At 39.4% G+C, this 65,751-nt stretch overlaps 3 protein-coding genes across 3 annotated transcripts; all 3 read right to left on the bottom strand.

Moving 5' to 3' along the window:
- Positions 1 to 6,052: 6,052 nt before the first annotated feature.
- On the bottom strand, positions 6,053 to 22,014 carry LOC129778831 (neither inactivation nor afterpotential protein G). The gene is made up of 5 exons (XM_055785951.1): positions 21,719 to 22,014; positions 21,457 to 21,659; positions 21,163 to 21,387; positions 6,296 to 7,500; positions 6,053 to 6,240 (listed from the first exon to the last, which is right to left on the bottom strand). The coding sequence occupies exons 1-5, from the start codon at positions 21,897 to 21,899 to the stop codon at positions 6,102 to 6,104; spliced, it is 1,953 nt and encodes a 650-aa protein (XP_055641926.1). The 5' UTR covers positions 21,900 to 22,014; the 3' UTR covers positions 6,053 to 6,101.
- Positions 22,015 to 22,228: 214 nt separating this feature from the next.
- LOC129777563 (probable ribosome biogenesis protein RLP24) lies at positions 22,229 to 23,066 on the bottom strand. The gene is made up of 2 exons (XM_055783912.1): positions 22,891 to 23,066; positions 22,229 to 22,828 (listed from the first exon to the last, which is right to left on the bottom strand). Exons 1-2 carry the CDS (start codon positions 22,969 to 22,971, stop codon positions 22,328 to 22,330), a joined length of 582 nt encoding a protein of 193 aa, XP_055639887.1. The 5' UTR covers positions 22,972 to 23,066; the 3' UTR covers positions 22,229 to 22,327.
- A 15,627-nt stretch (positions 23,067 to 38,693) lies between these two features.
- LOC129778855 (E3 ubiquitin-protein ligase TRIM37-like) lies at positions 38,694 to 54,674 on the bottom strand. Its single transcript, XM_055785996.1, has 4 exons — positions 54,517 to 54,674; positions 39,311 to 40,215; positions 39,063 to 39,254; positions 38,694 to 38,999 (listed from the first exon to the last, which is right to left on the bottom strand). The coding sequence occupies exons 2-4, from the start codon at positions 40,201 to 40,203 to the stop codon at positions 38,789 to 38,791; spliced, it is 1,296 nt and encodes a 431-aa protein (XP_055641971.1). The 5' UTR covers positions 40,204 to 40,215; positions 54,517 to 54,674; the 3' UTR covers positions 38,694 to 38,788.
- Positions 54,675 to 65,751: the final 11,077 nt, after the last annotated feature.

Here is a 65,751-nt window from a genome sequence, read left to right as displayed (position 1 = left end):
CCACCTTTCGTTGATCGTATCTGTCGTATCTGACTGTCAGTTCTTTGTCGAAAACCACCGGCTGGGGAGAAGATCCACCTGAACGCACTTAGCAACACGATTCTGCAGCGCGTGAAGCTCTATCATTTCCGTGGTTCAAAAAAAAAATTGTTTTGGGGCGAACAACTGGAGATTCCCAACTGTTCCCGTGGAGAACGATATCAAGAACAACTTCCGAGCCGGGGTGACCTCAGACGGTTTGCATGAACACTTTAAGATCATTGAAAGCATGAGGTCCAAGTAAAGCGCGAAAAATCGGAAAATTGAGGCGGACAAACTACCGGTAAACTTTCGGGGAAAGGAAAACGAGTAAAACACACGTGTTTCTTCAAACAATTCAAAGCTAATTCTATTTCGCATATAATATAGACGAGTTTATATAGAAGGACAAACAAAGGCAATAGACCGAAGCCCAGAATCGCAACGTAAGTCAGAGCATTTAAGCCTGGCAAGCACGATTCAAATTCTACTATTTTCTTCAAATTACCGAAAGTTTGTAAGACAATTGAAGATAATTTTTTGGAACAAATTTTCCTCAAATCTTACGTTGATTAAGATTACAACAAAAATGATTCAAGGGGGGTCTTCATAGCCACTTGGTTACGCGTTCGCTTACTAAGCGATCGGTCGTGAGTTCAAGCTCAGGGCCCTCAATTGACCATCTTTGTGTTGTTATAGAATAACTACATCCACGCAACCATCAGCTATGGAGATCGATCCACGGTGGAACAAAAATCGATTCATCCATACAACTGCTCTGCTCTGCAAGAAACATCGGGCTGCTGTTCTATTGATAACCCAACAATGATCAATATCAACTGTCTCCGCTGTCCGGTCTGCTGAACAATGGAAGAACAGAAAAAATACCCTTACGCCTAAATGGCTACAACTGTGTAATTTACCATAATGTAATGGAACAGAAAAACCTAACGCCTAAATGGCTACTACTACTGTATAATTTACAATTTATAGAACCATAAACATATGTACATGTACACGATTAAAACCCGGCTCTGTTACTGCTAAAATGCTAATGAGCCTAATAAATAAACAAATGGGATAGCAAAAAAAAAAAATGATTCAAGGCTGTTGATTCGCAGCAGCAGCACTTTCGTGATGATTTTCTTCATACTGCCAGCACCACCCCACAGCGAAGGAGTCGTACATCCTGAGACACTTCGTATTCGCCGGATATAGCTGATCTGCTATTTACAACATCCACTCCCTGCCACTCCTTAAGCCGTGAGATCGAAGCAACCGGTCAAATGGTGAAAAAATCAGGCCAAAATGGATATTTTTATGTGGAAGCGTCAGATGAGACCGGCCGTGTTTGAGCAGCAGGCAATCACCCAGAAGGAGTAGTTTGAGGTGCTGGTGAAAAACTTCTTTTCGGCGAAGTGCTATGTCGTGCTGATAATGAAAGATGAGACGTATTTGACGTTTCAACGAATGGCAGGGGACCGGGTACTTCACGTTCCCAGAAAAGCGATGACGTCAAATATATCTTCCACACCAAGTTCTCGAAAAAGGACCTTCTCTGGCAGACGAGAAGGGAATGTCCAAGCCGCTCTTCTTTCGTATCGTATGATGAACGGGGTGATATACAGTACGAAGTGCTTGCCGGAAGTTGCCGCCTTCATCAAGAAGTATTACGCGAAGATGATGTGGTCTTTATGTTGAACCCATCAGCCCACTGTGCCAAAAGATCACTGGAGGATAGATCGGCTGGATATAAACATTGAGCGAAGACCGCCAACCATCCCAGCATCCCTGAGCTGCAACCGATTTCGATTTCAGAAAATATAAAAAAGCTTTCTGCTAGCATCATCGATGAATATTACAAAATATCGACGTAGGATCTTCGAACTCTATTCCAATTACCATGCCTTTGAGTCTCTGCATGCATCCTGCAGACAGATGACCCATTCGCTGATGCCATAGTTGAAAGCTATTCTGTTGTCGAGTTAAGTGAGCCGATGAACTTACAGCCACTTGTAAGTTTCATCCGAATGTTGTCTTCGACTTCTTTTTTTTTATCTGTATTTTATAGTGACTTTCAAATCATTTGGCTGGTTCGTCACTTTTACTTCCATTTTTGGAAGAATGTTGGGAGTGAGAATTGAACTCGTGACCTTTAGCGTGAGAGGCATGGATGTTACCACTACGCCAGATCGCCTCCACTTCGACTTCTTAGAAAACATAACTGTATATTCGTTTTGGCACATCTTCGCTAACGTATATCAGGGGTGACATTGCGCATCTCGAAACGAGTGATTTTTGTTCGTTTCGACCACTTTGACTTAGCTCTACGAGACAAATTTTGCCCTAAATCTAGTACACTGAAAATATTAACTTGAAAAAAAAACATAATACTAAAACCAATTCGATTTGAGTTCGAATTTTCTCGAAGCAAGTTACTCAATTCAAATGCGGAATGCCACCCCAGATTTAAAGCCAAATCTGGAACACAGAACATTACTCATTGTAATTCCACAGGACGTACCACCAATGTCTGCTTTCAGCTATCCAACAGCTATACACTTCATCATTGTGATCGAAATGATGCTAATAGCCGATATCGTCGAGGTGCTGGTGTACTGATTTTTTTTTATCCCATTTATTTATTTATCAGGCTCATTAGCATTTTATCTGTAACAGAGCCGGGTTTTTATCGTGTACATGTACATATGTTTATGTTTCTATAAATTGTAAATTACACAGTAGAAGTAGTAGCCATTTAGGCGTTAGATTTTCTGTTCCATTACATTATGGTAAATTACACTGTAGTAGCCATTTAGGCGTAAGGGTATTCTATCTGTTCTTCCATTGTTCAGCAGACCGGACAGCGGAGACAGTTGATATTGATCATTGTTGGGTTATTTATAGAACAGCAGCCCGATGTTTCTTGCAGAGCAGAGCAGTTGTATGGATGAATCGATCTTTGTTCCACCGTGGATCGATCTCCATAGCTGATGATGGTTGCGTGGACGTAGTTACTCTATAACAACACAAAGATGGTCAATTGAGGGTCCTGAGTTTGAACTCACGATCGATCGCTTAGTAAGCGAACTGGTGTACTGATTGGCGTCCGTTTTTCTCACTAGTGACGGCGCGCTAGAGCAAACAGATGTTTGTATTGTGTTGAGGGATCTACATTTTTTCGTCGCCACCGTCTACTTACCGCCGAATTCACACTCTTCACTTTACGAGATGCTCTCAGCTTGTATGCAACAAATTGTTTCGATGGCTAAGAACCGTGACAAAATGATAGTGGTAGGTGATTACAATCTGCCAAATTTATGCTGGCTATATGACGAGGACATGAACTCATTCTTACCAATAAATGCGTTTACCGAACCGCTGCTTTAGTTAGCTTTAGTCGAATTTATGTTGGTTACCGGACTACAGCAGCAAAATTCATTCATTATTGACAATGGTATGCTACTCGATCTGGGGTGGTATTGCGCATTTCGAAACGAGTAACTCGTTTCGAGAGAACTCGAACACAAATCGAAATGGTTTTAGTATTATGTATATTTTTCAAGTTCATATTTTCGGTGTACTAGATTTAGAGCAAAATTTGTCTCGTAGAGAAATGTAAAATATTTGGGTTCGTCGAAGGCATGTCAAAATGGTCGAAACTAACAAAAATCACTCGTTTCGAAATGCGCAATGTCACCCCTGGTTTTTACTAGTATCATAGCCAGCGCAGATATTTCCGAACCATCATTGCCGCTTGTGCACCAGTTTATAGAACAAAACATTGAACGTTTTGACTTTCATCGGTGTGATCTGACTGCATTCAATGAGAAAATTCAGCAAGTCGATTGGGAGAAATTCCTTCGAATAGGATCAGTGGACGAAGCAGTTGCCCGATTTTACGATAAGCTCTTCGGAATCAATCAAACAAATGTGCCGTTGAGAAAACGCGTGAGAATGACTCACAAAAACCAGCCCTGGTGGAATGTGGAGCTCCGTAATCTTCGAAATCGACTTCGTAAAGCAAGAAAACGGGTTTTCAAATGCAGGGGTGAGCAACGAAAAACTGAAATGCGTGAACTGAGGCCCAATACAACTCTCTGAACGCAATATATTTTCGCGGCTACATTCATCGCATCGAAGATAATGTGAAGGCGGACTCGAAATCATTCTGGAACTACGTGAACGATCGAAAAACGACGAAAGTTATACCTCAAAACTTGAGCTACCGGGGAACTGTTGCCATCACGTCGCAGGACTCAGCGAATCTGTTTTCGTCCTTGTCCTCGTCCTTGTCAAGTAATAACTCACCACATTTGACTGAAAGTTACCTGAACAGTATTCCGCAGTTCGATGTGAACGTGCTTCGAATTAATTTTTCAGCACACGAAGTTCTGCTTAACCAACTTGCTAAGCTTCGTATCGACTCTGGTAGACAACATCGAGAATCGGCAGCAAGTCGACGTTGTGTATGTTGACTTCGCCAAAGTATTCGACAAAGTGCCACACATACTAGCTGTTGAGAAGTTCAAGAGGATACGAATTCAAGAGTGGCTAACACGATGGATTCTATCATACCTTACTGGATGCTGTTCCTCAGTGAAAGTTGGTGGTGCTTACACTGCCCCGTTCCAGATACATTCCGGAGTCCCTCAAGGCATTATCCTGGGGCCGTTGCTCTTCGTACTCTTTATTAACGACCTATGCATAACGCTGAAATCACCAAAATCGATGTATGCTGACGATCTAAATTTTTTTCGAGTAGTCTCAACGCTAGTAGACTGTTGTGCGTTGCAATCGGACGCCGACACGATTTTGGAATGGTGCAGTTTGAACGGGATGGATGTTAATGTCAGCAAATGTTGTGTGATTTCATTCAGTCGCTCACGTACACCGATTGTCTTCGACTATAAAATTGCGACAACAGGTTTGAAGCGTACGAGTATCGTAAAGGATCTGGGAATCCTCGTAGACAGTCTTCACAGATCGCATCGATTGTTCAGACATATTAGCGAAGCTATGTTTCAACGCACCTCTCCGAGTGACGCGGCAATCAGAATTTCTCCGCCGATAGAATCACCGCACCACCTATGGTATGAACAATCCGTTGTAAGTCTGTTGTAGCAAGTTCAACGAAGTGTCTTATATGTTTGACTTGGGTATATCAAAGAATGTGTTTAGGCTTAGACTTAGTAATTAATTATATCTGTACGATTTTTTTTATGTCGAAGATAAACAATTAAACAAACAATTCGATAGCTTCCTTGGCAACATCAGCAGCTCTAGTACTGTTTGATACGTTGATGCTCCCCGGCACATTCTCTGTGCGTTCTTCAGATGATTCCTGTTTCGGCATAGATGCGTTGTAGCTCCGGAATCAAAAATCCAATTCGTATCGTTCTTGGTCGAATGTATCGTATTGAAAGCTGCGAAAAATGTAGCATGACCGCTTTGCTTCGCACGGGTTTCTTTCTTTTCACGGGATTTATTCTGACATTTCGATGCATAGTGTCCCAACTTTTTGCATCGAATGCACTTCACGTTTGATTTATCGGTACATTTCTTCTTCTCGGTTTTCATGTGAAACGCTCCATCACTTGAGTCGCTGTCGATTCCGATTTCTACATCTTGTAGGATTTTTGCTTTAACAACGTCCGCCGTAAGCACCATACCGGACGACTCTAGTCCTAGGAACATCGGTTCGTACTGCTTCGGTTGACCCTTCATCAGCAGACTCGCCAGCCAGCTATCGTCCACTTTAAATCCTGCTTCCGAAAGCTAGTGACTCGTTGTAAACACCTCATTCACGTAGTCCTGAGTCGTTTGACATATGACTTCTTCATCACGCTCTGCGTCTACCAGCCTTTTGGTCCGGAAGGTGATTCGCAGAGAGAGTGGGAGAGATCAGAGAAGATAAGGACTCGATTGAAGAGTTCGAGGATGTAAAAATGATATCAGAACAATGAATTGAGGTTGACGGTAAATATTGTCAAACAATTCCAAGAAACGGAACGCAGAGATAACAAACAAAATGTGCGTATCCAGTAGGAATCAAAATGTATATTCAAACAATTGTACAAAACTTAACCAACACTGTTCTGATTCATGATCAGATCAGCTGCCTTTTCGGCCACAGCAATGATGATCGAGTTCGGAGTCCCTGAGACTGGAGCAGGAAACACACTGGCATCTACTACCCGAAGTCTACTCACGCCATTAACCCTGAAAATATTCACACTGTAAAAACGATCAAACAAATAAATACATATGGAATTACCTCAGATAGTTTTCCACAACGGCCTCCGAATGCAATCCGATGGAGGCTGTGCCACCGGGATGGTGTCCGGTTAAAGCCGCCACCCGCAAAATACACTCCAAATATCGATCGCTGGGTCTATTGGTGCGGAGATCCTCTTCGAAAGGTCCAAAATTCGAACACCTTTTCAACACTGGCCAATGGATCCGCGCATCGATCTTTTTGAATGGTTCAGTTTCCACGGTTTTCGCAGCTATCCGAATGGCCTTTATCATGCAATCGACGTCAGATTTATCCTTCAAATAGTTTGGGTTGACGAACACTTTGGACTCCATTTTCGTATCGCGCAAGTATACTGCTCCTCTGCTCTTCGGTTGATGGCACGTGTTCAGAAACAGGAATCCTTCCTGGCTCGTGTTTTGGTGCAGGGGAAAGAAAGCTCGAAATACATCCGCCTTAAAGTTGGAAACGTGTCGTAAAGCTTGCTCATCAACACTTCCCATTCCGAACAGGATGATTCCAAACTTGCTCCCCCGGTGGCTTCCTATTCCTGCTACCGCTGTGTTTGCGAGTACACCTTCGCCCTCGATCAAATACTTCCATAAATTCTGAATGTTGAGGATTTTGTCCAGCGTGACGCTGGCGGTCGTGTTGATGGACACAAACAGTGGAAGATTCATATGATCGAAATAATTCTGTCCAACATTCGGGGAGTCATGAACAACGGGTAGTCGGTGGCGTTTTAACTCGAGGCTTGGACCAACACCGGATAATTTCAACAGTTGCGGGGTTTGGATAGCACCCGCGCTTAAAATTACCTCTTTTCTTGCGAGAATCTCAAGTGGGATGTTGGTGTCCGGATTGTCGATGGCTACCCCAATTGCGCGTTTATCTTCGTCAAAAATGATTTTCTGGACGATTGTTCCGGTCAGAATGAACAGATTCGGGCGCGAGAAAGTTGGTCTAAGGTATTCGTGATAGCTGCTCCAGCGAATGCCATCGCGAATGGTGTATTTTGGTGCGTCAAAACTGTACCCCGGGCCCAGCTCGGAGGAAGATTCGATGAAGGTTTTTGTGAGATGATTGGTTTCGGGATCGACGGTTGATATGTGGAGATTTGAAGTATCGGAAGATGGCCGTTGGTCAGTGGGTGATTTCTTTGTGGCGCAGAACTCAAGCAATGTTGATTTGCTGGCGTCAGGCGATAGAGAAGGATACTGATTTTGCTGAAATAATTCAGTGTTTATGTGATATGAGAATTGAATCGGTTCATAAATTGCTTCCCACGAGTCAAATGAGTTTATTGACGTGTGCAGTGAATACTGAATACAGTTTCAGAATATGAAATTACGATTGTATAATCAAGAAAAAAGGGTTCGAAAAATAAGGTTGACCAAAAACAAAAAGACAACTCAACTTTATTTGTTCCGTTTTTTTTAATGAAAAACACATTTATTCGAAAAATAGAATTAATTAATACATTGTTCAAAGTATTGGCCATCACTAGCCACTACTTTTCACCATCGCGTGAGAAGCGTTCTGAAGCCATACCATACAATACTAGTTTTGGTTCTGGAGTAAATCATATTCCACTAAATAGTTCTGTATCGGTCGAAATGAATGGTAATCGGAAGGAGCATACTCTAAGCCATAAAGCGGATGAATCAGAATTTCTCATCCGCTATTTTTAAAATAGTTAGAAGAAATTAACAGATGGAATGTTATCGAATCTTTAACTTTAGAATTACCACTTTCAAATCGTCCAAACCATTCCCTACAATATCTATCCGATGGCACAGAGTCATTCACTTATTCTGTATTTCGATCGATTCGAAATATTTCGAACGACTTGATCAAATTCCATTCTGTATTCCGTTCGAGTTGTTTTTGCATTTCGTTCCGTTTGTTTCTCTTCGAACATTAATGTGCGATTCACATAGAACGCTACGGAAAAGAATGTCCACGTTCCGTCAAAGTCTTCATCAATTCAACATTCAGCACCGTCACGTCATAGTCAAACGAATGATTTATTTAATGTTATTCATAGGGTCGACACCTACAACAGTTTGAAAAACAGAAAGTGGGTTATATCTATGGTATAACCGCAAGGGTGACGTAGGACTATCGTTGATTTAGAGATCATTTGTTTGAAGTTGAATCTGAATTCATTCTGAATGAATGAATATTTGGGGGACTTCGAAAACGAGAGCGTTACGTTGGAGGCACAAGGTTTTATGCATCCAATATTGGATACAGAAATATCCTACTGATGGGGAAGAATAATCTTCAGAAGCTATCCTGTTAATTGCGATTGATTGAAAAATCACAAAACCAAATGTATTTGGTCACAGTGTTACATGGATAGAAAACATTAAAATAAACTTTCTCACATGAATGTAATTTTACATTCCCAGAGGAACTGGCAGATTATTTTCAATAACGATTAGATATTTCCACATTTTCCTCGATACTGGAAGCCCACTAATGGTTAATGCTAACTCGATAACCATCTGTTAATAGCACTTGATTGAAAAATATTTGGTCACAGTGTTACATGGATATAAAACATTCAAATAAACTCTTTCACATGAATGTATTTTTAAATTCCCAGAGGAACTGGCAGATTATTTTTCGGATCTTTCTCGATGCTGAATGCCATCCAAACGGAAAGAATTCCGTGCGTGTATGTGTGTGTGTAGCAGCTACTTCGATGGTCACCTTCTCTTCTCCTGAAGTATCGGCTTCTCTGTGCTCCCTCACAGTTTCAAACAAACTGCTTGCGGTTCAGGGCAGATCTCGATCCTTCGCCGTCCAGCACCCTCAGCAACGATGCTGTCTTGTCGATGTCCTCACGAAAAATGAATGCATCTCACCACCAGAATATCGCTTAAGTATGCTTTTCGTGCGTGATTGAATCGAGAGAAGGCGTGGTTTACGATGGCAATTTGGAATGCAAACTAGAGGGGAATGAACTCTCTGAGCTCGGAACTTTCGGCGACTGAGCAATAATCGATTGCGGGCGCATACAATATTGGATACGGAAATATCCTACTGATGGGGAAGAATAATCTTCAGAAGCTATCCTGTTAATTGCGATTGATTGAAAAATCACAAAACCAAATGTATTTGGTCACACACAGTGTTACATGGATAGAAAATATTAAAATAAACTCTTTCACATGAATGTAATTTTAAATTCCCAGAGAAACTGGCAGATTATTTTCAGTAACGATTAGAAATTTCCACATTTTCCTCGATACTGGAAGCCCACCAGTGGTTAATGCTAACTCGATAACCATCTGTTAATAGCACTTGATTGAAACATATTTGGTCACAGTGTTACATGGATAGAAAACATTCAAATAAACTCTTTCACATGAATGTATTTTTAAATTCCCAGAGGAACTGGCAGATTATTTTCAGGATCTTTTTCGATGCTGAATGGCATCCAAACGGAAAGAATTCCGCGCGTGTATGTGTTTGTGTGTGTAGTGGCTGCTTCGAGATCTTCCCGGGGAACCGTTTGTGGCATCACTCTCCTCCTGATGGATTCCAATCTGGCCTAAGGTGCACAAACAGGCTCTTGGTGACACCGTTCATCCGCGCCTTCATGATAAACGAAGAGCTTCACCACAACAGCGACAACATGCTCCAATCGCTGTTCAATTTGAACTGAGTGGATTTCCGAGCGGCGCTCGCTTATATACCGATTGGTGATTTCAATAGCCTGTTTTGAAAGCAATTTTAAGACTATTGAAACAAGTTTTTGGATCAGAAAGTAACAAGTATAGAACGCGTAGACATTTTATCTTTCGAATGAAGTGTTTATCATACCCTTTCGTTCAGTTGTTTAGGATCTATTAACGCTCAAAATCTCGGTCTCCGGCGTAACGCTTTCGTTTTCGAAACTTTGATTTTACACCCCGGTATAGAAATGAAAGACGTAGTCCTATGTCAAAAAATTATGAGAATCATTGAATTATATTATTTAAATGCTTAAAACTTGCAGTCCCGACCCTTATTCAACAATTATAATATATAGACTGTTTTTCTCAGCTAGTCGCGAATGATTTTAACTGAGAAATTTGTAACTGGGAGATATGTTGGCATAAAAAATGCAACCAAAATCAAAACAAAAGTCGAGACACAAAGCCCAAACAAAAACCCAACGAGCCGTCCGTCTCCGTCAATTATTCTTTTCTACAAATCCTGCCAGTCGTTTTCGTTGAACGTATGCAGACGGGTCGTTACGTTGCCGGTGTATGTGAATGTTTCCATAAGAATTGCATGGGAGAATAATTGACGTAACGCAACGTGACGTGACGTGAACGTAACGTGGATGTTGTATGTGAATCACACTTAGGTAGCATCGACCGAGTGAGAGCTATCGGTGCAACTGTCACAATTTTTCGAGTTGGTTGGTTTGCTTGTTACAAAAAATACAAAATTTTGCTCAACGTATAATAGAGCAAACGAGCAGAATTCTTATCGACTCGATTTCTGTAAAAGGACCCTATATTTTCATCAGGGTGGCTTTCACTCTTTGGCTGGTTCACTAACGACGGTGGATTCATTCAGTTATTGCTAATGTTTCTTCGGGAGCGTGTACCAATGGTTGGTAAGCCATGCTTTAATTCGCATAATTAGTAGACTAATTTCGAAGCTACTCGCATGATTCGTGTTGTTCGATGAATTCGATCAAGGAATTTGGCAACGTACAGAAAATGACACCGCTCATGAGCCACATGCACAGAAAAAGCACGATTTTAGACTCCCCCTCCCCCTCCGTGGACAAGCGTAGACATTTTCATACCCCTCCCCCTGTTGTGAACGTGGACATTTTTGGACATATTGAATAATTGGCAAACTGAATTGCTCATAAATAAGAAATTAGTTTCAAATTTTACTAGCTGTACCCTTCCACGCTTTGCTGTGGCATATTGAGGTTTTATGACAGAGAAATGAGTAGCAAAACAAAGCATATGTTTCATATAGTTTTAATTTCGAAATACTTGTAATACTTTGTTTTCCTATTATCTGCGAAGGTATAAAGGCTATCTGGTTTGACAACACGGAAACGCGCAATATACAGTTGAACAATTCGCATCGGAATATAAATCAATTCCAAAGATTGATCTTGAGCAATGCCAATCGAATAAACATAATTTATAGTTTAGGGATATCGTTCGTACATATTTTTAGTTTGATGTGTATATGCGTTGTAGATAAAATACAAAACTCGAGAAAGGAATTGTCCGGTTTAGGGCTGTCTTCATTCTAACTTATTTTCTGTATCAAACATTTATTCCATGTAACGGAGAAGCATGTTATTTGCAAGTGGATGAAAAATCTTGCACGAGAATTGTGTTTGAAACAAAATATAACATTATAATGTTGAGTTTTGGTAGAAGTACTGAAATTTTATGGTAAAAAAATCAGTGGGTTATATCTATGATATAACCGCAAGGTTCACGTGGAACTACCTTAGCTTAGCAATCATTCGTTTGTTTTGATTAAATTCTTGATTGAATGAAACAGTTTCCAAATTCAATTGAGTTCAATATATTTGCTCTGTGAGTGAGAAAAATGAACAAATGCCGTGTAAAGTCAATTCATTTATTGTGATTGATTGTTCTTCGTTACAAGTAAATTTAATGACGGACCTTTTACGTTTGGTATGATGACTAGAACAAAATATATGTACGGAAGAATTATCAAACGTTTGATGAACCAGCCTAAGGCTGAAAATCTTTCCAATAAAGACAAAAAAAAAGTCACAGGTGGGTTGTGTCCGAGACACGACCGTATAGTTGACGTAGGATTCCGTTAGGCTATCTGTTGAGTTTGGATATGTTTGGAGAATTACATCGTTAAACTCTTTGATAATGATTCGGTGGCCCTGAAAAGGAACGTTTTGTTTGGTTGTTGGGTATTGTTTGTTCACTCCACCAATATTTACCGAGCGATGGCGACAGAAGGATGGTAAACAGTCGTTGGATGGTACGAATCAGATAAAAGATACCAAAGATGGAAGAAGATGAAGAACACCGCCCTATGTTATCCAAAACGAGATGTCTCCTGTGTTATGTATGGATGAAGTAAAAGGAAAAAAACTCTCAACTCTCACCAATTTGATATAAATAATTACCAATACCGAACACAATTATCAATTTTTCTCATTAGTAAAAACATGTTACTTTAATATAGAGAAAACATATTTGAAATGGAAAGGTAATTTTATTTTATAATTTTTACTTTGTAGTATATGTAGAGTATATGGGAAATCACTTTTTCTAATATTTCTTCACTTTTCCAATCTTTTTAGCCGTATAGAGTTTCCTTGGGTGAAAACGAACACAACAAAACAGACTTGAACCAAATGACCAGTTCTCGAGCGGGACACCTTGGTTTTTATTTATGAAAATTGAAATAAATCATTTCATATTTCAAGTCATTTTTAACACAACTGCTACCATATACAATTTTACACTTACACTTGTGCTATCACAATACACAATACACGATCGGTTATTGATATGAAATTCCACGAAGCAACCAACTTTAAAGTTCCAAATTTAAATTTTATTTGCTAGTATTAATCGTATCACTCACCTTACTTGCAATATAAAAAAAACCCCGACTTACATATGTTTTCAATGCCGATTTTCCCCGGGTACCTTGGTTTAGATGTCTCTGTTAGAGAACCCTTTTCGGTGAAAACAAAAGCTCCCACTACTTTCATGTATTTGTAATGTCGATTTCCTCAAGGCAACATGGTTTTAATGTTTCTTTTAGGGAACACATTTCGGTAGGAACAAAAATTCCCTCTACTTTCATGTATTTTCAATGTCGATTTCCCCTAGGCAGCTTGGTTTTGATGTCTCTGTTAGGGAACACATTTCGGTGGGAGCAAAAGCTCCCCCTAATTTTATATATTTGCAATGCGATTTCCCCTTGGCAGCTTGATTTTGATGTCTCTGTTAGGGACCCACCACATGTGTCGTCAATTCGACCAACCAGAAGTGGGTATTTCCGTTAGGATAGCGGTTGAGATTTTTCAATTGTTCGATAGTTAATTACATGATATATATTATTTTATTCAAGGTAAAAAATTGTTATAGAGTGCAGAAATCGTTTGAAAATCTCATCAATCCATGATGAAATGACTGAGCAATAAGCGTTTGAAATTGGACATTTTTCACGATGCGATCGATTTTCGTTTTTCGATTTGTACCCCCATATGTTCCCGAAAGACGTAATCCTACGTCAAAAATTATCAAACGATTATTTTATTTTACATTTCCCTCTGAAGTTTACATCCCAAAAGTGTACATACTTCTCGAATCTCGAATTTGCTTGAAACTGGGAAGTTCATTCGCTTCTAGTGGCTGCACGATTTTCCCAGGTTCCTAAGTTTAGAAGATCATGTTAGGACAGACATATTCCACTCTGCACAAAGACAAGCGAGGACAAAAGTACTCGCAGTTTGCATTTATTTGCAGAGCCGATTTCCCCAGAAACCTCGGTTTTGAAGTCTGTGTTAGGGAAACACATTTCAATCGGAACAAAAATACCCCCGATTTGTATGAATTCGCAATGCCGATTTCCCCACGCTTCATGGATTTGAAGTCTGTGTTAGGGAAACACATTCCAGTCGGAACAAAAATACCCCCGACTTGCATGAATTTGAAATACCGATTTCTCCAGGCACCTTGGTTTAGAAATCTCTATTAGGGAACACATTTCGGTGGGAACAAAAGCTCCCCCTACTTTCGTGTGTTCTTTTTCTTCTTTTTGGCTTTAAGAGGGTTTAAACTTTTCAGTTCACTCGCCTCTAGGCTCTTTCGTGTGTTTGCAATGCCGATTTCGCTGCTTGTTTTAAAGTCTGTGTTAGGGAACATTTTTCGATGAGAACAAAAGTCCCCTACTTTCATGTATTTGCAATGCCGATTTCCCCAAGGCTGCTTGGTTTTGATGGCTGTGTTAGGGAAACCGTAAATCGGGCCAATCAAAACGATGCAGTTAGGGCGTTTAGATAACGCCTAATATTTTACAGTTATTCAATTGTTTATCTAATGAAAAACAACATTTTGTTAGTTGCGATAGATGCGTAGAAATATTCCCTATCAAGTGATGCAAACATCTCTCCTATCCAGTACGAAATGTTCGAGCTATAAGCATTCGAAATCTTTCATTTTTTCCTGCATGTTCTGTGTTTAGGTTTTCATTTTACCCTACATAAATTCCGGTTAGACGTAGTCCCACGTCAAAATAATTTTAAGGGGTAGATTAGAAGATCAATCAATGAACAGTTCTGCGATCGGACCCATGAACGAGCACTAAGTAGGAAAACGTGGAAGTGATAAAGAAAAGTAAATTTTGGGCGGGACGAAGTTTGCCGGGTCAGCTAGTTTAATTAATACAAACAAATGATTACTAAGTCCATAGTAGTCTCACGTCCACCTTGCGGTGATATCATAGATATAACCCATCCATTTTTTCATTCTTTATTTGAGAGGTTTTCAGCCTTTCAGCCTTTCAGGTTCGCCTCAATCCGTTTATTGATAAATACGAAGAATTTTGAAATTCTTGTATAATTGTTATTTAACTTAATTTTGAATGTACAGCTGGTTGTATTCAAAAAAGAATTATTTTTCGTGTCCACGTGGACTCTATCTATACCCCCTCTCAACTCTCCCCATGAAGCTGTCCACGTGGTATGTGGACAGCCTCTGAACGGCTTGGAAGTATCCTTTAGGCCTAACGAATACAACCCTATGTTTCAGATGCCGCAGTTTAATTTTATGTTGATGTTTTTGGGATGACTAGTATAAGAACGCTGAGCCTGATCACCATGTACATCAAATACTGGTGATAACTTTCTAATGAGACAACAATGTGCCTTATCATAGAAATCGAGTCAATAAAAATTTTGCACGTTACCTCTATTTTACTATTTAGATACCGAGAAAGTCTATAACATTGACCGAGTGGGAGCTATCGGTGCAACTGTCATAAAGGGTGTGTCACATCAAATTGCATCACGGAAAAAACGCTGTAGAAATTTAATTTTTAGGAATTATATCTTCAGCTTTCGCTTATAATCAGATAAGAGTGTATAGATCACGTTGGCCATGCTTCACTGTCAATTTTTCGTAAATTTGGAAAAATGTCGTCGAACGAAAAAGAGCGTCGTGAATTAATCCTGCGCACTCATTTCGAGAATCCGGAGTTGTCACATCGGGACATCGGTAAGATGCTGGGAATCGTCCAATCCACGGTCAGCAGAGTACTAAAACGATACTTCGAGAACCAAACCATCGACCGGAAGGTGAAGAACGGCAAAAATGGATGCTCCGTCAGTGAAAAAGATCACAAGCGCGTAGTTAAGCAGTTTAGACGTGATCCGAGAAGTTCGGTCCGGGATGTCGCCAATAAGCTGAATTTTTCAAGTTCATTCGTCCAGCGGACCAAGCAGCGGGAGGGCCTGCGTATATACAAGGTTCAGAAGGCTCCTAACCGCGACGAAAGGCAAAACATGGTGGGGAAAACGCGAGCCCGGATGCTGTACACCGAAATGCTGACGAAGCCGCATTGCCTGGTAATGGACGACGAAACCTACGTCAAAGCGGACTTTCGTCAGCTGCCGGGCCTGTTGTTATTCTCCGCAGAGGACAAATTCAGCGTTCCGGAGGAGATTCGCAAGCAGAAACTATCCAAGTTTGCCAAAAAGTACATGGTGTGGCAAGCGATCTGCTCTTGCGGAAAGCGGAGCGCCCCCTTCGTGATGACCGGCACGGTAAACGGGCAGGTTTACCTTAAGGAGTGCCTACAGAAGCGCTTACTACCACTATTGAAGCAGCACGAGGGCCCGACCATCTTCTGGCCGGATCTCGCTTCGTGCCACTATTCAAAGGACGTGTTGGAGTGGTACGAAGCTAACGGGGTCACCTTCGTGCCAAAGGAAATGAACCCGCCCAACGCGCCGGAGCTTCGCCCAATAGAGAAATATTGGGCGATTATGAAGCAGGCCCTCCGGAAGAACCCAAAAGTTGTCAAATCGGAGGCGGACTTCAAGAGAAAATGGATTTCTGTTAAAAAAAACTACAACCTGACGTTGTACAGAACCTTACGGACGGGGTAAAGAGGAAGGTGCGAGCATACGGGCTTGGGCTCGAAGTATGAATAAAAAGAAAATGCCAAAAGTTGTTTAATAGTTTTTATTTTACTGTCTAAAATTTTCAAAAGGATCGGTCTACTGGGCGAATTTCTACAGCGTTTTTTCCGTGATGCAATTTGATGTGACACACCCTTTACTCGTTCAGAGAATTATTTTGTTTCGGTTTGCGTTTCTGATATTTTCCTTTGGAAAACGTTTCAGGAAAGCTTAAATATACGCAATTAGTAGTAGTAACACTTGCAGTTCAAACAAGAACTCGATTTTCAAAATACGAAATTTGCTCGGTGTGATAGACTTCTCGATTCGATTTACATAATAGGGCCCATAGATGCCGAGCAAAGTCAATAGCATCGACCGAGTGAAAGCTATCGGTGCAAGTGTTAATTTTTCGAATTGTTTGGTTTACTTCAGAGAATTGTTTTGCTCTTGTTTGTCCTTGATATGTTTTGACGTAGGACTACGTCTTTCATTTCTATACTGGGGTGTAAGTTCAAAATTTCGAAAACGAAAGCGTTACGCCCGAGAACGAGATTTTGAGCGTTAATAGCTCCTAAACAACTGAACGAAATGGTATGATAAACACTTCATTCGAAAGATAAAATGTCTACGCGTTATATGCTTGTTGCTTTTTGATCCAAAAACTTGTTTCAATAGCCCTAAAATTGCTTTCAAAACAGGCTATTGAAATCATACCAATCGGTATATAAGCGAGTGCCGCTCGGAAATCCACTCAGTTACGATTGCGCAACGATTCAGGTACGATCGCTGGAATGGATGGATGTTTCCCTAACACAGAGTTCAAAACCATGGAGCCTGTGGAAATCTGCATAGCAAATTAGATGTAAGCTGCGGGTGCTTTTGTTTTCGCTTGCGTTTCTGGAAATTGGAATGTTTCCCTAAAACAAATTTCAAAACCATGGAGCCTGTGGAAATCGGCATAGAAATTTAGATGCAAGCAGTGGGAACTTTCGTACTCGTTTGCGTTTTTGCAAATTGGAATGTTTTCCTAACACAGACTTCAAACCCATGAAGCCTGATGAAAGGTGCAAACTACGAGTACTTTTGTACTCGCTTGTATTTTTGCAAACCGGAATGTGTTTTCCCAATACAGATTTCGAAACCAAGAAGTTGGGAGATCGGCATTGCAGATACATTCAAGTCGGCAATACTTTTATACCCCCAAACATTTCTACACTCCAGAATTCGTTTTGCTATCACGGTCTACAAAAGCGAGTACAAATGCAACGCTTTGGCTCGATAATTCAAGACTGCATTGGAAGATATCCCTTCATGTCACCAGCTCACTGAACTTCTACGCATACCGTTTGATGATTAGGCAAAATGTTGATAACTATTTGCTGTGATAACTACTACCATAATGCATGAATTAACTTAAATTGAGATTCGTTTGCAATTGAATTCGTAAATAGTTTCATTCATTCGCTATTTTAATCAATATACAAAAGATAGCACTACGCAGCGGCGATATCGCACCTAGTGATCCCCGATTTTTTAAATTAATCGTTCATCAGCTAATCGAATACTTTTCAGTAGTTTGTTATTCGATACGATTAATCGCCTCAAATAATCGATTAATCGATTAATCGTTACACTGAGAGAAATAATTCGTTAGAATAATATTTCTCATTTACTAGAAAGCCATCTGGAATCAAAAAGACGGGTGGGTAATGTCGGGGACATAACCGGAGTGACGTAGGACTATACAAAGGGGACAGCTTTTGTTAAATATATATTTTAAATATATTGTTTTCTTTTCTTCTCCTACGTGAATACCTACCTATCTACCTGAAAAATGGATTTACTGTTTACTCTTTATGAATATGTTGATGGTTCTGAAAAGAACCTTTGGTGTTGTGTTTTTGTTATCACTCGATATTCCCATCTTATTCGGTTAAACCTTCCTGTTTAGCTATTGCGTTTGTCACTCGCCACAGCTTTCACAGTTGAAAAATTTCTTCCCATCCAGCTTGTGACATGTTGTTCAGTAAATTACATTTAATGCAACGTGCCGGAGAAACACTTTGCCACTCACTGAAACTAATTGTTGCCTTGATGAGCGCCGAACCGAAGTTGCTCTGTTCTTGATGAGGGTTTTCTGATTGTCGTGAGCAGCTTTGCAAGCCAACTCGAGCACTCCGACGGCCGGAACTCTATAATCGCTGTTAGGTATACTGGTGCTCCGGCACCAATCCGTTCGGCCTAGTTACCCTTGCGGAGCAATCAGTGAATGCGACCAACAGGGAACTGGAGACCTGCACGGTTCGAGTGAGACTTTGCCTTTCCCTTAACTTGTCCTCCTTTGTTACGTCCACGATGTCGATGCCGTACAACCACACGGGTTTACGGTTTGAAAGAAAATAAGATATTTTTTTGGGGTCCGCGTGTTTTATACTCTAGCGGTACACACTCACAGGATAGAGACAAATCGGCAGACTCAGCCAGAGGGGCGAGTCCAACGAGACGAACGAATGAGCGTTAAAAGGGAGCGATGGCAAAAAAATACATTCATTACGACTTGTTCGCTCGTTGGATTCACATGCAGGCTAAAAAGGGTCCTTTTCAGGATCACAAAATTATCTTCAATCTAAAGAGTTTATTGTTTTGTTGTCACTCGATATCCCCATCTTGTTCGGCTAAACCTTTCTGTTTAGCGATTGCATTTGCCACTCGCCTCAGCTTTCACAGTTGGAAAATTTCTTCCCATCCAGCTTGTGACATATTTTACAGTAAATTACATTCAATGGCACGTCGCATTACCACCACTCATAATTCATAATTTCATAATTTGGACCCCGAACTCTATGTTTACAAAAATGTCCAACTAAATATGTCGCAATACAGGTCCGTCCAATTAGCTAAATGTCGAGATAAGTGTAAATTACTGTACTTTCAATCTAGAAGCAATTTAAGAATCGGTGAAAATCAATAAGCTCAGAACAACTTCCAAATTCACATACTCATCATATTCTGGCAAACAAATTATGAAAAAATCAATTTGTGTTTTATTATTATTTTGGATATTGTTTTAGAAAGCATTGAACTGTATTTCCTAAACTCTTTTTTGGAAGGTTTAATGGCCCTGAAAAGCGCCTTGTTTTATGGAATGGTTCCAATTTAGAAAACTTAGTACTCGTGGTTTTGAAAAAAACCATTTCGAACGCCCTCGATGCCGCCTTGTTCTGGATTTGCCACCAAAGCAGTTTGTATAAAGAACAAACTTATTTATTCTGCTACCTGATGCCGTTTTGCGATTGCGTTTGCCACTCGCCACTCGCTGCAACTGCCTGTTGTCTTGATGTCCACCGAACCGAATGTGTTCTGTTCCGAATGCGGGTTTTCTTATCGTCGCGAGCAGCTTTGCCGGCTAACTCGATCACTTCGGCGGCCGAAACTATATAACGCCGGCTAGGTGGACTGGTGCACTGGTCCTAACGCGCTCGGCCTAGCTACCCTTGCGGGGAACTCCAGATCAACACGGTTCGAGCGGGATTTTGCCTTTCCCTTCACTTTTCCTCCTTTACTATTTCCAGACATGGCTGCTTGGGTTGGTTTGTTGATGTGTTGTGATGCGAACCGATGTGGTGTACGGTTTGAATGAGAATGATCGTTACGGCAGCGGAGCGGGGATTTTTAAGCAGACTGGCTGGCTAGAGAATTACGCATGTGTGAGACTGCGACCAATGTTTCGTTAATTTTTTTCTTTTTTCTTTCCAATCGTGCTTCATTCTATTTCGCTGCTGCTCTGGTTGCCCGTTTTGGTCGGTACGATTTGAGGAGCACAAAATGGACCAATCAAAAATGGGCACATAGTGCATTTTGACAATGCTTGATATTTTACAATTATTCAATTATTTATCTCAAGAAAAATGAAATGTTATTCGTTATGATAGATGCGTAGATATATTTCCTATCAATTGATGCAAAAACCTTTGCGATCTATTGAGAAATGCTCGAGTTATAAGCGTTCTATCTTCCATCTTGCATTTTTTCCTACTTGTTCAGTGCCTAGATTTCCATTTCACCCCCTATATCTTCCGGTTAGACGTAGTCCTACGTCAAAAAGTGTTCATCCCGCCTGAAAATCAATTATTATCGTTCACGCTCCCTTAGACTCGTAAACGAAGCTCAATTCGCGTTGACGGCATTCAGCTTCGTTGACCAGTTAGGGGATCGTCAAAGATAATGATTGATTTTCGGGATAAAACTGCAGCGACCGTACGTTTTTTTTTCTCTGGGTTTGGATCGATTAATCGACGTAAATTATTCGTTCGCTTCGATTATTGGTTGCGCAGTATTCGTTCGATTAATATTCGATTTCTGTAGGAAGTATTCGATTAATCGATTAATCGAACGATTATCGGGGATCACTAATCGCACCCAATGAGGATCATCCGAGGTGGCATTATTGCTAATTGAAGAAATACAATTGATTACTAAGCCAACGGCAGTCCTACGTCAACCTTGCGGTTATATCATAGGTATAACCCATCCATAGTTTTTTTTTGTAAACATTTCAGATATGCTTAAATATATGCATTTTGAAACACCAAATCAGTGGAGAATACTCGTAACGAGAATTCCCTAGAATTTGGAGGACAAACAAACAAAGACTTGCTAATGAATCATGACTCCATCATTATCTACACGATTCGGTAACTATTTTCCTTCAAAAGTTGTTCCAACTCACCTCAAATATTTCATCATCATTCAAGTTCGGGTTGCAGGTGCTGTCAATCTTTTTTTCCTCGCCCTTCTCGCGCTTCTCGAAGTACGGCTTCATTCGTTCGTAGCCCCAGTCTAGCGCTCCCAACCTTTCCCATCTCTCGAAATCCTCCTTTATTCCTGTAAAGTGCAACAAATAATTGATTTGTCCCGAGCCACCCAGACCGCGACCGCGTGGCAAGAATTGTTGCTGTAAAGCCCAATGTTAAGAAACACAACGCAATTAGGGTCATGAAGTATCGATTTTAAACACACTCACATTATTGATTAGTCCATGCGATGAATATTTCTGGGGAGTCGTTCGGAAGGACCAATCATATTCGGTTTGCTGCATCGTTGTGCTGAGCAGGGGCACAATGGATGCTGGCCCGAATACCTCACCGGCTTCTATGAGTAATACAGTTACATTCGCAATGCTGGAAAGACGATTGGCGAGAACGCAACCCGCCGTTCCGGCTCCGACTGGAATGAAAATCGATGGATTGGTAATGATAACACGACATTCATATTACCACTCTCACCAATTATAAAGTCGAACGATGAGTTCTGTAATGATTTTGCATGCAGTACTCTGTTTGGTATATGCTCATAGCTTAATCGTATCCAGATCCAGGCTATGATCCCAGCTGAAAATCCAACTAATAATGCGAATGATACCACTATCTTTCTAAGCAAACCCATTTTAACAACGGATCGAACCATTCGGTAGTTATTTCAACACTGAAGACGGAAACTTTACGTCTTTACTTCCTTGCGGAGAAAAGGGAGCTCGACTTATTCCCCAGACACCGGTGGTGTGCGAATAGCACTTGTATTATTTTTCGTTTGAGTAGCGGACTTTCTGAAAAGAGAATGAACCATCCACATTTTGTCGCGGTTTGAAGATAATCTCATTAGTACGAATGTTGCCAATGAATTGAAGTGTCTATACAATCTGGCATTCCATTATACACGGTTACATTTGAAGATAGAGGAGAAACTCAATATCCATTCAAAGAAGCATTTTTCTCAGACGAAATGAAACCTTGTCATTCATTTTCCAGAGTTTATTACACACGCAGCCTTCAGATATGTGTAACATCCCTTATCCTAAACATACAAATCGATCCCTATCACAACTAATCCACCACTCAAGCCTTCATCATTTCGGCATCCTCCTCCAGCTGGGCGGAGGATTCTTCCAGTTGCTTCTCCAGTTGGCGCGCGTCGACATATTCGATCTCCTCCTCGTCCTCCACATCCATGAGCAGGGCACTTTCCTGTGCCTTCTCCCGGGCTCGACGTTCTTTCAGCCCAATGGCGGGTGATCTGATTAGGGCGATATTTTTCTGCACGTCCACAATGTCATTGTGAATTTCGTGGTCGCGAGCCTTACGCAGACGCTCCATGACAAAGTGCCTCTCGCGACGTTCCTTGATTTCGGTGATCTTCTTAATCGCATCGATCGCTTTGGTCCACAGTTCACGGTTGTACTTGACGGGAACGTTTCGACGCTTCTCGAACTCAAAGGCCGGATCGATCGTGAGCTCCTTGCCGTGTGTCTTTCTGTAGGCTTTGGTCCAGCGGGTTTTCCTCGGGTTCTTTTTCTTGTTGAATGCCCGTCTGCATTTGGAACGACAGAATCTAAACACCTACAGGGAAGAAGTTGAGGTTAACTATCAGCTAAAGGTGGAAGTACCAAAACAAGACTTACCTTACAGTCGTTTCTCACGAAAACCATTCCGTGACCCGGAAAAATTTTGCTGGAACAAAAGTAGCACGTTTCTATCCGCATTGTGTGTCGATTTTGAGGAAAATTATTGAAAATTGGTGTCGACTTCCTAACACCAAACCAGCACGCGTGCTGTATATAAATAAAAGAACTGTCAGTTGGCTCAGTGCTGCCTGGTTAACAAATCTGGCAGAAGAATAATTGCAGCGCCCACTGGGTAAGAATAGCAAAAATACAAATCATACCTTTAATGCGCGATATGTAGATGTAGTGGGAATTTTAGGTATTCTAGTGTATAGACATGGATTTCGGACTTTTTCCGAGCTCCGTAAAAATTAAAGAAAGAATATTTTTACTATCCATTATACCATTATTTGTTCATATATCTTTCAACAATAAAACAAGAATTGAACGGAGAAAAAATATACATAACTAGCACTTTGACGGCCATGAGTGCCGTACTGCGCTCAAAAATTGTTTCGCTGGGGCCATTTTTGCCCTTATATGGCAGATGGGCATGAAATTTTATGCTAGATGGGTTCCTGGCACTATCTAGATAAGAAGCAACCATTGGACCACCCAGGTCTAGGTAGTGCGGATTAAATCAAAGCGGCTGTCAAAAAAGATCCAATGATCAAGAGTGTTATTTTTCTTATGATAATCAACACTATGACTTTAACTCCAATAGAGGCGAATGAACTGCAAAGTTTAAAGCATCTTAAAACAAAGAAAGAAAGAAAACTTTAACTCCAAGATTTTAATGTGGGAGCAAAATTCGACATCGGCGAATTTCGATACGTACATACATAGCAAAAGTGAAAAGTTTTGGAGACGTTTTGAAATCCGAATGAAATTCGCTTAATTATGATCCGCTAGTCCTGGTGATGAATATAACGGTAAAGCAATCTGTGCTTCGTGTTGATGATGGACGTAATCTTCTGAGTCAACTACCGGCTTAATGGTGAAAAAGCCATTACGGTTGCTCACGAGGTTTCTTTTCCGGTTGAAATGTAACGATGTATTTCTATCAAAATAAACCTGAAAATGTGTATGAAAGGTTTGCTACACTTCTGGTTTTCAATAATTGAAACATCGTACTTACTCCACAGGTACGGGAACCCTTATTCGGAACTAGTTTGTCGTCTGCGCAAAAATCGACCCCGTGCGTCTGTAAATATGTTCCGATGGTATACGATAAAAGCTAACGCGAACATTTTCACTTCGGGCAGCCTTTCACTGAGCAACTCATTTCTAATGTCCACTTTCCCTGATATAATATTTCTCCAAACGAAATAAAAACAAACGAAGTCACAGTCATGCAAATGCATACTCCTGCGATTTGAGAATATTCGATAAAAAGTGGAACGAAGAGTTGCCAGATGATTTTTTCAAAAGGTCTGTAAAAAATATGTGAAAGTCTGTTAAACATGTGGAAATGTCTGTAAAAGTGTGCGGATCTGTAGAATGTCTTCTAATGTCAATTTTCATAGATTCATTAATATTTTGTGCATCGCGATGCACGTAAGAATGTCTTTTGTATATTATTGTATATTTTGCATATCAATATAGTGATTCTCAGATTTCGATGAAAAGTGGTAGTTTTGTTCTTTATCGCAAAACATTAGACCATTTTTTATTTTTTCGTTAGGGTGACCATTTCCATTCTAGGGTGGTCGAAAAATATTTTTTCCCAAAACTGCCTTTTTTTCAAAAATTCATAACTTCAGAACCACTGAACCGGTTTAGATTATCGACGTATCTAAATGAAGCTAATGAGCTAGCTTTTTATTTAAAAATATTGAACTTGCAAAAAAATGAATTTTATTAATTTTATTTTTATGTAAATATATAATCTTATTTATAAAAATAAGGAGGTTGTGTCCAAGATACGACCGCATTGTTGACGTAGAACTACGCTGTTATTTTATATAAGTCGCTTGTTTATACCTTCGGATATTATTCTATAATGCTGTGAAATTTTAGAAACAACTGCTTAGTAGAATAATCTCTGAAATGATTTTTTCATTGTAGAATCAGTTGACGACGTTGAATTGATTGATGATTAATTCTTGCCCTCGCAAAACAATCGTATGTCGCAATTTATTTCATGTCAATGCATTGAAAATTTACCTCGAAGGCTATTCCGGTGGCCTTTTTCGAAATTGACATTGACTCGGCTACAGTCGATTATATACATGTTGCAGCAGCACCATTATTCCATATCTCATAGCAACATCAATATATCTTTGGCACCGCATGTAAACAACAACAATGACAACACTTGCAAAGTATCAAAGGAATCGCACCTCTAGATATCGTTCGTACAAACTAAGCGTAAACCAAGCGCCAAACAAGCGTTCAACATAGCATGCATACAGAGCCATACATTGGTGGCTTGAAACTACTAAAAATATTTTATATATAAAGATTTCTCATCATTTTGCGCTATTCTCAAAAGAAACGCTTCTGTTAATATTACTGGCCTCGAAAAGAGTTGCATTACTTTCTCATGCTCGAGAGAAGCGCAGCTGTCACCCTTAGTGGAGGAAGTTATGCTATTGGCAAGCAAAACCTAATCACATACAAAATTCCAGAACATTTACTTTCTCGATGACTAAACAAGAGAAATAAACTCTTTTTGTTAATAACAACCTCGAAAACAGTAGCAATGCTTCATTATGATCAATACTAGCGCAAATGCAATCCTAGTTGAAGGCAGTTTTGCGACTGGCACGCGAACCCAAATAACTTATAACATTCCAGTAAGACATTCAAGACGCTTGGTATTCCCAAATAATTTTCTGGTGCACAACCTTAACGTCTGCTTCGCCATAACGTCAGTTTTATGCATTGATGCATTCTCAAAGCACCAACGAAGCCCTTATGAAGACGGAAAATAAACAATGTTAACTGCTTGGAAAACTGTTAACTGAATTATGCCACACAGCTTGTACTCTGCTGTAACACCCATCGATGCGAATTCGCTGATGAGTTTGTCAAGAGCGACCGCCTTCACCACCAGCGGGGGGAGCTTGATTTTGGTTGCTGCCTGGGCGTTTACATTTTCGACCGACGCGCCGAAATCGCCTACTTCGCTGTTGTTCGGTGCGGTGTCACATTCGCGAAGGCTCGGTTCAGTGCGAGCGTTTTTCACTGCACCAACATCGCGTGCATCATTAGATGACGCTTACCTCGAAATATTATTGCCCCTGGCAATGCGTTCGTTTTTTGCAGGGCTCGAGCCTGCTTTCCTCTTCTTCTTGCTCATCGCACACTACGCCAAGCGTCCAATTTATGACGCGGAAAGAAGAACACACGATACGAATAACGCGAAAAACGAACAGAAAAATCAAACGACGATTTCCAAGTTGGATTACCACTGGTGGGGTCCAATCTTAGATCGAAGCGCAGCGAAAGCAAAGTGAACTGGATTACTCAACAGTCCGATGCCGAGTGAAAGTTTGCCTCAGCGAGATCCACTGTTTATACTCTAGGCAAGTATTCCCCTTCATTCTTCTTTTCCTTTGTTCACGGAGATTTTAAATCCTACGATTTCCCCTCCGTTGGTCGTCGATAAGTTGCTCGTTATTGATAGCTCTGTTCGGGAAAGCACTCAAATGGACAGAACAAATGTATGGGGAAATAGAAACACTTAAAGTTTTCATGAATTTTAACCATTTACTAACCAGGGGATTCTAATGTATGGCATATTAAACAAATCTTACGGAATTTCCGATTCGTTTAGTATGTAAATCATCAAAATCCGTTCGATTATTAACGTTATTAACGTTAACTTTATTTCATAAAAACGTGACCTGTTTTCTGATTTGACACCCTTAATGAAAGACGTAGTTCTACGTCAAAAAGAGATATAATTTATTTCTAACTTTATTAAAAGCGACGAACGACGCGCGGCACCGATATAGGATTTAATAGAACTGAAACTGAACACGGGTGAAGGTTCTGCTGTTGTATTTATTGAGTAGATTTGCTGATGCGGCTGGAATCGCCTCCTGGCTGACTATTGGCTGACCTCGATCGTCCGATATTAGGAATGTGCTGATCGAGGTCCTTCTGATCACGTAATTATATGTCGAAACCAGAGAGGCGTTTTTTGACGTAGGACTACGTCTTTCATTTCTATACCGGGGTGTAAAATCAAACTTTCGAAAACGAAAGCGTTACGCCGGAGACCGAGATTTTGAGCGTTAATAGCTCTTGAACAACTGAACGAAATGGTATGATAAACACTTCATTCGCAAGATAAAATGTCTACGCGTACTTGTTATTTTACATCCAAAAACTTGTTTCAATAGTCTTAAAATTGCTTTCAAAACAGGCTATTGAAATCACCAATCGGTATATAAGCGAGCACCGCTCGTAAACCCACTCAGTTATGATTGAACAGCGATTGGAGCATGTTGTCGCTGTTGTTGTGAAGCTAATTTCGTTTATCATGAAAGCGCTGATGAACGGTGTCACCAAGAGCCTGTTTGTGCACCTAAGGCCAGAAGGGAATCCATCAGGAGGAGAGAGATGCCACGGTTCCGCTTGAAACATCGGAGCAGCCGCCACACACACACACACACACACACACGCGCGCGGAATCCTCGTTGTTATCATCGTTGCTGAAAAATAATCTGCCAGTTCCCCTGGGAATTGAAAAATACATTCATACGAAAGAGTTTATTTTAATGTTTTCTATCCATATAACACTGCAACCGAATTCATTTGGTTTTGTGATTTTTCAATCAATCGCAATTAACAGGAAAGCTTCTGAATATTTTTTCCCCATCAGTGGAAAATTTTCGTATCCAATATTGGATGCATAACATGAAAAACGGAAAATGTTTCACATCGCGAAAATCAAGTCATTTTCGAGCGATTATTTGCTTTCTACTCATATAATGCTGCGACCAAATACATTTCGTTTTGGATTTTTTCAATCAAGTGCGATCAACGTAAGACCACGTCTTTCGGCAATTTATTAGAGGTGCAATGAATCTTTAGGAATTCCCGCTCTACGCGCACTGGCAAACAATGTTTACTCAACAATTTCTCAAACGAGAAATGGGTGTTGTGAGAAAGGATTAGCGAACGCGAAAACGACAAACGGGAGAAAGATATGTTTGGAGGTTGAAGGAAATTGGCAGAAAACTTCTTCATTCTATCATTCAAATAATGTGATTCATACCACTTCGTTTTGCCAGAAAGAGATTATTAATGCTCAAAGGAGGAATCGAGTCCTCCGAGGAAATTACCCAGCGCAAATTAGAGTCGACTATCGATTGCGGCATTCGTACACAAATAATTTTATAATGCAGTTTCACCAAAGTGATTTCTTCGGATATATTCACTACATCATGTCATATATTTCATATTCTTCATTATGAAATCCATATCCATGGCACCTATCGGTATCGAATTATCATCGACACCACGATTTTCGCTTAATGCTCCTTTCATTTCGGGCTGTAAAAAACAGGAAGTGGGTTATATCTATGGTATAACCGCAAGGGTGACGTAGGACTATCGTTGATTTAGAGATCATTTGTTTGAAGTTGAATCTAAATCCATCCTGAATGAATGAATAAATATATATTTGGGTGACTTCAAAAACGAGAGCGTTACGTTGGAGGCTCGAGGTTTTATGCATCCAATATTGGATACAAAAAACCTTGTTCTGAAGAATAATCTTCAGAAGCTTTCCTGCTAACTGCACTTGATTGACAAATCACAAAACCAAATGTATGTGGTCGCAGTATTATATGGATAGAAAACATTAAAATAAACTCGCTTGAATGTAATTTTCAATTCCAAGGGGAACTGGCAGATTATTTTTCAGCAACGATCATTTTTTTCCAGGTTTCCTCTCGATAACCAGCAAACGAAAAGAGTTGCGCGCGTGTATGTGTGTGTGTGGCGGCTGCTTCTATGTCTTCCCGAGGAACCGTATTTCGATGCTGATACTCTCTTCGTCACGAGAGTATCAGCATCGGCTTTTCTGCGCTCCCTCACAGTTAAAACAAACTGATTGCATTTCAGGTCAGGTCAGGCCAGGTAATGAATCCCTCGATCCCTCGCCGTTCAGCTCGTTCAGTAACGATGTTGTCTTGTCGATGTCCTCAGGCGTCGTGCACAAATTACGTAACGCTAAAAATCCGAATTTTGAACCACCTCTCCCCCCCCCCCTTTCGTAACGCAATTTCCTATCTCTAATAAACAGAAAGTAACGCAACATCTACCCCCTCCCCCCTTATCGCGTTACGTAATTTGTGCACGACGCCTCACGAAAAATGAATCGGTTTCACCACCAGAATATCATTTCAGTATGTTTTTGTGCGTGATTGAATCGAGAGAAGGTGTGGTTTACGATGGCAATTTGGAAGGCAAACTAGAGGAGAATGAACTCTCTGAGTATGAAAATTTCGGCGACTGAGCAATAATCGATTGAAAATTATATAATTTTCGCGATACGAAACATTTTCCGTTTTTCATGTTATGCATCCAATATTGGATACGAAAATATCCTACTGATGGGAAAGAATAATCTTCAGAAGCTTTCCAGCTAATTACACTTGATTGAAAAATTACGAAATCAAACCCCTCTCCCTCTCCTTGGATTCGATGGGCCAGCTGAATGTCCTTGGGCATGATGTGACGCGTTTTGCGTGGATAGCACACAAATTTGTATCTTCGAATAAGCCTCCTGCAGCGTCATAACCGCGGAACTTTGGAAGCGCAAGTCGGTTTTGAAGTCCTGAGCAATTCCACGATCCAAAAGCTGCAAAGGTAGCTTGCGGATCAGCAATTCGGTCGACTTCCGATAGCGATGAATTTCACGCAAAGTTCCCGGTCGATAGCGATGTGGCTTCTTCACCTATCCTGCGGCTGGTGCGCTTATCCGAGCTGCTTTCGTGTGCCTTACCACTGAAAGACTAACCTGCTATCTGCTTGGTCCCAAACAAACGAGTCGTCACGGTGCGAGAGTAGAGTAAGAAATGAACGAAAGCAAAGGAAGCGTCATTTTATAAACCATAAAAGTATAGAATCTAAACCCCACCCTTATTATATTCGTTGCTTACCCTGAGAGAGAAACGAATAACATCGAAGTAAGTATACAGTAATGTATTTGAATCCGGACACTTTGCGTTACATTTAATACCATACCGCAGCCACAACATTTTCTGCATGTTGAATTAATGCGATTGATAAGTAACTATCAAGAAACTATCAGTAACTATATTAGCAACTATTAATCGCATAAATTCAACATGAAAAAAATGTTATGGCTGTGGTATGACATTGAATGTAATGCAAAGTGTCCGGATTCAAAAGCATTACTGTAAAAAAGAGTTAACTCGACTGAAATTTTTTCGGTTCGGCCTGCAAAAACGAAATTAAGAGCCCCCGCCGACTGCAGACTGACTTGTCGACCGATAGTTCGGTCGGCTTCTTAATCAGTACGGAGAGGTATGCATGTGCGCACATTACACCGATTCCGTTGGGTCGGTGTTTGCACCAGTAGCCGATCCGACCAAACTGTCGGCTGAAGGAAGGTCTGTAGTGTGCGGGGGCTCTAATTGAAGTGTACAGCATAATGCATAGACGTTAGTATGAGCTTCCCCATCTCACATTCCAAAAAGATTAATGGGTTTCCAAGTGGGCGCACTACATACGGATAGGAATGATTTCAATAACCTGTTTTCGAAGCTATCATTAAGCTATTGAAACAATTTTTCGACTCAATAAATAGCAATCATATAACTCTTGGACATTTTATCTTTTGTATGAAATGATTATCATACTGTTCCGTTGATCCGAAGCAGAATGAATCACGCTTAAAGAAGGAATGGATTTTTTCTTGGAATTTAGTCAGCAGAAATAATGCCCTTTCCCAACAATTAAAAACGACAAACGGTAAACAGTTTCATCAAAGTGATTTCTTCGATATGGGGATATATTCACTACAACATGTCATATATTTCATATTCTTCATTATCAAATCCATATCCATGGCACCTACCGGTAACGAATTATTATCGAAACCACGATTTTCGCTAAATGCTCCTTTCAGTTCGGCCTGTAAAAAACTTTTCTGAACTCTAATCCATCAAATTTGGAGCCCTGAAAAGAGCTGTTGATTATATGCTAAGCTAATATAGCACGCTCTCCTCGGATACGATGGGCCAGCTGGATGTCCTTGGGCATGATGTGACGCGTTTTGCATGGATAGCACACAAATTGGTATCTTCGAATAAGCCTCCTGCAGCGTCATAACCGCGGAACTTTGGAAGCGCAAGTCGGTTTTGAAGTCCTGAGCAATTCCACGAACCAAATGCTGCAAAGGTAGCTTGCGGATCAGCAATTCGGTCGACTTCTGATAGCGACGAATTTCATGCGAAGTTCCCGGTCGATAGCGATGTGGCTTCTTCACGCTTCCTGCGGCTGATGCGCTTATCCGAGCTGCTTTCGTGGTGCCTTACCACCGAAAGACTAACGAGCTGTCTGCTTAGTCCCGATGAAACGAGTCCTCACGGTGCGAGAGTAGAGTAAGAAATGAACGATAGCAAGGGAAGTGTCGTTTTATAAAACATAAAAGAATCGAATGTAAACCCCACCCTCTTTATTGTATAAGCTTACTGTATACTCACGAATATAATAAGGGTGGGATTTAGATTCTATACTTTTATGGTTTATAAAATGACGCTTCCTTTGCTTTCGTTCATTTCTTACTCTACTCTCGCACCGTGAGGACTCGAGCTCGTTAGTCTTTCGCAGACAGCTCGTTAGTCATTCGGTGGTAAGGCACACGAAGTCAGCTCGGATAAGCGCACCAGTAGCAGGAAGCGTGAAGAAGCCACATCGCTATCGACCGGGAACTTCGCATGAAATTCGTCGCTATCAGATATCGACCGAATTGCTGATCCGCAAGCTACCTTTGCAGCATTTGGTTCGTGGAATTGCTCAAGACTTCAAAACCGACTTGCGCTTCCAAAGTTCCGCGGTTATGAAGCTGCAGGAGGCTTATTCGAAGATACCAATTTGTGTGCTATCCATGCAAAACGCGTCACATCATGCCCAAGGACATCCAGCTGGCCCATCGTATCCGAGGAGAGCGTGCTATATTAGCTTAGCATATAATCAACGGCCCTTTTCAGGGCTCCAAATTTGATGGATTAGAGTACAGAAATGTTTTTTACAGGCCGAACTGAAAGGAGCATTTAGCGAAAATCGTGGTTTCGATAATAATTCGTTACCGATAGGTACCATGGATATGGATTTCCTTATGAAGAATATGAAATAAATGACATGATGTAGTGAATATATCCGAAGAAATCACTTTGGTGAAACTGCATTTTAAAATTATTTGTGTACGAATGCCGCAATCGATAGTCGACTCTAATTTGCGCTGGGTAATTTCCTCGGAGGACTCGATTCCTCCTTTGAGCATTAATAATCTCTTTCTGGCAAAACGATGTGGTATGAATCACATTATTTGAATGATAGAATGAAGAAGTTTTCTGCCAATTTCCTTCAACCTCCAAACGTATCTTTCTCCCGTTTGTCGTTTTCGCGTTCGCTAATCCGTTCTCACAACACCCATTTCTAGTTTGAGAAATTGTTGAGTAAACATTGTTTGTCAGTGCGCGTAGAGCGGGAATTCCTAAAGATTCATTGCACCTCTAATAAATTGCCGAAAGACGTGGTCTTACGTTGATCGCACTTGATTGAAAAAATCCAAAACGAAATGTATTTGGTCGAAGCATTATATGAGTAGAAAGCAAATAATCGCTCGAAAATGACTTGATTTTCGCGATGTGAAACATTTTCCGTTTTTCATGTTATGCATCCAATATTGGATACGAAAATTTCCACTGATGGGGAAAAAAATATTCAGAAGCTTTCCTGTTAATTGCGATTGATTGAAAAATAACAAAACCAAATGTATTTGGTTGCAGTGTTATATGGATAGAAAACATTAAAATAAATTATTTCGCATGAATGTATTTTTCAATTCCCAGGGGAACTGGCAGATTATTTTTCAGCAACGATGATAGCAACGAGAATTCCGCGCGTGTATGTGTGTGGCGGCTGCTCCGATGTTTCAAGCGGAACCGTGGCATCACTCTCCTCCTGATGGATTCCCTTTTGGCCTTAGGTGCACAAACAGGCTCTTGGTGACACCGTTCATCAGCGCTTTCATGATAAACGAAATTAGCTTCACTACAACAGCGACAACATGCTCCAATCGCTGTTCAATCATAACTGAGTGGGTTTACGAGCGGCGCTCGCTTATATACCGATTGGTGATTTCAATAGCCTGTTTTGAAAGCAATTTTAAGACTATTGAAACAAGTTTTTGGATGAAAAAGTAACAAGTATATGACGCGTAGACATTTTATCTTTCAAATGAAGTGTTTATCATACCATTTCGTTCAGTTGTTTAAGAGCTATTAACGCTCAAAATCTCGGTCTCCAGCGTAACGCTTTCGTTCTCGAAACTTTGGTTTTACACCCCGGTATAGAAATGAAAGACGTAGTCCTACGTCAAAACTTTTCTGAACTCTAATCCATCAAATTTGGAGCCCTGAAAAGGGCCGATGATTATATGCTAAGCTGATATAGCACCCTCTCCTTGGATTCGACGGGCCAGCTGAATGTCCTTGGGCATGATGTGACGCGTTTTGCGTGGATAGCACACAAATTTGTATCTTCGAATAAGCCTCCTGCAAGTAGCTTGCGGATCAGCAATTCGGTCGACTTCCGATAGCGATGAATTTCACGCAAAGTTCCCGGTCGATAGCGATGTGGCTTCTTCACCTATCCTGCGGCTGGTGCGCTTATCCGAGCTGCTTTCGTGTGCCTTACCACTGAAAAACTAACGAGCTGTCTGCTTGGTCCCAAACAAACGAGTCGTCACGGTGCGAGAGTAGAGTAAGAAATGAACGAAAGCAAAGGAAGCGTCATTTTATAAACCATAAAAGTATAGAATCTAAACCCCACCCTTATTATATTCGTAGCTTATTCTGAGAGAGAAACGAATAACATCGAAGTAAGTATACAGTAAGCTTATATAATAAAGAGGGTGGGGTTTACATTCTGGACTTTTATGGCTTTTAATAAGATGCTTCCTTTGCTTTCGTTCCTAGAGACGAATGAACTCTCAGAGTTTAAAGTCTCTCTAATTCAATACCTTCCTCCCTTCCTGCTTTCGTTCATTTTTTACTCTACTCTCGCACCGTGAGGACTCGTTTGTTTGGGACAAAGCAGACAGCTCGTTAGTCTTTCGGTGGTAAGGCACCACGAAAGCAGCTCGGATAAGCGCACCAGCCGCAGGAAGCGCGAAGAAGTCACATCGCTATCGACCGAGAACTTCGCATGAAATTCGTCGCTATCAGAAGTCGACCGAATTGCTGATCCGCAAGCTACCTTTGCAGCATTTGGTTCGTGGAATTGCTCAGGACTTCAAAACCGACTTGCGCTTCCAAAGTTCCGCGGTTATGACGCTGCAGGAGGCCTATTCGAAGATACTAATTTGTGTGCTATCCACGCAAAACGCATCACATCATGCCCAAGGATATCCAGCTGGCCCATCGTATCCGAGGGGAGCGTGCTATATCAGCTTAGCATATAATCATCGGCCCTTTTCAGGGCTCCAAATTTGATGGATTAGAGTTCAGAAAAGTTTTTTACAGCCCGAAATGAAAGGAGCATTTAGCGAAAATCGTGGTGTCGATGATAATTCGATACCGATAGGTGCCATGGATATGGATTTCATAATGAAGAATATGAAATATATGACATGATGTAGTGAATATATCCCCATATCGAAGAAATCACTTTGATGAAACTGTTTACCGTTTGTCGTTTTCAATTGTTGGGAAAGGGCATTATTTTTGCTGAGTAAATTCCAAGAAAAAATACATTCCTTCTTTAAGCGTGATTCATGCTGCTTCAGATCAACGGAACAGTATGATAATCGTTTCATACAAAAGATAAAATGTCCAAGAGTTCTATGATTGCTATTTATTGAGTCGAAAAATTGTTTCAATAGCTTAATGATAGCTTCGAAAACAGGTTATTGAAATCATTCGCGCGCCCACTTGGACACCCATTAATCTTATTGGAATGTGAGATGGGGAAGCTCATACTTACGTCTATGCATTATGCTGTACTCTTCAATTAGAGCCCCCGCACACTACAGACTTTTTTTCAGCCGACAGTTTGGTCGGATCGGCCTATTGGTGCAAAAACCGACCCAACTGAATCGGTGTAATGTGCTCACATGCATACCTCTCCGTACTGATTAAGAAGCCGACCGAACTATCGGTCGACAAGTCAGTCTGCAGTCTGCGGGGGCTCTTAAGGCTGATGTAGACGATGCCAGTCAACGCTCTAGTTGAGGTATCCACACTGAGAGAAATAATTAGTAAATATAACGAATTTTTTGGTAAATACTACCAATCTATAGTCATTTTCGACCGTACTAATAAACACATATGTCAAGCAGAACCATGATCCGGAAACCCAATATCGGCTACATTTTCTCGCCGAAAATGCACGTATCAAAATTATATCCTTATTATATCTCCGTATTGCCTTATGGGAACAATGAAAATGGTTGATACGCGCTTTTCTCACCACTTTTCAGATATGACAATATCCTAGCTTACTAATGTTATCGAGTAAAATATACTATTCTCTGGTAGGGATGCGGGTTTGTTGACAATATGTACAAAACATTTGTACATTCTACTAATTTTGCATTACCAAATGTATTTGGTAGTTTTCGACCGAGGATTTTTCTAAGTGCAGTGAACAGAGAACAGACACTCTGTCCAAATTACTTGTACCAGTATCGAACAAGTAATTGGCCTCTAACTTGAACAGAGTGTCTGTTCTCTATTCACTGGATACTTCAACTAGAGCGCTGACTGGCATCGTCTAAATCAGCCTTTAATTTCGTTTTCGCAGGCCGAACCGAAAAATTTTCAGTCGAGTTAACTCTTTTTTACAGTAATGCAGAAAATGTTGTGGCTGCGGTATGATATTAAATGTAACGCAGTGTCCGGATTCAAATACATTACTGTATACTTACTCCGATGTTATTCGTTTCTCTCTCAGGGTAAGCAACGAATATAATAAGGGTGGGGTTTAGATTCTATACTTTTATGGTTTATAAAATGACGCTTCCTTTGCTTTCGTTCATTTCTTACTCTACTCTCGCACCGTGACGACTCGTTTGTTTAGGACCAAGCAGACAGCTCGTTAGTTTTTCAGTGGTAAGGCACACGAAAGCAGCTCGGATAAGCGCACCAGCCGCAGGATAGGTGAAGAAGCCACATCGCTATCGACCGGGAACTTTGCGTGAAATTCATCGCTATCGGAAGTCGACCGAATTGCTGATCCGCAAGCTACTTTTGCAGCATTTGGTTCGTGGAATTGCTCAGGACTTCAAAACCGACTTACGCTTCCAAAGTTCCGCGGTTATGACGCTGCAGGAGGCTTATTCGAAGATACAAATTTGTGTGCTATCCACGCAAAACGCGTCACATCATGCCCAAGGACATTCAGCTGGCCCGTCGAACCCAAGGAGAGGGTGCTATATTAGCTTAGCATATAATCAACGGCCCTTTTCAGGGCTCCAAATTTGATGGATTAGAGTTCAGAAAAGTTTTTTGCAGGCCAAACTGAAACGAGAATTTTCGTTTGGATGCCATACAGCATCGAGAAAATTCCGGAAAGATCTAATCGTTGCTGAAAAATAATCTGCCAGTTCCCTGGGGATTGATAAATACATTCATGCGAAAGAGTTTATTTTAATGTTTTCTAACCATATAACACAGCGACCAAACACATTTGATTTTGTAATTTTTCAATCAAGTGTAATTAGCTGGAAAGCTTCTGAAGATTATTCTTTCCCATCAGTAGGATATTTTCGTATCCAATATTGTATGCGTGCGCAACGGAAAATGTTTCGTATCGCGAAAATTATATAATTTTCAATCGATTATTGCTCAGTCGCCGAAATTTTCATACTCAGAGAGTTCATTCTCCTCTAGTTTGCCTTCCAAATTGCCATCGTAAACCACACCTTCTCTCGATTCAATCACGCACGAAAAGCATACCTGAATGATATTCTGGTGGTGAAACCCATTCATTTTTCGTGAGGCGTCGAGCACAAATTACGTAACGCGATAAGGGGGGAGTAGGTAGATGTTGCGTTACTTTCTGTTTATTAGAGATAGGCAATTGCGTTACGTAAGGGGGGGGGAGGTGTTTCAAGATCCGGATTTTTAGCGTTACGTAATTTGTGCACGACGCCTGAGGACATAGACAAGACAACATCGTTACTGAACGAGCTGAACGGCGAAGGATCGTGGGATTCATTACCTGGCCTGACCTGACCTGAAATGCAATCAGTTTGTTTTAACTATGAGCGAGCGCAGAAAAGCCTATCGATCAGAAGGAGAGGAGAAGGTGATCAAGAGAGTATCAGCATCGAAATACGGTTCCTCGGGAAGACATTGAAGCAGCCGTCACACACACACACATACACGCGCGCAACTCTTTTCGTTTGCTGGTTATCGAGAAGAAACCTGGAAAGAAATGATCGTTGCTGAAAAATAATCTGCCAGTTCCCCTTGGAATTGAAAATTACATTCAAGCGAGTTTATTTTAATGTTTTCTATCCATATAATACTGCGACAACATACATTTGGTATTGTGATTTGTCAATCAAGTGCAGTTAGCAGGAAAGCTTCTAAAGATTATTCTTCAGAACAAGGTTTTTTGTATCCAATATTGGATGCATAAAACCTCGAGCCTCCAACGTAACGCTCTCGTTTTTGAAGTCACCCAAATATATATTTATTCATTCATTCAGGATGGATTTAGATTCAACTTCAAACAAATGATCTCTAAATCAACGATAGTCCTACGTCACCCTTGCGGTTATACCATAGATATAACCCACTTCCTGTTTTTGTTTTTAAGTTATGGTTTTTCAAAGTTAACCGTTGGTCCAAAAAATCATTTTTCCCTTTTTTCCAAAAATGACTTTTTCCAAAAATTTATTACTTTTGAACTACTGAACCGATTCAGATGATCAAAATATCAAATTAAAGCCAATTAGCTAGCCTTTTATGAAAAAAAACACGTTTTCTAATTAATTGGATTCTAGTCGCATACATCCAGTCTAGTAGCATAGAAATATTGAACATGTTAACTTTGAGAAATCATAACTCAAAAACGAACAAAAACGCCTCTCTGGTTTCGACATATGTAATGTGAAAATCCTCAGCTTTCCAGAAAAAAAATATAAAACAATATAGTGTCCTTGGTTTTCGAGACTATGAAAACAATAAAAACAAATACAATCAATAATAACGAAAACAGAACTCTATTTTTTCAAAAAAAGAACGACTAAGTCAATCTACATGCAGAATCCAAGAAAAGACAAGGGGTTTATACTGCGGTAGATTATCAAGAGTCAGATACAAGGACAATCTGAAATTTTCAAGAGTTAATAATGATTAACTGGTTTTTCCTAGCGAACGCATCTCGTGCGTTCCTCACGGGCTGCCTCATTTCACTGAATCGTAAAATGATCTTCCGTACCTCCAGTTGACAAGTTCATTCCACCTCACTGACTCGCACGCAGCCTTAGCCCCGAGGGCTCTTGCGTTCAACAAAGGGTAAAAGAAGGGGCTGCTAATTTGCGTAATTATTCCGCATCTTAATTTTCGACGCTGTTCGATAGTACCAGCTGATACACGGAATAAAACGATTAAAAGATTTTATTTCATTCAAAAATACAGTCTGTGTTTATATGGTACGAAAGTACGCGTCAGTCGGTTCAAGGAAAACATTCCAGTTACTCGCAATCGCCAGCACAAGGTCGAATGTGATACAGCAGCTCCAGTGAATCATCCTTCTTCAAGTAGTTCTCATCAAGAATAGTCTTCAATGCGATAAAATCACGGAAACCCCAGTCTTTCTGCGTTGAACTATCAAAGCACTGCTTGATCTTCTTCTGGATGTTTTTCTTGACGTCGAAGTGAATAAGTTGGAAACGGCATTCCATCCTATCAATAATGATATCAAACATTAATACGTACTTCATGGAAAAAAAAAAGTACAATTCATACCAGCATGGTGGTCCATCTACCAATTCCAGATAGATTCCCAACTGATCTTCGGAGATCACACACCAGACCATTATGCGCCAGACATGGCCAACACTATCGGCAAACTCATTGGAGTAAGCTACCTTGTTATCGTCGAAAGAAGAGAAGTTTTCTATAACAAAAATGCCAGACTCATAAATTGTCGGGATTTCGCTGAAAAAAAACCAAAGTTGTAAAAAAAACGACAGATGTAAATTAGACACACAAACATCTTTAGGCTAACCGGAACCCGAATGTGTTTGAAATCTTTGATCGGGTTCATTCGAATCTTGTTGCACTCCTTGAAAATTTTCGATTTTTTCAAGATGAATTGCGATTTGGTACTCTTCACCATCTCCATCTCCATGTGTCCCAAGGACTTTTCAATGTCCTGCATCTCAGCCAGCAGCGAGAACTTGTGACCCTGAAGTTTATGCAACTTCTCCCCGACCTGGCGCTCGAGCCCTTCGATCGCACTTTCGGTGATGGCTTGAATTTCCTTCAGCTTTTCCTCCTTCACCTTCTTCACCAGCTCCACGTTTCGATCCACTTTCTCAACGAGCAGCGCGATTTTTTTCAGATAGTGTCTCACCTTCTCGAATTCCTCCTCCGCAATTTGCTTGCTGCTGTCGTAGATCACCTCCAAACTTTTGAACGTGTGATCCAAATGATGTTCGTCGGCGACGGCGCACTCATCGCAAACGCACTCTTTACAGGTGCAGCAATAGAAATTGATGGTTTTCAGATGCTTCGGGCACGAGTCCTTCTTGCCGACGCCGCCGCCATTCTTCGCGGCGCCACTAGCCGTTGGCTTTGGTTCAAGGCAATCGCGCTGCAGTCGTTCCACCTCCTCGAACCAGCGCACTTTCACCAGTTTGTCCAATTGTAGGTCAAGCTTGCAGTTGGGACAGTTCATGTGCTGCTCGGATTCGGACAGTAACCACTCCGAGATACAGCCGTAGCAATAGAGCTTCGAGCAGCGCGGGCACAGGTGGGGATCTTGGAGCTTGATCAGACAGATCGTGCACTTGAAGATGTCGTCGAAGTACTCGAGGAACTGCAAACGGGAGTCCCGCTCGGAGAGCGACGAGAATCGGTTCCGCGGAAAGTTGCTCTCCGCCATCGATTGTGCTGGCTGTGGAAAGAACATATGGTGATTAATGTGGCCTTGTTGCTTGAAAATATTATTGAAGAAACATTTATATTTTATAACGTCCATTCATTTTGCCAAACAACATGGACAAAATAGTATAGTATGGCACTTCTTTATTAACGGTTCATCATCGATTCCGATGTTTATCCTCAAATAGGAATAATCACAATAAATTATGTATCGACATTTGTTGAAATAATAATTGATGAATCCATGTGTAGGAAGTATCTATCGTAGGATTGGGCGATCTCGGATCGATCTTTTCATTCCGATTTCCGATTTTTTTTGAATCGATTTTTTGTACTCGAGAAAATCGAGAAAATCGATTTTTTGCTTTCGATCTTATGGCGGGTTTACATTAGGGAGATCTATAGCTATAGATGGATTTATTCACGTGAAAATAGGTGTAAACGGATGAGAATAAATATGATACACTTATTCGAGGTATATATAACTTGAATAAATTCAGCATATGTAAACGCTTGTGAATTTCTCACTGGTGAGAAATCACTAAAGTTGGATGCAGTTCTACTTCAGGTGAATAAATTCACCGAAGATATGAATATATTCATTATAGAAGTTCACGCTAGTGTAAACGGATGATGCGATTTCTATAAATCTCATCATATTTCTTCACATGAATATATCCCTAGTCTAAACCCACCCTTAGAAAAACTTTAGAAAAACTTTTTGTAGATTGGTTTTTCAGAATACAACGTTTTTTTCAATATAATGTCAACGTTTGGATCTTCTACGATTAATTTCTGTACAAATGCTAACAGAGACAGAACTAGCGGCAGCTACTGAGGGGATATACTGTAATCAGTTGCGCATCAAACCTGATGTTGACATCAATCACAGGCAAAAGGTTGCTTTTAAGAACTGGTCCCAAATAAAAAATTGGTTTCGACTAAAAGACAGATGTATGGCACGATTGGCTTTTATGGGATCATTGTCAGCTGAGCCCTGGGCGGTTGTTGAATTTGTAATAATGCTTTTTCAATTACGACTGCCTGACGGCACAAGATGAATGCCCTGTGACTGTTCATGCTGAGGAATAAAACTGTTTAAAGAAAAGACAAGACATTTATATAGAATAAGCAGTTAAATCGAAAAAAAGCTTTTAATTTTTCAAAGATCGATTCTTTGGTACCGATTTAATCAGTGGAAAATCAGTTTGGAAAATCGATTGGATAAGATCGATCTTTTTAACAGAGATCACCCAATTCTAATCTATCGTATTACACATTAACTCGTTTGGTACAATCCATGTCGCGTTGTTTTGATTTTTTAAACGAAGTAGCAATATTTTATGTTTCGGTCCATGTGCTTATCGATTCGAAGGATAGTGTCCGGGTGAATTCGACTATTTGACGCGGGAATTGCGGGAATGATTCTTCTGCGTTCGTTATCTATTTTCCTCTTTATCATGGGTGATTCACATACAGTTTTTAGCAATGTTATTCTTATTGTTATACTGTAGTGCTTTTGTACCGCTTGATCTACATATCAGAGTTCGTATATGAATGTTACATTTTATATTTATGGAATAGTTGCCGTGAATTATTCGAACATTTCAGTTTTAAATCACATGTTATGTTAATCTGCCGCGTTTTTGAATGAGGAAAAGATTTCAAATATTAAGTTTTGTTTTTGACACAAAACCATCATGCGTCTCCACATGACATATGGACTTTAATATATTTACAAATACAGTAGAATCCCGATTATCTGCGGCGCGGGTTATTCGCGAGAGCGAGCTTGATGTTGACGCTGTAGGGCTTCCCGGAATTCGACAGTAAGTGGTAGGCTCATGCTCTTTTGAGCTCTTGTGTACACGACCTTACAGGTTCATAGTTTAATGATTTATCTATGCATAAGACATAGTTTTCATGCTGAGATATCTTTCATTTCGTGTTTGCACCTCGTTTTTAGTCATTTATATCGTTATTCGCGATATTCATTACTCGCAGTGACCTTGCCAGAAAACATATTGTCCTGAATTTTTAGATGCCCTGTAAAAAGTCTGAACTTTAAAAAACTATGGTTAAAAACAGCTCATTCATTTCGGAACCTACAAACTGTTTATTCAACTTTCCAAAGTTTTCGAAGAGTACCCTTGAGGTGCAGTTTAGTGTTTTTTCTTGTTATCCATTTGCACCATTCTTTTGCTTGAGCTTGAGCCTGGGAAGATTATACTCTTCATAGTTGATCTCCGTGTGTGACCTGAATCAACGAGATTGCACAAAGAACACACCGAATAGCTCTTGGAAGTGTCAGTCCATTCTCATTGCGAAAGTTTCTAGGAGAGGTGAATAGATATTTCCTCTTTCAGGAAGGTTACCAAATCAGAAAACAGGTCACGTTTTTATGAAATAAAGTTAACGTTAATAACTATTTTCACTGTAAACGAATTCTCATGATTTGCATACCAATCGAATCGGATATGCTCTACATTACAATTCGCTAATCTCTAAACGGTTTAAATTCATTAAGAACTGGAAGAACTTCCTTTTTTCCCATACATTTGTTCTGCCGATTTGTGTGTTAACCCTACCCGTATTTCTAATGCTTATAACTCGTACAATTCTTAACTCAATCGGAGATGTTTGCATCAATTGATAGTAAATATTTCTACGCGTCTATCACCGTTAATAAGATGTAATTTTTCGTGAGATGAACGATTGAATAACCGTAAAATGTCTAGCGTTATCTAAACGCCCTAACTGTCATGTTTTAATTGGCCCGATTTACAGTTTCCCCAACAAAGACTTCAAAATCAATGTGCCTGGGGGAATCCGCTTTGTCAAAACAATTTAGAGGCGAATGAACTGAAAAGTTTAAAGCCTCTTTAATCCAACATCATCATCATTTGTCAAAACATGCAAGTCGGGGGTATTTTTTTTGTGTTGAGTACTTTTGTACTCGCTTGTCGTTGTGCAGAACGGAATAAAGGGTGTGTCACATCAAATTTCATCACGGAAAAAACGCTGTAGAAATTTAATTTTTAGGAATTATATCTTCAGCTTTCGCTCATAATCAAATAAGAGTGTATAGATCATGTTGGCCATGCTTCACTGTCAATTTTTCGTAAATTTGGAAAAATGTCGTCGAACGAAAAAGAGCGTCGTGAATTAATCCTGTGCACTCATTTCGAGAATCCGGAGTTGTCACATCGGGACATCGGTAAGATGCTGGGAATCGTCCAATCCACGGTCAGCAGAGTACTAAAACGATACTTTGAGAACCTAACCATCGACCGGAAGGTGAAGAACGGCAAAAATGGATGCTCCGTCAGTGAAAAAGATCACAAGCGCGTAGTTAAGCAGTTTAGACGTGATCCGAGAAGTTCGGTCCGGGATGTCGCCAATAAGCTGAATTTGTCAAGTGCATTCGTCCAGCGGACCAAGCTGCGGGAGGGCCTGCGTACATACAAGGTTCAGAAGGCTTCTAACCGCGACGAAAGGCAAAACATGGTGGGGAAGACGCGAGCCCGGAAGCTGTACACCGAAATGCTGACGAAGCCGCATTGCCTGGTAATGGACGACGAAACCTACGTCAAAGCGGACTTTCGTCAGCTGCCGGGCCTGTTGTTCTTCTCCGCAGAGGACAAATTCAGCGTTCCGGAGGAGATTCGCAAGCAGAAACTATCAAAGTTTGCCAAAAAGTACATGGTGTGGCAAGCGTTCTGCTCTTGCGGAAAGCGGAGCGCCCCCTTCGTGATGACCGGCACGGTAAACGGGCAGGTTTACCTTAAGGAGTGCCTACAGAAGCGCTTACTACCACTATTGAAGCAGCACGAGGGCCCGACCATCTTCTGGCCGGATCTCGCTTCGTGCCACTATTCAAAGAACGTGTTGGAGTGGTACGAAGCCAACGGGGTCACCTTCGTGCCAAAGGAAATGAACCCGCCCAACGCGCCGGAGCTTCGCCCAATAGAGAAATATTGGGCGATTATGAAGCAGGCCCTCCGGAAGAACCCAAAAGTTGTCAAATCGGAGGCGGACTTCAAGAGAAAATGGATTTCTGTTCAAAAAAAAAAACTACAACCTGACGTTGTACAGAACCTTATGGACGGGGTAAAGAGGAAGGTGCGAGCATACGGGCTTGGGCTCGAAGTATGAATAAAAAGAAAATGCCAAAAGTTGTTTAATAGTTTTTATTTTACTGTCTAAAATTTTCAAAAGGATCGGTCTACTGGAAGAATTTCTACAGCGTTTTTTCCGTGATGCAATTTCATGTGACACACCCTTTAATTGAGAATTGTAAGAAGCTTCTCGAATTAAACCAACGGTCGAGATCCATGGATTTGTACTCTCATTACATTTCTCAAGAAATAAAACCTTCAGCAGACATCTTCAATAATGTTAACTTTCCGAATTTTTGCAGATCTTCCGTTGATTTCGATCTTTCTATGAAGGACGAAACTCGAGACATTTCAGATCATCTTCGATCATCGTTAATCCCTAATATTTTCGCTTCAAAATATAATCATATCAATTCTTCAAGAATGTTTTTCACTGATGGTTCAAGAATAAACGGATCCACTGGTTTTGGTATCTTTAATGAACATTACACTAGCTTTCATAAACTTGAAGACCCTTGTTCAGTGTATGTTGCCGAACTGGCTGCAATATATCATGCAATTAAAACCATTGAGTCCTTACCACCAGCAGTATACAAGCCATTCAATCCTTGAAACAACAGACGAAAGCATCATATTTTCTTATCGAAATTATGAATGCATTGAATTCTCTTGTTGATAAAAGTATTCGAATCACTTTCATTTGGATTCCTTCCCATTGCTCTATTCCTGGTAATGAGAAAGCGGATACACTCGCAAAGATGGGTAGTATGCAGGGCACAGTTTTTGAAATGCAAATAGCGTATCGGGAATTCTTCTCCATTTCCCGACAGCAGTCACTCACCAGTTGGCAAAACCAATGGAACAGAGATGAGCTTGGGAGATGGCTATACTCTATTATCCCCAAAGTTTCAACGAGGGCCTGGTTTAAAGGGTTAGATCTTCACAGAAATTTTATTAGAACTATGTCCAGATTGATGTCCAATCATTCCGCGCTAAAAGCGCATCTCTTCCGCATAGGTCTTGCTACTAACAATTTATGCAATTGTGGTCAAGGATATCATGACATCGAGCACGTTGTTTGGTTATATAATGAATTTTGCAATGAAAGAATTAAACTGGTTGCCGATTTAGAGGCTCAAGGAATACACTCACGCATGCCAGTTCGCGATATCCTAGCTACTCGTGACCCTAATTTTATGTACCCCATATATGTCTTCCTAAGAAGCGCTAATGTTATTATTTAGGTCGCATCTCCTACTCCCACTGTCCATTCTCCCTTCCTTTCCTATTACACAAGCAGAACTTAGTACCCGTTGCGATCTAGGTAGTGCGGACTGAATTAAAACGGCTGTCAAAAAAGATCCAATTGAAATGTCAAAAGAGATCCAACGATCAGGAGTGTTATTTTTCTTATGATAATCAACACTATAAAAAAGGTATTGTTATCAAAGGCAAAAATAATTAAATAAAAATAAAATGAACGAACTTCATTTTTCCGTCAATTGTTTAATTGGCCATTGCATCTCGAAAGAGAATCTCATATTGCAAGGTATCAGAACCTGAACGAATATCAACAAACTACGAATAACGCTTAGTTCACTCCAACATTTTGATGTGGGAGTGAAATTCGACATTGGCGAATTTTGATACGTACATACATAGCAAAAATGAAATGTTTTGAGGACGTTTTTTTCTAACGTCGGTGAATACAGTTTTGCTAGTGAAGCTGGCCGAATGAAATCCGCGTAATTATGATCCGCTAGTACTGGTTATGAATATAACGGCGAAGCCATCTGCGCTCCATGTTGATGATGGACGTAATCTTCTGGGTCAACTACCGGCTTAATTGTGGAGAAGGCATTACGGTTTCTCACGAGGTTTCTTTTCCGGTTGAAATGTAACGATGTATATCTATCAAAATTGTACAGTCGCAAGCGCACTGAAGAGAGAACAGATGCATGCGATGACATACCTCGACGTCAGACCCTAAAGTGTAATCCACAGCTCTCCTGCAAAAAGAATCGAACATGTTCCGCCAACGGATTGGATGATAGTTTTTGCTGTACAAGGACAGCACACCAGTTCGATTAAAGACAGCAGAGTGTACGCAACAGCAGCAAATTCGAAGCAGAATTTAAGAAGAAACTTAAGTGCTTGTACAATTTATAACTCTGTATAATTTCGTGTATATTTCTATAGTATTAAGTAAAATACAATGTACATAGTTATAGTTTAAGCGTGTGTTGTGTTTTGTCTCCGATGAAACGAGTCCCTCAATCTGCCACAGTGATGTGAAGTTCCATGCGAATGGAAAATCCCCGCTGCATCACTGCGATGAAGGCAGTCTGCATCGCGTCTCCGAAAATATCGACCCAGCGCGTCTGTAAATACGTTTCCGAAGGAATACGATAAAAGCTAACGTAAACATTTTCACTCGTATTCGGGTAGCCTTCCACTGAGCAACGCAATTTTAATGTCCACTTTCCCTGATATAATATTTCTCCGAACGAAATAAAAACAAACGAAGTCACAGTCACGTAAATGTTTACTCCTGCAGTTTGAAAACATTCGATGAAAAGTGGAACGAAGAGTTCCCAGATGATTTTTAAAATAAGTCTGTAAAAATATGTGAAAGTCTGTTAAAAATGTGGGAATGTCTGTAAAAGAGTGCGGATCTGTAGAAATCTTTTTTAACGTTAATTTTTCCGGATTCATTGATACTTTGTACATCGCGATGCACGTGAGATTGTCTTTTGTACATTATTGTATATTTTGTATATGTACATCTTTTATATTAGCTGTCAAAAAAGTCCTGCAGTATTTCCGCGAGGTGTCGTTGTAAGCGCGTAGTTCTAGTTGTATTCATTGTATCGAGTCATACTATAGCTTGTTGGAAAGGTATTTTTGCGCGCTATAATATAGTCCTTGACAGTGTTTTGTTTGGTTAGGTCGTTCGTGAGTTATAGTGTCGCAAATATGGAGCAAAATAAAGAGAAAATCCGACATATTTTACAGTACTACTATGACAAAGGCAAAAATGCATCTCAAGCTGCCAATAAGATTTTTGCAGTTTATGGACCCAGTTTCCATTTCCACCGCGCAACGATGGTTTCAACGTTTTCGTTCTGGTGTAGAGGTCGTCGAAGATGCGCCACGCTCCGGAAGGCCTGTCGTCGAAAATTGCGACAAAATCGCTGAATTAGCCGAGGAAGACCGGCATAGTAGCAGCCGTAGCATCGGCCAAGAGCTGGGGATAAGTCATCAAACCGTTATTAACCATTTGAAGAAGCTAGGATTCACAAAGAAGCTCGATGTATGGGTGCCACACACGTTGACGAACATCTTTGACCGTATCGACGCATGTGAATCGCAACAAAATCGACCCGTTTCTGAAGCGGATGGTGACTGGCGATGAAAAGTGGGTCACTTACGACAACGTGAAACGCAAACGGTCGTGGTCGAAGCCCGCTGAAACGGCACAGACGGTGGCCAAGCCCTCATTAACGGCCAGGAAGGTTCTGCTGTGTGTTTGGTGGGATTGTCAAGGAATAATCTATTATGAGCTGCTTCCCTATGGCCAAACGCTCAATTCGGACCTGTACTGCCAACAACTGGACCGCTTGAAGGTAGCACTCATGAAGAAGAGGCCATCTTTGATAAACAGAGGCCGCATTGTCTTCCATCAGGACAACGCCAGGCCACACGCTTCTTTGGTGACGCGCCAGAAGCTCCGGGAGCTCGGATGGGAGGTTCTTTTGCATCTGCCGTATAGTCCGGACCTTGCACCAAGTGACTACCACCTGTTTTAGTCCATGGCGAACGAGCTAGGTAGTCAGAAGTTAGCCACAAAAGAGGCCTATGAAATATGGCTATCCGAGTTTTTTGCCAATAAGGAAGCGAGCTTCTATAACAGGGATATTATGAAGTTGGCATCTCGTTGGGAACAAGTCATCGAACAAAACGGTGCATATTTGACTTAAAACAGATGATTGTAACTAATTTTATGAACAAATGAAAATTCAAAAAAAAAACCGCAGGACTTTTTTGACAGCCTAATATATACAGCCATTCCATGCCAAACCGATAAAGTGGTTCTCAGATTTCGATGAAAAGTGGTAGTTTTGTTCTTCATCGCAAAACATTAGATTTTTTTTTATTTTTTCGTTATGGTGATCATTTCCATTTTAGGGTGGTCCGAAAAATCATTTTTCCCCAGTTTTTCCCAAAACTGACTTTTTTCAAAAATTTATAACTTTTGAATCACTGAACCGATTTAGATTATCGACATATCTAATTGAAGCTAGCTTTTCATTAAAATATAATATATTGAAATTGCAAAGAAAAAAAGGATTTTGAATAGTTATAATATATTCAAATAGTTTTAAAATGTATTGCTTGATGGTGGCTCTTTATCCACTTGAGCCTAATTAAATCAATAAAGAAAAAAAAAAAATGATTTTATATGATATGATTGATATATAAAAATGGATTTCTGTCTGTCTGTCTGTCTGATTCTTATGGACTAGAAAACTACTGAACCGATCGACATGAAAATTGGTATGTAGGGGTTTTTGGGGCCGGGGAAGGTTTTCGTGATAGTTTGAGACCCCTCCCCCCTCTCTGAGGAGGGGCTGCCATACAAATGAAACACAAATTTCTGCATTTCTCGAGAATTAATCAAGCAAATTAAACCAAATTAGGCATATGTAGGTTTTAGCCGGATGTGTTGATAAGAGCAGACCTCGAGGAAGGAATTGTCCGATTTAGGGCTGTCTTTATTCTATCATATGTTCTGTATAAAACATTTATTCCATGTAACGGAGAAACATGTTATTTGCAAGTGGTTGAAAAATCTGGAACGAGAATTGTTTCTGAAAATAATCTGATATTATAATGATGATTTTTGTTAGAAATACTAGGAATTTTATAGTAAAAGGTAAATTCAACGGGGTCGAATAGAGGATCAATCAATCAACAGTTCTGCGATTGGACCCATGAACTTGCTCATAATAAGAAAACGTGAATGTTTGAAGGTATTGATAACAAAAACCAAATTTTGGGCGGGACGAAGTTTGCCGGGTCAGTTAGTGATTGATAAAGTTTGTGCGTGTAAGTGAGGGTGAGAACAAATTATTCAAATAACATCAAGTAATAACATTTTGAAACTGCAATCGGGCCTGCTCATGTGATAGAGAGTAAATAGCTTCATGCATACGAAGGAATTATTTTTCCGTTTGTTTGCGGCAAGGCAATGTTGCCACTTTTACATATGTCGATTGGGTTTGAATCTAGGATGGATTTTAGAATGCAAAAGTCGATCTCAATTGGAGTGCGATGTTTCAAATCCGTTCGGGCTCTGGAATGTAGGTGAATGTGGCCACTTTGTATATGACGATTGTGTACGAATCACGGCTTCTCGAGATTGACTTCTACAATCTCAGAAGTCGATCTCGTTCGGGTTACAGAATGCAACATCGTGCCAATTTCAAATCCGGTCCGGTTTTTGAATAGGTGTGAATATTTTTTTCAGATATCACAGAAAGGACTGATTATTTCATTGAAAATGTTAATAGACATCATTCTCGAATATGTACACCAAACATGCATTCTTTCATCAGTGGTTACGTCAACTGTACAATCATGGGCAGAGCTGTCGAATTTCGATATAATCTGACTTGTGATATATTTGTTTTATTGTTTGTCAATTTTACCATATGTTTGTTAACCGAAAATCGGGAGACCACTTTTTCAATAGTGGAGTTCCTGCCTGGGTCACGCTTCGTGTTTTACGACTAGATTTAGTTGTTTTGCACGAAAAAGGGGCATAATTTCGATATAAATATATATATTTCGAAGGGTCATCCCATCTGCTAGATTTATTGATCGGATTCTAAATAAAAGACATTATCTAGGAAACAGAGCTCAAATTACTATTCATATTCCAAATTCTATATTTTTATTCCGAACATTATTTGCACACCAAATTCTAAATCAAAAATATGCATCTCGATGCATATTAAAACGATGGCTTAGAGTGATACGATGACAATTCATGATAGAGTAATACCTAAACTCTGATTATCCAACGTATGATTAAGCAAAGAACACTGTTCATGTAACAGAAAAAAAAATCTTATGATATATCGGTATCACAACAAACAGCGATAGAGTCGTGAGTTCGTGACCATGTTTTATGCAATTTAACATAATCACAAACTGGGGCAAAAGTCTCAGTTTCAGTTTCAGGCGGTCTCAGTAAACATGCTTGTCTGCGTGGGGTCAATCTTGTCGAGCAACAAAATTGCTCTGTTGATAATGTTCAAATGTCCACAAGAAAAGAAGCGCGCACTCAGTTGCGCTTGACCGGCTAACAAATTGGTTGTTGAGCGGTAGTGGGAGAGACGGTTATCCGAGTTGTGTTGACGTATTATGATCTGACTGTATGCATTTGATATCATCTTTTCATAATTTCTTCTTAAGATATGATTATGTGAAATAAGATTACATTTTCTGTCATCGCAATATTTTCTCAAATTATTATTGATTCAAAATCAATTTGGAATGTTCATCATTTGTTAATCTTCGTTCTTATATTCTTTTTATGTATGTATATTTTATGTATGCAATCAATTAATTACCCAATTGCTCCGTGTTTTTCTAGAATAATCATTAAACTTTTGCGTCGAGAGTTCTGTTAAAACACATGCCCATGCAGCCAAAGCTGTCATCGAAGTGCCAACTGTCAATCGCGCAGACGAAAAACTCGCATTATCATTTGAGTAGCACATTGTCATTCTTTATTAGGACTTTGCATGGACGCAACAGCTGAAAATCGAAACACGTTCTATCGTATTAGAAGAACTATAATTTGTAAGCAGAATTAAGTTGTTTATTGGAAATTAGCTCATAAAAAAACAAGAAATGGGTTATATCTGTGATATAACCGCAAGGTAGACGTAGGACTACCGTTGGCTCGGCAATCATTTATTTCAAAATGCATCTGAACCAATTCTAAATGAATGAATGAATGAATATTTTGAAAGATTGCTGAAAGTTTTTCTTGTTGGTGTGTGGTTGGATGAGTATATATATATATATATATATATATATATATATATATATATATATTATATTAACATAAAATTAAACTCGTTCGAACTTGTTGGTGGTTCCGAAAAGAACCGATGGAATTTGAGTGGCCTTGTAAAAGCAACTGAAGATGTTTGATACATGATTAATTTTTTTTTTCGTGAGAATAACGCGAGATTTTTCATGATCACTCCATGCGCAGAATAGAAACTGAGGGCGCCACTACACGGTGAAAACTAAATGAAGTCTATATAACCTTGCATAAAATTAATTTCTTTTTTATCGTGATCCGGTAATTTTTCATGATTGTTCTATGCGAAAGCAGAACAGAAACTGATGCTATTGACGAATTTACGTTAGATTTACAACCAGATGGCGCAGCGAGTAAAATGATGATGTTTTGTTTTTTTGGTCGTTAAATTTTTTTAGAAAAATCAGAATTTATCTTCAAATTTCCCGGTTTCACGTATTCTTTCTACGCTAAAAAGGTTAGAGAATCGCTATTTTACAATGTGGTATGTATATTTTGAAGAATGGCTTGATATAAGTGTTGTAACTTAATTTTTGTTTTCAACTAGATAAACGATGAGTAGTATGTGTTGCGCTAAACATACTGCAAATCCTTCTTGTATCGGCCCTTTCATTATCAATGATATAATCCAACTTAATATGATATCGATTTCACCACCATTATCCACAGTATTCATAACCTGTATGCACTATCCAACTCAAAATTTTCGAATATTATCAGTGGCTTTGATCCAATCGCGTGTTGAAATCATCGTAAATATACAAAGCCCTAACTATCTTACCAAGGGGGTCTTCGTAGCCACTTGGTTACGCGTTCGCTTACTAAGCGATCGATCGTGAGTTCAAACTCAGGGCCCTCAATTGACCATCTTTGTGTTGTTATAGAATAACTACGTCCACGCAACCATCATCAGCTATGGAGATCGATCCACGGTGGAACAAAGATCGATTCATCCAACTGCTCTGCTCTGCAAGAAACATCGGGCTGCTGTTCTATAAATAACCCAACAATGATCAATATCAACTGTCTCCGCTGTCCGGTCTGCTGAACAATGGAAGAACAGATAGAATACCCTTACGCCTAAATGGCTACTACATTGCAATTTACCATAATGTAATGGAACAGAAAACCTAACGCCTAAATGGCTACTACTACTACTGTGTAATTTACAATTTATAGAAACATAAACATATGTACATGTACACGATAAAAACCCGGCTCTGTTACAGATAAAATGCTAATGATCCTGATAAATAAATAAATGGGTTAAAAAAAACTATCTTACCATATACTGAAGACATTTAATGGTTGAAATAAATCTAAATAGAAATAAAATGAATAATCACGACCGAATCTTGCTTTTCAGTGTGTAGAATAAACAAACATCATCACTTTTGTGGTTCTGAACTCTAATGTAGGAGTCGCATGAGCTGATTCTGCTTTGCGTAAATTCGTCAATTGGATTGCATCATGGGAACACCAAGTCGAATGCGTAAATGCGAATATTCGTTCGCTTGAACGCATTCACACGTAAACAATTTTTCATGACTGTTCCATGCGAAAGCAGAACAGAAACTGATGCGAGTAAAAGTACTCACGCCTTGCATGTGTCCGCTGTGGTTTCCCAAACACTAATGTAAGCGAGCAAAAGAAGCCGCAGCTTGCATGTATTCGCTATGACGGTTTCTCGAGGTGCCTAGATTTTGCGTCCGTTTTCGGGAACACATTGCGATCACCAATCATCATCAATGAGCAATGATGATTTCAATAGCTTGCTTTCAAAGCTATTTTCAAGCTATTGAAACAATTCTTTGGACCAATAAGTGACAATCATATAACTCGTTGACATTTTATCTTTCGGATGAAGTGATTATTATACCGCTCCATTCAGCCGGTAAAGAGGTATTAATGTGCAAAACCTTGCACTCCAGCGTCACTCTCTCGTTTTTGAAACTTTGAACTTACATCCCGGTACAGAAATGAAAGACGTAGTCCTACGTCAAAATACCTATTGCAGTTTGAGCTGTACAACCACGAGCTGCTACGAGAATTAAGTTTTTAACGAATATCCGAACAAGTTCAATTAACCCCAAGTTCCAACTTATTGGCATTTGCTATCGGCAGAGCATTAAATCAAAATGCTGTTTCTTTCTTTTTGACAATCGACCAGCGGTTATCGGTGCGATTATAGTTTTGACCCAAATGAATTGATTTGTTTTCTATAGTTTATAATAAGCCAATTTTCAGGCCACGTTTCGCGAATTCAGTGTTTTTTGTTGTTGTGTGCAAATGCACTGCGCCTCTCTTAACCCCCCGCGTTCTTTCATTCATTTTTGTTCAGTTACTTTCCTGCGCAGCGTCATTATTAACACTTTCGTCGCCCCGTCACCCAGATATGGGTGACACTTTCCTCGTTCAAATTGAATAGAATTTTTAAAACGAATTTGATAGAATATGCACCTTAGTGTAACTACAGGATATGTAGAAAAACAATAAAATCATAACCATATCATTATAATGTTTATACTATATTTTTTATTAATCTATAGTGCGAATGGTTTGTACTGCAGCTTTTTGCGAATCCCATATAATATGACTTTGTGTTATTGTTGTCAATTCATCTTCAAATTAAATAAAATATCGCTAGATCATGTAAAAGTTGTCTACGAACTAAGTTTGATCTTCATTTGATAATTTATCCACAAGTTGGACTCCGCAAGAAACTCAGAAAAGTCGCTTTGGGCGACGAACGTGTTAAACCGTTGCATTATCACACTGCGGGACTGGTCAATGAATTGGATCCCATCATTCACACGGAAATTAATTAAAGCGCATAAACCTTCGTTTACACTTCCGGGTGTATTTGCCTTTTCGAGTGAATACGGCAATGGTCTCGAATCGAAGTCATCTTTGTCTTCGGCCTTCGGCCTCGCAGGCTAATGTAACAAACATTAAAACATGGTGATTCACTTTCTCTCCATAAAGAAGGCCAAGTTCAAGTTCAGTACGAACGTATGCCATAGCTAGTGGAGGATTATTTGGTAATACAAACAGATGGACTGAACTTTCCACTCACCGTTAATTTGCGTGTTTTCGCAAGTTTTATGGCTTACAAACAGCCACAGTCAATGTCGAATTCAACAGCTTTATTAGCACTAAATCGGTGAAATCGGTTACACACTTATATAAGTTTCTGATAAACTACTGCTCGTCAATGTGTTCTAATCAATCGTGAAGATGATTCGCGAGTGCGTGCAAATCAGTGCTCGCACTAGGAACGTGGTATTATCTACTCGCGTGAATGAACTTCACTACCAAACCACACACACGCCTCGACATGTGTGGGAATGTGTACGCGAGCGTCGTGAAAAACACGCTTGTTTTTCACGATGCTGGTTCTGTGAAGGCTGGATTCCACTGAGGCAACATTGAGCGGCAAACCACATCGATCCATTAGCTGCCGGATGAGCAAGACACGTCACAAAACACATGTTAGCTTAATGTTGGCTCAGTAGAATCACGACTCAAGAATCTAAATAACGCATTCGAGAGTGAAATGTTGATCGATTACAATCGCATGAACGTTCTAGGACTATGGTGCAATACCAAGGTTCTGTTTAATAGATATGAAGAAAATATTTACCTAAATTACTAGGAAAAACTAAAATATCGCCGATTCCTTGTTGCCTTTCGTGATCGGTTTGATTAGACACATGGAAGTAAAAAGTAAATATACTATTCCTTTCAGTGCTATAAATTCTCTTTTCTGAGTATGTATCAGTGATATTTCTAACAAAATCACGCATTGCGTCACTATTTTACCACTGATAATGTGGATTAAACAACATTTTTATTTTTTTCCAAAGTTTTTTTTAACTTTTCGCGCTGCATCTCTTCAAACACGATCAATTCTTACCATTATTGTTCCTTACAATCTGCAATGACAGATGTACACTCTGTCCAACTTCTATAAGACCACCCTGATTCTAATTCGTTGCAACACAAACAGTTAGAATTTCAACAAGATACATTCATACATTGTTGAATGCTCGGTCAATTTCGTTCAAAAGAGTTGTTTGTTTATTTATTGTGCCTCAATATGATAATTTCAGCTGTCCAGTTTCTATAAGACCACTTCAAAATTCACAAGTATTATCAATGAAAAATTCCAAACGATCGGCTGATTTACATATCAATAATTAGTAACCTCGACATTTCGGATAATAACCTTGAAAATTAGTGTTTTAATACTATTTACCCAATTCTGCTGAACGGGTTTATCAATTTTTTTTCTATTTTTCCGAAATTGCGTCCTTGAGTTCTTCAATCGTGGTGTACCCTTTTCCCTCAGTGTAGATTCTGCGTACAAGGATCCCCTCTAAGATTTTCAACAGGATTTAAGTCTGGAGAGCGAGCCGACCAGTCAAATAAATTAAGTTTTTGGTCCTTTGTTTACTTGCTGGTATGAATAGTAGCATTGTTTTGCTGGAATGTGAATTTTTTGTGATAATATCCACGCAAAAACGGTAGAAGAAAGGATTCCAGAACATGTGTATAATCCTTGAAGCTTTCCGGGTGCACGGAATCCCGCCCAAACCATGCACGAGCCTCCACCAAAATCCCTGGTTGAAAAATACTGTTCCTTCTTCCGTAAATCACGCCAGTACCCGTTGAAACCATGAGGACAGTCCAAATTGTACTTTTTTTCGTCAGTGAACCTATACATCAAAGAACTTATCGTTATGGTATATAGAAAAATGTATTCTTTAGGAAACATTCTTTGTCACAACATACCATGTCCCACTGTCGGTTCATGTAAGCTTTGGCAAAACTCAGACGTCTTTCGATGTGAGATGGTGTGAGATTAGGAGTTTCAACCGTTTAAGTCCTCTTTATGTGAGGATTTTTTATCAAAATTTGACGAATTGTCACCCGAGCAGTTGAGTAGATGAAATATTGCTTTATTTGCACATACGATTTTGAGGTATTCGAACCTGTTCTAGCTATTTCCCGCTTATCCCGGTCAGAGAGCCTCGATTTACGTGGAGCTCTCTCCTTTCTACCGTATTTTGAGGATTCGCCAAATAATTGAGCACTACTTGATGGGATCGTTCAATCCGACGAGAAATTTCTCTGATACCAACATTTTCTTGGTGAAATGCATCGATCTGCCTTTTTTTTCTCTCCGTGTACACTTTTCCCTTCGGCATTTTCCAGATTTATTTCATCAAAACAAATAAAACAGTGGAAACTGTAACTGGTCTTATAAAAACTTGACAGTTGAAAATACGAAAACATTCGTTTACGCTCAGCGCTTGCACACACACAAATGAAAATCATGCAGTGTATGGTAGTCACCTGGTCCTATAGAAGTTGGACAGAGTGTAGAGTGTCGACATTTAGTGGTAATATCCGTGCTTACGAAGCAGATTACTCTTATTCGGATAAGTAGACCTGAAAGTCTAGTAGTTCTAAATTGTTAAAATTTGAATGAAAACTTTTACTTCGCTTTATTTAATCTATTGAAATTATGAACCTTACTTAACTATTTTTTCCATAAGTTTCTTTTTCACAAAACTTCTCTTTATGATATAAAACCATTATCAAAAACGATTTTAGTTCATGATTGTTAAATAACCTGCAGAAAGAAGGGTATTACATAGAATACACATTTTCTATTGGTAATTTCCGTTTATAATTTTCACTTCAAAAGTGTGTTTTCTCTACCATTATATACAGTCAATCGCAGAATTAAGTATACACCTCGTGCTGTTTTGTTGTTTTTGAGTTTTTCGGGGTTAGAAAGTAAATAATTTAATACGACTTCGTAAAATTGATCCGTTTCACTCTCACGTAGTGATAAAAAAGACTCCTATTTTTTTTTAAATGTTGTTTTTTTACAACATTTTTTTCGAAAATTCTCAACTCAAAAACTAGAAGACCTACAAAATGTTGGTTAGTGAATGAAATGTAGGAAATTACTTGTGTTTTCATTGAAATTTAATTAAAAAATATCTAACGAATTTTTAAAACAAAATTTCATTGAAGAAAATATTTTGAAAATTAAAATTCATTTTACTCAAAAATATATTTTTTTAAATCTAAAAAATAGATATGAATAGCATAGAAAATAGCATCATTATCAAAAAACGATTTTCGTTCTAGATTGTTAAATAACCTGCAGAAAGAAGGGTATTACATAGAATTCAAATTTTCTATTGGTAAATTAATTTCCATTTATAATTTTTACTTTAAAAGTGTGTTTTCTCTACCTGAAAATGCATTATATACAGTCAATCGCAAAATTAAGTATACACCTCGTGCTGCTTTGTTATTTTCAAATTTTTCGGGGTTAAAAAGTGAATAATTAAATGCGACTCATATTCATCGTGAAATTGATCCATTCTACTCTCATGTAGTGATAAGTAAAAAAATAAAATTGTCATATTTCTACTTCATATTTAAAATACAAACAAAAAATCTCCAATTAAGACGTGGCAAAATAGAGTGTTTAAGTTTAAGTTTTTCTTGAAAAGAAAATTTTAATTAGTTCAGAAATATTAACAGATAACAAAAATCAATCCCCTAGTATTTGGTATGGCCTCCCTTTGGCGTCCAGCACTTTCTACAAGCACCGTGGCGAGATTTCTGGACACTGTAGACGGAAGTGCCTCCCAGATCTCCGTAATCACCGTTTTGAGTTCCGCTTTGTCCCCTGGATTTTTATTCTTTAGATGGTTCTTGATTTCCCATCATAGTGTTGAAGTGCGGTGATTGCGGAGGTGTTTCAAGTTGATTGGGACATTATAGAGCAGGTATTCCCGCACCACGAAGTCAGTTTGCTTCGGGTCATTATTCTGTTGAAAGTATTAATCACGAGGGAGACCCAATTTCTGAACGGGAGACTGGAGGTTACGTTCCAAGAAGATCAATGAAGCCATCTTGCCCATCGTCGAATCGATAAACTCCATGGTTGCAGATCCAGAAGCCGCCAATGTTCCATAGATCATCTGACTACCGATCCTGGTTTCCTCCACGTCATCCGATTCAAAGAGATTGGTTTCCGATTCATCCGTATAAAAGACCTTGTTCCGGAACTCCTAAGGTCTGTTTACACATGCATTAGCAAACTGTAGTCATTTTTTCATATTCACCTTTGAGATGACATAATTTTCACGGCCAACACGACCTCTCAGATTGTTCCTGTATGCTGCTCTCCGGACAGTGTCTGCGCTACTTCGGTAGTCAATTTAGGAATGTTTGTTATAGGGTTCTTCTGCAATGTTCGCACAATTACTCGTTCATCGTCAGAAGGTAGGATCCGTTTGGGTCCTCCACCCGGAAGATTTTTCATGGTTCCTTCGGTTTTCCACTTGTTTATTGTTTTTTTTTACTGTAGAGTGGGTTCTTCCGCAATGTCTTTCCTTGACAAGTCTTATTTGTTATCATTGTATGTGTAACAATATCTTTTTCTTTCCTCTTACTTGCCATTTTGATTAAAACTTTTTCAAACACGAAAAAAAAACAAAAACCAACAATGCCCAAACAGGGTTTTGGTGTTGACATCACCCACTGACGAAAATTCGCAAAGATCTTACTTAAAAAGTTAATTTGTTTGGAGAAATTTAAGGTGTACACTCAATTTTGCGATGCTTAGAAAAGAGATTGTTTTCAATTTTTTGGAAGGAATATTTAGTAGACCTGTTCTAAATTGTTAAAATTTGAATGAAAACTTTTACTTCTTGACATACTTCACATATCAAAACATGAAGTTCAATAGTGAGATTTTTTTTCGGTATTTGTAAACATTGTGAATATTGCTTCTTTTAAGAGCATCATTACAGCGAAACCATTGTAGGAAGTGGAAAGGGACCAAAACCGAAATTTGAAAAGATCCATTTTAATAGTTAGATTTATCGGCAAATTGACGCATTTCTTCTAATCGTCCATTTGACGAATTTCATGCCAACCTACTTGCTAAAATCACTCTTCAACTTTCTTGGAAGTCGACTGTGTAAACAAAACACAATACGCTTGTGCCCAAGCTCGCACGTGATCAGTCTGTCTCTTTCACGCTTCAAGCAAATAATTCACCTCCTGCTTTCTTCCGTACTGTTTTCATATTCCGCTCCCCTAACCAGCTTAGTGACGAAACGCCCTCACCTTAGGATATACTTCTAGGCGTCTTGGGTAGCACATTTCAAATTGCAGCAAAACGTTGTGGGTGTAAAGACCAGGGTTTTGCGTAGTCATAGTCAACTGAGGATAGTCAGCTGACTATCTGACTGACTATATCCGTATTCAGTTAGTAATGACTTTTGGCTTCTTCACGCAATTTCTCCGCCAAAACGACTAAACAGTCTATAATAAACAGACTATAATAGACTATAACAGACTATAACAGACTATAATATGGAAATATTTTCATAAAAAAGCACCAAAAATTTTTAAAGCAAAATTACACTGTAAAAAAATATTTTTAAAATTTTCTTAATTTTTCTCAAAAATGTTTTTTTTAATTCTTAAAAAAATATGTGAATAGCCCTTAAAATTTCCAACAAGTCTTCCATACACAGATGCACACTTTTACAGGGAAAAAGCTTTTTCTAACAACAACTTTTTCATGTTTTCGTTGATAAAAATACAACTGATTCTTATTTTGTTTAAAGTCAGGGTAGCGATAAAGCGTATTCGACAAAGTTTTATGTCTTATCAAAATATGAACATTTGTCAAATACATTAACTTTCTATATTTCATAGTTTCTGGAATACATGGCATTTTTGTACGGAAACTCTTGACAAAGTAAGATCTAAAACTTTGTCGAATACGCTATATCTCTATCTTGACTTCAAACAAAATTAGGATTAGTAGTAATTATTTCAAAGAAAACGTGAAACGTTGTTTTATAACAACTTTTTCCCTGTAAAAGTGCCCATCTTCCGATATATTGTTTTAATTATTTAAAAAAATACGTTTTCGAGAAAAAATAATTTCAATTTCAAATATTTTGTTTCAGTGTAATTTTTCTTTAAAATTTTGTTGGTATTTTGGTAATTAATTTATTTCCTAAATTTCATCCTTTGACCCGAATTTTGTAGATATTATAGATTTTGAGTAAATATTTTTGTAAAAAAATTAAAAAATTGGCCCTTTTCAAAAAGTTTTTTTAGAAGATTTCAAGTGCGCAAAGTTGCTCAAATGACCAATGTCTTTACAGCAACAACGATTCGTTGCTATCTGAGATGGTGTTGTCAACTCCTAAGACGATTTGGCAAGAAATCCGTCCTGCACAGTACTCGTTCGCTGACGGGGATACAAGGGTAATCCGTTGTCAAATATGCTTCACTTATCGAAACACGAAGTTCAATGTCATCAAAGCGAATAAAAATTTCAAGAACATTTGCATCTGTGTTACGCCAAGGTGAGCTTTTCTTTGATATTTGTAAACCTTGCCAATATTGTTCCTATTTTTGGGGTTTCGGAAGAGCGAAACCATTGTAAGAAGTAGGAGAAATCTAAAACCAATATTTGAAAAATTTTAACCGATAGATTTCTCGGCGAATAACGAACTTTCAACTGTCCAAAGGAACGGGATTAGAGTTCGTATCAAGAGAAATACCAAACCGGCGGCTGAACCGATCAAATTAGTCATGAAGCGACCAAAAATCACCTGAATTATTATCAGACAATAAATACTCTTAATTTTCACAATGTGCAAAAGACAATCGAACGTAAAGGGCTAGCTTATTGGCTTTAATTTGATATATCGATCATCTGAATCGCTCCAGTAGATCAAAAGTTATGAATTTTTGTGTTGGAAAAAATAGGAAAAAATTGATTTCTCGAACTATCGGTTAACCTTGAAAAATCACAACTCAAAAACGAAAAAAATGCCTCTCTGGTTTCGACATATGTTATGTGAAAAATACCAGCGTTTCAGAAAAAATATAAAAAAATATAACGCCCTTGGTCCCGAGACTATGAAAATAATAAAAAACGAATACAATCAATAATAACGAGAACAGAATTCGAATTTTCTGCAGGTTTAGTATTTTTTCAAAAAAGACCGGATTGGCTTTGATTTTATATGTCGATCATCTGTATCGGTCTAGTTGACTTTTTGAAAAAAATCATCAAAGTCAAAAGAGGACAACCCTAGAATGGAAATGGTTACCCTACTGAAAAAATAAAAAAATACGGGTCTAATGTTTTGCGATAAAGAACAAAACTACCACTTTTCACGAAAATCTGAGAACCACTGTATCGGTTTGGCATGGAATGTCTGATTGTGATAAATAATCTCGATTTTAATAGTGCACAAATGCATCGAACAAGTATAAAGGAAGTTACGATCAAAATTTGGTCGACATGAATTTTTTTTAATCGTGAACATATGTAGCTTGAATACCCCTCATTTTGTAAATGTTTGTAAATGCACGAAGAATGTTGTTCCTATTTTAATTTTGACGGTTTTTCTTCATTTTTCGGAATAGGGTCCAATCAAAAGAAGTTACATAAAAAATTTAGCTCAAACATTGTGCATATCCGAAATACTCGCGAGCCGAGTTAGCGAAATTGTTACAAGTTACCAAATTAACTGTCATCTGCGTAATAGAAATGTTTGGAGAATGTTTGTTGACAGCCTGGAAGTCTGGATCAGGGGAGGTTCAAAACCGGAAACCGGAAGCTCGAATGCGTGGTTAGGCACGTGAAACTGTCGAAGTTCGCTAAGAAATACCTAGTTTGACAGACTATCTGTGCTTGAATTAACTCAAAAATCAACATTTTCATTGCAACTGGTACCATCGACCAGGGAATTTACAAGTATCTCTGAAATCGTCTGTTGTCTTTCCTCGAGTAGGACAATTCATTCATGTTCTTTTGGTCGGATAACGGAACATGGGTCAAGTCAAGCAGATTCGGAAGAAGACTCAAAAAGACTCAGAAGCGAAAAGTATTTTAAGTCAGTCTGCTAGTCTGTAAATGGTTTAAATAGATGAAATTTAGAAGAATTCTGATTGTCCCATATATTTGTTCTCCTTATTGACGGTACGGGTAGGTAAGTCACTTGAGAGAACTGCCAAAATCTCAAACTGTGAGAATCAAGACTCTCAAAAATATGCTACAAGGGGGGCCAATATTTCAGAAACCTCTGCAGCAATCTTATAAATATAGTATTTTTGTACACAAAACACAATACAATTGTGCACGATTTCGTGAACTCTCTTATGTTTATTTCGAATAAAGCTTGCTTCTGTCCTGCTTTCAGACGCCGCTCTCCTAACCCACTTCATTTTCCACCACCATAGAAATGTGCTGACTTCACCGATTAGTTTGGCGATAACAGCTAAATTGACGGAACAATCTTGAATCGCGGATCATATTTTTTTTGCCGTGGCCCGATATTCTTTCATTGCTTGAAAGTTTCAATGTGCCCTTCATATGTTCAAGGCGCCTAGAAGTATATCCTAAGATGAGGTCGTTTCATCACTAAGTTGGTTAGGGGAGCGGTATATGAAAACAGTACGGAAGCAAGCAGTAGAGGAATTATTTGCTTGAAGCATGAAAGAGACAGACTGATCACGAGCGAGCTTGTGCACAAGCGTATTGTGTTTTATTTACAAACTAGCTCTACCCAGTAAACTTCGTCCCACCCAAAGTTTGTTTTTTGTTATCAATATCTTCAAACATTCACTTTTTCTTACTATGAGCAAGTTCATGGGTCCAATAGCAGAACTGTTCATTGATCGATCTTCTAATCGACCCCGTTGAATTTAACTTTTACTATAAAATTCCTAGTATTTCTAACATAACTTTTCAGACACAATTCTCGTTCAAGATTTTTCAACCACTTGCAAATAACATGTTTCTCCGTTACATGGAATAAATGTTTTATACAGAAAATACGATAGAATAAAGACATCTCTATATCGGACAATTTTTCCCCTCAGAAAGGTGGTAGAAGTGTTGAACCAATTTAGAAATGTTTCTTGCCCCCTAAAACCTCCACATGCCAAATTTGGTTCAGTTTGCTTGATTAATTCTTGAATTATGCAGAAATGTGTACTTCATTTGTATGGCAGTTAACCTACTCCCCCCCACCCCTCAGAGAGAGGGGAGGAGTGTCTATTTACCACGGAAACATTTCGTGTCCCCTAAAACATTCACATGACAAATTTGGCTCCATTTGATTAGTTTTCGAATTATGCAGAAATTTGTCTTTCATTTGTATGGCAGCTCCCCCTTAGAGAGGGGGGGTGGAGAATCTAACCATCATAGAAACATTTATTGCACCCTAAAACCTCAATATGCCTAATTTGGTTTCATTTGTTTGATTAATTCTCGTGTAATGCAGAAATTTGTATTTCATTTGTATGGCAAACCTCCCCCCACCCCCCTACCTCCCTTAGAGAAGGGGGAAGAGTATCTAACCACCATAAAAACATTTATTGTACCCTAGAACCTCCACATGACAAATTTGGTTTCATTTGCTTGATTAATTCTCGTGTAATGCAGAAATTTGTATTTCATTTGTATGGCAGCCCCCACTAAGAAAGGGGCAGGGGTATCTAACCACCATAAAAATATATTGCACCGTAAAACCTCCATATGCCAAATTTGGATTCGTTTGCTTGATTATTTCCCGAGTAATCTAGAAATTCGTATTTGATTTGTATGGCAGCCCCCCTTAGAGAGGGGGAAGGGGTCTCAAACTATCACGAAAACCTTCCCCGGCCCCAAAAACCCCTACATACCAATTTTCATGTTGATCAGTTCAGTAGTTTCCGAGTCCATAAGAATCAGACAGACAGACAGACAGAAATCCATTTTTATATATATAGACAAAGTACACACACACACAGTACACTTCCAGGATGGTTGCAGAGATATTTCAGCATATTGGCCCACCTTAGGATATTTTTCTTCAAAGAAATTTCCTCTGACTTGCACTGTGGTCACGCGTATTCTAGAGCTTGCCACTCAGAATGCATTCAAGGCGTGTTATTTGGCATAGAAATCTCAACTAAGTACTAATGAAAATGACGCAAGTAATACTACGTTGAGACGGCGGATTCTCTAGGAACGTTAGTGCCATATAAGAAGAAGAAGGATATACTTCTAGGCGCTTTGCTTATACTCTCCCGTGCCTTCCATTTTGAACAATCAAACATCACATCAATTGACAAAGTAAAAATAGAGGAATTCTCGCGTAACTTTTGAAAAGATCCCATGTACCAAATGTAAACAAATCGAGGTAATGGATGAATACTATTAGTTTTAAATCATATAATGTATTACAAAAACAATCGTTTAATTATCTATCTTCTTCATTTTTTTATCGCGGATACAAAAAATGTCCAATGTACAGATTCGATTTTTGAGCATTCGGCTGTTACTTCGGACGCCACTTTGCTCCGACGCTCGAAACGTCCGAAGTAACAAAGCAGTCAAATCAACACGAAGTCGTACTTCGGTCGTTTTGAGTTTTTGTTTTTTTTTCAGGTGTTGATATCGATTTCAGTACAATTCAACGAGTGATAGCAATAATAATCTGTCTTTGTAACGAAATGTTGATATTTGGATTTTTGTTTAGTAGTTAGTTTCAAATTCTTATCGTGCAACGTAATATGTCCAATGTGCAAACGTCCAATGTAACATTTTTCGCTCCGAGGCTTCAACTTTATGCTTAAATCATGGAACAACAGTTACGTTTGGGCTTTCAGAGTTATTAGTGATAGTTAGTGTTGAAAATAGCGATAAATATCGATACCTTCTAAGACAATTCGTGGAATAATTTTCCGGTCTTCAGCTTTGTTTTTCTCTAGTTGACGAAAATGTTATATTGAACCTTTTCAAAAGTTACGTGAGAATTATTCCACACGCACACACCTGCCAATCAAGGGGTGTTCAAGTTTTCTAAGGGCACACTCAAAAGAAATAGATCAACATTGAGTTGACCAAGTCTTAGTCGTTCCACCATTTAAATGTTACTCCATTCAAGCGAAATTTCAAATCGGAACGGTTATGGTATAGGGACGATTTCCTCCCAATGAGAAGCTTTCGATTGGCCGAATCTCCACCAAAATTGTTTTCGGACATGTTTATGAGCACTTTGGTAGAATCTGGCCCCCTAAATTGGACACAACGGTGATCCAATACCAAATTCAGAGGGTATTCTGTAGATGGAAAATTTGGCGACTGCAGAAACCGCTTTATGACATCTCCCGCGCGACATCATCGTGGCCAAGGCTCTTGAATCCCTTGACCGACATTGTTGCCGTGTGGATGCCGAGTGAACGGGCGATGTCA

This window comes from Toxorhynchites rutilus, chromosome 3 (assembly GCF_029784135.1).
Source record: "Toxorhynchites rutilus septentrionalis strain SRP chromosome 3, ASM2978413v1, whole genome shotgun sequence".
In the NCBI taxonomy this organism is placed as follows: domain Eukaryota; kingdom Metazoa; phylum Arthropoda; class Insecta; order Diptera; family Culicidae; genus Toxorhynchites; species Toxorhynchites rutilus.
This window is presented reverse-complemented; position numbering and strand designations above follow the sequence as displayed.

What these genes read in the sequence shown, in the direction of transcription:
- LOC129778831 (XM_055785951.1), bottom strand. Translation starts at nt 21,899, where the DNA reads ATGGTTCGATCCGTTGTTAAAATGGGTTTGCTTAGAAAGATAGTGGTA. An exon ending in ATCGTTCGACTTTATAATTG is followed by an intron (nt 21,660 to 21,718) that starts GTGAGAGTGGTA and finishes TTTTCATTCCAG; the next exon opens with TCGGAGCCGGAACGGCGGGT. An exon ending in CGCATGGACTAATCAATAAT is followed by an intron (nt 21,388 to 21,456) that starts GTGAGTGTGTTT and finishes TGGGCTTTACAG; the next exon opens with CAACAATTCTTGCCACGCGG.
- LOC129777563 (XM_055783912.1), bottom strand. Translation starts at nt 22,971, where the DNA reads ATGCGGATAGAAACGTGCTACTTTTGTTCCAGCAAAATTTTTCCGGGT. An exon ending in TCGTGAGAAACGACTGTAAG is followed by an intron (nt 22,829 to 22,890) that starts GTAAGTCTTGTT and finishes TCTTCCCTGTAG; the next exon opens with GTGTTTAGATTCTGTCGTTC.
- LOC129778855 (XM_055785996.1), bottom strand. Translation starts at nt 40,203, where the DNA reads ATGGCGGAGAGCAACTTTCCGCGGAACCGATTCTCGTCGCTCTCCGAG. An exon ending in GTTCCGGTTAGCCTAAAGAT is followed by an intron (nt 39,255 to 39,310) that starts GTTTGTGTGTCT and finishes GTTTTTTTTCAG; the next exon opens with CGAAATCCCGACAATTTATG. An exon ending in GTAGATGGACCACCATGCTG is followed by an intron (nt 39,000 to 39,062) that starts GTATGAATTGTA and finishes CATTATTGATAG; the next exon opens with GATGGAATGCCGTTTCCAAC.